Source organism: Lathyrus oleraceus, chromosome 3 (assembly GCF_024323335.1).
Source record: "Lathyrus oleraceus cultivar Zhongwan6 chromosome 3, CAAS_Psat_ZW6_1.0, whole genome shotgun sequence".
NCBI classification, from domain to species: domain Eukaryota; kingdom Viridiplantae; phylum Streptophyta; class Magnoliopsida; order Fabales; family Fabaceae; genus Lathyrus; species Lathyrus oleraceus.
Window position 1 is genome coordinate 55,299,602 of NC_066581.1, and position 72,089 is coordinate 55,371,690.

The window sequence follows — 72,089 nt, forward strand, 5'->3', positions numbered from 1 at the left end:
GAGACCCCCAGGAGCATGTTGCCTCCATAAACACACAAATGGATATTATTAGAGCCTATGATTTCTTGAAACGCAAGCTTTTATCTAATACCTTTCGAAATGCGACGTTAAGGTGGTAAATGAGCTTGCCATGATTTTTAATCACCAGCTACTAGGACCTAGTAAAGAAGTTGGTCCATCAATTTTGGCTAGCAGGCACAAAAAGATGTCTACTGTAACACCCCAATTTTAGTAATTTATTTTAAGTCATTTTGATTTAATTGTGTATTTTTATGATTATTTTGTTGTTGGGTGTTGGTGGGGGTATGTGTATTTGAGATGGGAGAATATTTAAGGGGTTGTGATCATATGATTAATCTAGAATAATTTAGAGTTATTTTAGATGATTAAAATAATGATTTAATTGATTATTTAATTAAATAATAAGAAAAAGAGAGTGTGTAGAGATTTTGAGGACAATGTGGTAATTACAAGATTAAGTCGAGAGTAGAATATGGAAGTCTATTGGGACAAAGAGGGTTACTAGAAAAAAAAAGGGAATTGGGAAAAAGAAATCAGAATTGCATCGTACGTAAAAATTTGGAGAAAAGAGAAGGAAGGCTAGGGAAAAAGGCTAAGGGTGATCTAGAGGAAGAGAGTGAAGGTTTCGCTTCAGAATTTTTTCAAGGAATTCATGTAAGGGTGGGAACTTGTTCCGATAGTAAAGAGTGTGGTAGAAGGGTAGAATGGAGGAACTCTTAACCTCCTTAGGGTTGGGTATTCTAGATCTAAATTTTGGTTTCCATGTTATAATTGTTGACTGTATGATGAATTTAGATTTTTAGGGCGGCGTCCACTATTTAGTCCCTAAATAGAGGTTTCCGATCATTGATTTTTTCTTCTAATGAATCGACAAAGAATCGGAATATCTGAGACAATTTTCTTAAAAACAGATTTTTTAATGCTAAAACGTGAAAAGGCCAGAACGTTGGGGCAGGAATGCTGAAACACAACACCTTTGACTATAATAATTGTTAAAATCTACGAGTCCCCTGCAACAGCGCCAATTTGATCCGTTGTCACACACGGGTCAAAAACGAGTAATAAAATATAGTAAATTGGAAGCGACACCTCGAGTATCGTATCGCAAGGACTCTTGGCAAATTAACCAAATAAGAAAAGAAAATAAGGGGGTTTCGATTCGATTTAGAATAAGCGATTATGAAAAATGATTATAAAAAGTGATTATAAAATAAGTTGATCTCCTGATTTAGTTTCCTAACTTATCATTGGTTAATATAATTTTCATGCCCTAAGCGGATTCTAATCCCTTTTCGATTACAGTAACAATAACAAGCGCATTGATACTAATATATGATATGTGTTCCTAATTTCTGAATTAAGCAAACAGATTCCGAACTAAGCACACGTGAATTAAGCAAACACGATTATGAAACATATATCAATCGAAATTAATCAACATATATTCTATAGAGCTTGAATAAAGCATACAAGACATAGAACAAAATATTGAAAGAGAAAAGACATTTAATTGAAAATTAAGAAACCTCAAAGTATCGGCGGAAACCGATTACAACAGATCAACCTTGTGAATTTTAGTTCTCTATGAAAGCTTCTAAGTAATATTGTATCATCAAAATTCAGAATATGATTCCTATAGCAGTGAAATACCTAATATAACAGTGAAATACCGAATACGGGGTAGAAGACCAAAAACTCCGCGTGGGGATAGAACAAATCACAAATCCGCACGGGAAACCAAGATAGGGTTTATAACAAACCACAAACTGCTGAAGAGCAGGAAAATAGGATTTACAACCACCGACCGTTAGGTAGAGAACCAAAACTCTGGCTGTGGAATAAAAGGTGTATAACCACAAATTCTGTCAAGAAAGCCAGGAAAAGTAGGACTTATAACTACCGGTTATGAGGGTAGAGGCCCAAAAACATTCCGCTGGGGAACAACCCACTGGGAAGCACAAGACATGTGACAAATAGCCAATTCGGGAATAATCCGAAAAGACAGACTGAATAAAGACACGTCCTAATGAGGATATAACTCAAATAGGAAAATCCATCCCAATATATGTGTTGGGAGGAAACGGAAGAAACCGTCATCCACGAGGATATATCTCGGTGGGGAACTGCAGAAGGAAAGATAACATTTTCTGCTTATGGGGTTGACTCTAAATGGAGAGATTTATAACACCCGACATCTGCTTGGGGAGATCTGCAAAGAGATCTTTATCACCATAGCAGGAGACACGACAAACAAAAGATATATGGTAAGAAATGCAACATGAATATCTGAATGTTTATGAATATGCATGAATATGCGTGATTTATGTTTGATGAATGCTGACAAAACAGACAATTCTGACACAAACAGGTCCAGGAACTCAACATCCGATATTATACTTCCAGGGGAAAAACCAGCTGGAGAGCCAATCTGCGGAGATCTACATGTTGTAAAGCAAAGATCTGCGGGTACTGCTGAAGAAGCAAAGAATCGGAGATATCAGGAAACAACCCAATCAGGGTACAGAAAGTCACAACGGGCGAAACGGCCACCAAGACGAATCTGTAGGGGAACAAGAGAAGTCCCAAAGTATCTGCAGGGGATCTCAGTGTCAACTGAGAAACAAAGAGTGCATTGCACAAGCACAAACTGCTGTAGAAGCAAATCCAAATAACTCCGTTGGGGAATAACCCACTGAGGGAGAATGATATCATCCAAATAGAATCTAACTGCATAAGCAACTCTACTGGGGAAAATGTCGGCTACTCTCTGGGGAACAAACCCACTGAGGGAGGACAAATCAAACAAGTAGATTCTGCAACGAACCACTCCACTTGGGGAGAATATACATAGCAAACTGATCACAACAAGTAGATTCTGCAATACAAGCCACTCTACTGGGGATCACAAACAGTCAGGAAAACAATCCGTTCACTGGAGGCCAGAGCCATCATCCGACCATACTGGGGATTGAAGGAGTATTAACGGGCAAAACTGCCACAACAAACATTCTGCAGACTAAGCTGAGGAAAGATGGATGAAAAGCTGGGATGTCAACCCAATCAACCACTGAATAGGAAAATAAATCATGTTCTGCTGAAGAGAAAAAAAAAACTCTGATGGAGAGATATCAACAATTCCACAGACGACTTCGCCGGGGAAGAGGTAAAGTACCGGGTATCAAACCGCTGACTTACCGAGTCTTCAAAAAGAAAGCGACTGTGCTGAGGAAACAGACAGCTCCGCTGGCAACCGCACTGGGAAGAGTGACAACAACTCTGCTCGCGACTCCGAGGGGATATCAATAACAACTCTACTCGTGACTCCGCTGAGGAATATCAATAAATCAGTTACTCATGACTGCGCTGAGGAGACAAGTAAAGTCTGGGGATATGACCCACTGGAGAAAGTGGCGGGGCACCAAGATGACAAAACATCAACCGCCGAAACTTCTATAAGAAAACAACCATGCTGGGAAAAAAACTGCTGCTGGAGAAAACGAAGTCTTCAACAACACTCTGCTTGCGACTGTACTGGGGAACAACCCCAACAACAACTCTGTTTGAGGAACAACCCCAACAAAGATCTGAAGAAAGAAGATACCACTAAACCAGGAATATGAACAAATGTCTTACCTGTTGGAAATCATGCCACCCTCGGGAGTGCTCAAGGAGACGGGTGATCTCATCAGGAATCTCTTCAATGTCATCTTCCTCTGCCTCAAATACAGGGAATTCAAAATTGGGAGATGGCGTTGGATCATTATGTTCAATGGGTTTTAGGATCAACCTGCATAATGATTTTGGATAATGAAAAGCTTCAGGATTTAAACAAACAAATCATTATGCAGATGAAAAAATGATTGCTTTTATTTTGTTTTTATGGTTTTTTGTGATCACTGATTTCATAAAGAAAAGCAAAAAGTGAAAACAAAGGAAAAACAAATGTTAAACAATGTGAAAATTGAATGAAAACATCATTGTATATATGCTTTGCCAACAATGTCATCACTTCTCCTTTTGGCATGGGAGAAGGGTTTTAAACAAAGTGAACAATTTACTCTGATCTATGGATAACTGTAGGAACATCCACAGCGACCCAATTGTGGCAGACACCACCAGGAATAACAAAATTGTTCAAGTCTTCTGCATCTTCTTCTTCAATGATAGCAGCAGCTTCCTCTTCTGCAGGTTGATCAGCATGGATGAATCCTCCACTCGTGAACAAACCTTGCTCGTTGCATGCCCCAGAACCATAGCCAATGCCAGCCCGGGATCGGTTATCTTCAAGTTCAAGCACTTTCCCTAATCCAGCAACTGCACCACATCAATGGCCAGCTTCGCATCTCGATAGGAAGTGAATGAAGGAGACTTCTTCTCGATTGGTTCATCAATAGATAAAGCTTGAAACTGAGTTCCAACTTCATCCTCTGCGTCAATGTACGAGAAAGAAGATAGATGGCTAACCAGGAGAGCCTTTTCTCCCTCTACTACAACCAATTTCTTGTTTTTGACAAACTTCAGCTTCTGGTGTAGGGTGGATGTCACGGCGCCAGCTTCGTGAATCCATGGTCTGCCTAAGAGACAGCTGTAAGATGGGTGGATATCCATTACTTGGAAAGTAACTTGGAAATCACTTGGTCCTATTTTGATTGGGAGATCAACTTCCCCAATCACGGTCTTGCGTGACCCATCAAATGCTTTCACAACAACCCCACTCTGCCTCATAGGAGGACCTTGATATGATAGACGAGAGAGTGTGGATTTCGGCAATACATTAAGAGATGATCCAGTGTCCACCAACACATTGGACATTGCATCAGATTTGCAATTCATTGAGATATGTAAGGCCATGTTGTGGTCTCTTCCCTCCTCAGGGAGATCAGCGTCACAAAAGCTCAAAGTGTTGCAAGCGGTAATGTTTGCAACTATGCTATCAAACTGCTCAAGGGTGACGTCGTGATCAACGTACGCCAGATCCAAGACTTTCTGCAGAGACTCCCTATGAGATTCTGAATTCAGCAATAGAGAAAGGATAGAAATCTTGGAGGGCGTGTGTAGAAGCTGGTCTACAATATTGTACTCACTCTTTCTGATGAGCCTCAGCATCTCATCAGATTCTTCATCAACAATGCCGCTTGGGCCAACTGAAGAAACATGAGTCTTTTGTACGGATGAGGAGGGTTTGGCAACATCAAGTGCCGAATTCTGAACATTCACAGCGGTCCCCACAGGGCGTTCAACAGATTCAGAAACAGTAGCCTTCGGAGGCGCAGAAAATACACGACCGCTTCGGGTCAACCCACTAACATCAGCAATAGTGGTTACGGAAGTTGAAGGCAAAGGCACTTCGATTCCATCCTGGACAGCAACAGGATTGTACCGGAATGGCACAGCTCGATCAGATGAATAAGGCACAGGGCCGGCTGGTTTGATCCCCAGCAGAGTCGCCACTTTTCTGTAGCGGTGTATTCGTCGCTGTATGATTTATCGATTAAATCATAAGCAAGGGATACAATGAAATTTCGAGTCGCCACCGCACTTTTATTTATCCAAAGGATTGGCTAAAAAGCGAACAAAAGCCTAAGAAGTTTTACACGTAGAAAACTAATAAAAGATCAGAGATTCTGGGTAAGGGGTAAATTACGCAATGGGAAGGTGTTAGGCACCCACTACGTCCTAGGTACTCCTAGGGAGCCCTTTTCACACTTGTTGTAAAAGATTGTTATTTGTTATGACATAAGTATTGTGCAAACATGATTGGAATGATGAGAAAAGAATATACAATTTTTATTGGGTTTGAACGGATGAACCCGTTGCCTACGTACCTTCCATCAAAGGTAAGGATCAAAACGCCGTAGTTCGGCTAAAAGATTTCCAAAAGTTGGTGGATTCAGTTTTAAACACAAGCACTGAGGCTTTTCATTATCAATGGGAGAACACTCGACCAAAAACAACATCCACCATGCGAGGATAGCTTCGACGTACTAGAGGGGTTAGCCCTGTTTTCAGTACGGAAGTCTTACTGTCGACTCACTAAGGATAGGCAAGATTTACATCAACCACAATGATAATTGAAACCTATGGCTAATGCATGAAAAGATTAACAATGGACAAAGCCAAAACAAGTGAATGAGTGAAGTTAATTGATTGTGATTATGAAAGTGAGAGTCAAAGTATGATTAAGATTGATTCAAGGAAGTGTTATGAAATGGAGTTTGAAAAAGTCAAGGACTTGGGTCCAGGTTTTTGGTTTGAAAAACATGAAGATGTTTGCACAATATCTATGTCAAGTTTGAAATCAAAGTGTGAAAAGGTTTAGGACATAATGGGGATGAATGGATGAAGATGGATTGTAAAACTTCTTAGAAGGTTCACTTCTTGAAATCATATAGAAGATGATTCAAGTGTGTCCTTTGGAATAGCAATGGATAATAACAAACAAACAAAGAAGAAAGCAAAAGCGGATATCGGATGCCAATCACTGGGCTTATACCAATCTCCTAAAATAAAACTGGATATCAGATGCCACTCAATGGTCTTACACTAATCTCCTCAAACAAAGAAATAAAAGGTGGATACCGGATACCAATAGATGGATTTACACCAGTCTCCTAAAACAGAAATGGATATCAGAAGCCACTCAATGGTCTTACACTAATCTCCTCAAAAGAAAACAAAGATGAGAAATGGAAGTTAACTGCCAATCTATCTGGACTTAGGTTAACTCCACATATGATCACAGGAAAACCAATGCCACATTACAGGGACTTACAATGGATCCTCACATACAAGAACAAAAGCAACAAATGATCACAGGAAAGCAAATGCCAACTTACAGGGACTTATAATTGCAACCTCACATACAAACAGATAAACCAACTTATGATCACAGGAAAAGCAGATGCCAACTTACAGGGACTTATAACTGCAACCTCACATACAAACAGAGCAACAGAAGATATGAGTGACCAATGAGGTCTTACACTCTATCCTTCCATATCATAGGAACAATGGCCAAAGAGATGGACTTACAATTGTCCTCAATGGGCAAACAACAAATGACAATATCACAAAGACAAATGAGATGATTGTGCATTAATGAGCAATTAATGATGATGATAAATGCATGGAGCATACAAGTAAACATGTGCATATGAAGTAATCAATCAATCAATGAATAACAAACAGCACACTCTATAGCCAAACAAGGAGGCTCATACAAGAGGGTTAGGCACTGAGGCCAACTGGAATAGGGTAAAAAGTTGCTCTTAACCTTGCCATTGAGAGGCTAAGGTGAAGCAGATGAAAGGAGATGAGGGGTGTGCCTCATTGCTCTTATCCCTGATCAGGGAGAGCATATCAGAAAGTGTGGGAGCTCAGAAAGATGGAGCTCTTTCCACATTATTGACTCGATAGATCTTGGGTTTTGATCTCAATGCTACAACCATGTAATGGGAGCAAGGAGAAGACTCACTGAATAGTAGGGGATAGGTTGCTTATCCCTTTGATCTACCAATTGCCTTATTTGAAGGACTTTTCCTGCTTGGGACAAATATAAACACACACAAGCATTGCCTCTTAAGGAGGACTTAAGACAGTTTGTCCGGCCAAATAACAGGCCGGGTCTCCAGACTACATGAAGAAAGAGGGATTACCTCAAAGCAAATAGCTAAATAGCAAAGCAAAGCAAGTTCAAAGAACTAAGCAACTAAGTGTACCTGAAATAGTCAAACCAATCAGTAAACAGTTCAACAGTTAAAACAAAAGGAAATGAATCAATACAGAGGGACAATGTGCCAAGCACAAGACTCAAACTATATGAGTCATACCACCTACAAAACAAAGGTTAGCACATGATATATAATCAAGCTCAATCAAATTTGTATGATCTTTGAGGCATTGTTGCTTAGCCTGAAACAAATGAACTCAACATAAGCCCAAAAGACCACTAGGACAAGCCTAGGGTCAAAAACAAAAGGGAAAGTCAAAACAGCAAACAATAGTCAACCAAAGTCAAGTTCAAACATTTAAGAAGCAAGCACAAATGGTTTCAAGTTTATATCATGCATCAACATCATTTTATAGACCAAAGAAGTCAAAACATGGCAAGAGGGAGCACACAAAAGGTCAACAGCAAGACCAAGCTCAAACCCAAACATAATCAATTCCAAAAATTATGAAATAATTCATACTCAATCACAATCCATAACATAGCATGCATATGAAATTTCAGCTCAATTGGATCATGGGAAGATAGTCAAATAAAATCAGGAAGTCAAAACAATCTCAAGTATGCACCAAGAAGTCAACAAAGCATGTGTCATCTTCAAAAAATCATAACAAAATGAAAACAGATGAGAAATGGATGGGATCAACACAAATGCAAAGCTCAAGATGTCTAGTATGCACATGTAAAATTTCATGATCATACAATAAGATATGAGAATTTCCCAAATGAAATGGCCAGATGTGTCACACAAAGTCAACAATTGACTAGGCAGGGAAGAAAAATCACAAACAAATAGGAAATGGCACAATTAAATCTAGGAAAAATCACACATCAACTAGACACCTAAGAGAGGGCTCATGCAAAATTTCACATTATTTGAAGGTCAGGAAGCATGTAAACAAAAATCATGAAATAGCATAACATTGGTGTGACACAAATTGTCACATCCTACTTCAAAAATTTATATCTCACAAACCACATATGATAAATGCACAAACTTTACATCAAAATGAACATGAATGAGTGTAGATTAACCACAAAAAATTTCAACTCAAATGGATGCAACATGATCATTTCACAAAAGGATTGGCAAAAGGTATCAAATAAGCATACATGACAAGAAACCTAGAGCCATTAAAAATCCAGCCAACCAAAAATTCAATAAAAATCATGATAAAAAATTAGACATTCAACAGGACATGATGCAAAAAATTCCATGATTTTTGGAGTTGAAACGAGTGAGAAATGATTTTTAGAAGATGATGAACAATTTGGATCAAAATGAACAAAGTAACATGAATGGTAGGTCAAACTATGGTTGACCAGTGGCACGGTGGTAATTATGTGCATCATTAAACAAAACGCTGCGTACAGGCAAATGAAACCAAATATTCTCATTGGTTGATGGCTTAATGGAACAGTACTCATGCAGCAGATCCAACAACAACAGCCAATCGCAATTCTGGGAAATTTTCTGGGCAGACTCTTAGGGTTTTAAAAACAGCAGCTCATATTCATATGACCAACATCATGAAAAAACGAATTCCAACCAGAATTGCATAAAGAGCATGGCCACGAAACATTATCATCATGCAACATCATACAGTAACAAACCAAACACGTTTGAAAATGAAAATCTGGGAAATGTTTCTTAGGGTTTATGCACTTGGTTGTAGCAGCAGCAGGACAAATTTATGTTCATCACCCAACAACAAATTTCCAACAGAAAAATAACTCACACAATATGGCAATGATACTTATGCAGCCTCATAACACAAACAAACAAAACACGAGCTCATGTGAATTTCTGGAAACTGGTTCTAGGGTTTTACTGCAGTAGCAGTGTGTTCATCAACTTCATTCAAATCATGAGAAATCAAATCACCCAGAAACATGAATTGATCATACCATTCTCATCAGCATCTCACATACATTAAGAATCCAAGCATCATTTTTCTTAAAACACAATAACCATCATGAATCGAAGACAAATGCATTCACACATCAGATTTCAAATCAAAATATCTTACAGCATACTCAACCATTTCATGCGATTCAAGTTTCACAACATTCAGCAAGACAAGGACTACACATGGCATAGCAAAAATTTGAGAAAAGAAGAAATCGAAATCTTACTTGTTTTGGAAGAAATGGAGGAAACAGCTGTTGTTTTGAGGATGTAGCTCGTTACAGATGAAGGTGATGGTTGATAATGGTGACTGCTTGAAGAAATCGAGCTCAGCAAGGCCTGGACATGTTCAAATCAAGAATCACCATGGTTGGAGCTTTGGAAAAACAGAACGCAAGGTGAACTTCCAGCTGGGGTTTGTTGCTTGAATAAGCTTCCAAATATTGTCCAGATGATGGAACAATGAAGAAAACTCGAGGGTTTTGAAGTTTTGTGTAGAAATTCACTTTTTGGTAAAAATGCAAATTGAGAGAAAAGAGAGAATTCTGGTCGTGTGGCTGCTGCTCCTAGGGTTCAGAAACTCAGAAAATGACTTTAAATATGACTGTTTAGCATTGGTTTAAGAAGTGGTAAGCTTAATTAACACAAATGAAACCAACTTGCATTTTACTAATTTTGCACATGTGGAAGTGGAGGGTGTGAGGTCTGCACGAAATGGGCCTTTGAGCATGCTTCAAATATCAATTAAAACCAATCCCAAATGGCCAAATATGCTGAAAAGCCTTAAATCAAAAAGTCAAACTTTGGTCATACTTGAAATGAATAAAGTCAAGGCCAAAAATGCCATTTTGATTGGCAAGGTTTTAGCACATGAAATTTATATTTTTGGAAAGAGGGGATGAAATGTGGTTTGTAGGAAAAAACCCCACCAAATTTGGCCAAAGGAATCATGAGATATGGCCCTTTGAAGTTCACAAATTTTTGAAATTGAATTGATCATATCTTGCAAACCACACATGGGATTTGGGTGTTCTTGGACTTTTTGAAAATGGGAGAACAAGATCTTCAACTTTCATGTTGGGCAAAAATTCATTTGAAGCTTGTATCATGATGTAAGTTGAGGATCAAGAAGTTTCCATTTTTGGCAGTTGAAATTACAGGTCCACTTTCTATTTTGGGAAATTTTCTGTTTGACTTGATTTTCTTCCATGATGAGGTTTGGCATGATATATGAGGCTTATATAAGCATGAATGAACTCCTTCAAATCAATTCTATCCATCAAATCACTGATTAAATCCACAGTTGACCAAGTTTGACTTTCTGTTGACTTTTCTAGGGTTTTGCATGATTGAACCACTTCTGATGAATTCCAAACCTTAATTCCTTGAGACCTTGACTTCAAATGATGTCCCAAGTCATATGAACTCTTGATTATTGATCATGGTGCCCAAATTCTGCAAGAATGGCCACCATCCACTTCTTTGACTGACTGTTGACTGTCTTTGACCTAATTGCTTCATCTGCAATCAACAAGGTTAAACTGACAATATTTTTGTACTTTTTGGTTAGTAAACATATGAAAAGCAAGAATATACAAATGCAAAGCATGCTTGGTGATCAAGAATCAACACTCACAAAGCAAACTACCCACTAGGAGGGAAACTAGGGCATGCAATGATCCTTGAGGCCATGATATGATATGATATGGGCCATGAGGGATCTTAGGGCCCAAAATTGGGGTCTTACAGTGAGCAACTTCTCGTGACATTCAAAGAAGATAGGAAAACAGATTACCAAAGAGTACATCCAAAAGCAGTAAGATCCTCATAGGATAAAATTCACTCAAATCTCAAGTGTTTAGGTTAATCGTTTACACTTAAAGCAAAACATGAAAGTTAGTACTACCATAAGCTTGAAAAGACTCTAACATCCACAATTGAAATACATGCACATAAAGATCAAAATGACTTTTATTTGGTTGTAACATGGCCAAGGTAAGGGTGAGATAAATCCTAAGAGGGTACTAGGCTAAGTAATGAGACAAATTTTGGTCCCTAAGAGACCTCATGATGCAAATGTATGCATGCAAAAGACACAAATTCTGTGGGGAATATGATTCACACAGAAGAAAAGACGATCCATCGGAGTAATACACTCACCAGGAACAGAGACTCTGACAAGACTCTAGTTGGGAATAAACAAAACTGACACAGCGTGAACAAGACACGACTCTGATTAGGGAAACAGAAAACAGACTGGAGAACTCACTGGGGAGTGAAGGACTCACACTGGGGGGAAAGAATTCCAAAGGAAAATAAATCCATTGGAGAGACACAAGCTGACTCCTGGGGGAGAAGCAACAGGGAAACTTCACTGAGGAAGCACCAAAGAAAATGAGATGTTACCAGGCATAAGGGTAACAAAAATCAGGAAAATCTGACTCCACAGGGGGACCGAGGTCATAATAGGGAGCAGAAAGGAGGGAACACCAAGGATACCGGGTTGTAGGTATGTAAAAGGTGACCGACCAAAGACGTGAATTGGTGTGTGTTCCAAAACACTCATCATCCTGAAGAGAGCTAGAAAAGCAAACTTGTTCAAGGATGGACAAAAACGTGAATTGGTGTGTGTTCCAAAACACTCATCACCCTGAAGAAAGCTAGAACAACAGACTTGTTTAAGGATGGACAAAAAACATGAATTGGTGTGTGTTCCAAAACACTCATCACCCTAAACACAAACTGGTTAAAGGATGGATAAAAAACATGAATTGGTGTGTGTTCCAAAACACTCATCACCCTAAACACAAACTGGTTAAAGGATGGATAAAAAACGTGAATTGGTGTGTGTTCCAAAACACTCATCACCCTAAACACAAACTGGTTAAAGGATGGATAAAAAACGTGAATTGGTGTGTGTTCCAAAACACTCATCACCCTGAAGAAAGCTAGAACAGCAGACTTGTTTAGGATGGATATTCGATTCTACAAAGAATACGAATCTTACTCTGAGGGGAAAGCAATAAAGGATTGACCCAAGAGTGAACGAGACATATTATTCATTACCGGCAGACTGTGAATAATATACTCGAAAGGAAAATTATCCTGAACCGGTTACTGGGTTGTTTAAGGATAAAATCCGAAGACGTGAATTGGTTTTCACTTCCAAAACACTCATCATCCGAAAGGAGGGCTTGAAAAAGCAAATCGACTTACAGGATGGGCATTCGAATCCACAACGGGAAAACGAATCTTACTCAAATGGGGACACAAACCCAAAGAGTGCATGAGATACAATATCCATTACCGGCAGACCGTGGATAAGATACTCGCATGAGATATATTATCTATTACCGTCAGAACATAGATAATAAACTCGCATGGTAAGAAACACCAGAGATACCGGTTACTGGGTATATAATAGGTGATCTACCGAAACGTGAATTGGATTCCACTTCCAAAACACTCATCATCCAAACACAAACTGGTTAAAGGATGGATATTCGATTCTACAAAGAATACGAATCTTGCTCAGTTGGGGAAAATCAACAAAGGATTCCAACTAAAGAGCGCATGAGATATATTATTCATTACCGGCAGACCGTGAATAATACACTCGAAAGGAAAAGACACCAGAGATACCGGTTACTGGGTATATAATAGGTGACTAACCACAATAGAGAGACAATCGATACCAAGCATCCGGGTAAACGAAAGACAACTCAAAGGGATAAATTGCAAGCATCCGGCAATTATCCAACAACAAGAATATTCGACTCCACAAAGGGAAATAACGAATCTTACTCGACCGGGGAAACGCAAAAGGCTTCGACTGAAGAGTGCATGAGATATATTATTCATTACCGGCAGACCGTGAATAATATACTCGCATGGAAGATTATCCACAACCGGTTACTGGGTTAATAAAGGATAAATCAACCGAAAAGAAAGGCATCGGGATACCAAACTAGGTATATAATGATGACCAATCAAAGGGAGCAACAGACGTTACCAACAAAAAGGGTAAGTGAAAGGCGATCTGCTGAGGATAAATTGCAAGCATCCGGCAATTATCCACAGGGACTAGCTGGGGATGCATTGGTATACCACCAATGATCCGGGGAACAAAATCACTGGCAAACGGTGAAAGGACCCACTGGGGATAAAATTGCTAGCATACGACAATTATCCACAAAAACTTGCTAGGAATATAAGTGTTGATCTGAGCAACTTATACAAGCAAAGGAAAATCAACATCAAATATTGAATGAAGATAACCACAAAATTAGGGTTTACATCTACAGAATACGGGGTAGAAGACCAAAAACTCCGCGTGGGGATAGAACAAATCACAAATCCGCACGGGAAACCAAGATAGGGTTTATAACAAACCACAAACTGCTGAAGAGCAGGAAAATAGGATTTACAACTACCGACCGTTAGGTAGAGAACCAAAACTCTGGCTGTGGAATAAAAGGTGTATAACCACAAATTCTGTCAAGAAAGCCAGGAAAAGTAGGACTTATAACTACCGGTTATGAGGGTAGAGGCCCAAAAACATTCCGCTGGGGAACAACCCACTGGGAAGCACAAGACATGTGACAAATAGCCAATTCGGGAATAATCCGAAAAGACAGACTGAATAAAGACACGTCCTAATGAGGATATAACTCAAATAGGAAAATCCATCCCAATATATGTGTTGGGAGGAAACGGAAGAAACCGTCATCCACGAGGATATATCTCGGTGGGGAACTGCAGAAGGAAAGATAACATTTTCTGCTTATGGGGTTGACTCTAAATGGAGAGATTTATAACACCCGACATCTGCTTGGGGAGATCTGCAAAGAGATCTTTATCACCATAGCAGGAGACACGACAAACAAAAGATATATGGTAAGAAATGCAACATGAATATCTGAATGTTTATGAATATGCATGAATATGCGTGATTTATGTTTGATGAATGCTGACAAAACAGACAATTCTGACACAAACAGGTCCAGGAACTCAACATCCGATATTATACTTCCAGGGGAAAAACCAGCTGGAGAGCCAATCTGCGGAGATCTACATGTTGTAAAGCAAAGATCTGCGGGTACTGCTGAAGAAGCAAAGAATCGGAGATATCAGGAAACAACCCAATCAGGGTACAGAAAGTCACAACGGGCGAAACGGCCACCAAGACGAATCTGTAGGGGAACAAGAGAAGTCCCAAAGTATCTGCAGGGGATCTCAGTGTCAACTGAGAAACAAAGAGTGCATTGCACAAGCACAAACTGTTGTAGAAGCAAATCCAAATAACTCCGTTGGGGAATAACCCACTGAGGGAGAATGATATCATCCAAATAGAATCTAACTGCATAAGCAACTCTACTGGGGAAAAATGTCGGCTACTCTCTTGGGGAACAAACCCACTGAGGGAGGACAAATCAAACAAGTAGATTCTGCAACGAACCACTCCACTTGGGGAGAATATACATAGCAAACTGATCACAACAAGTAGATTCTGCAATACAAGCCACTCTACTGGGGATCACAAACAGTCAGGAAAACAATCCGTTCACTGGAGGCCAGAGCCATCATCCGACCATACTGGGGATTGAAGGAGTATTAACGGGCAAAACTGCCACAACAAACATTCTGCAGACTAAGCTGAGGAAAAGATGGATGAAAAGCTGGGATGTCAACCCAATCAACCACTGAATAGGAAAATAAATCATGTTCTGCTGAAGAGAAAAAAAAAACTCTGATGGAGAGATATCAACAATTCCACAGACGACTTCGCCGGGGAAGAGGTAAAGTACCGGGTATCAAACCGCTGACTTACCGAGTCTTCAAAAAGAAAGCGACTGTGCTGAGGAAACAGACAGCTCCGCTGGCAACCGCACTGGGAAGAGTGACAACAACTCTGCTCGCGACTCCGAGGGGATATCAATAACAGCTCTACTCGTGACTCCGCTGAGGAATATCAATAAATCAGTTACTCATGACTGCGCTGAGGAGACAAGTAAAGTCTGGGGATATGACCCACTGGAGAAAGTGGCGGGGCACCAAGATGATAAAACATCAACCGCCGAAACTTCTATAAGAAAACAACCATGCTGGGAAAAAAACTGCTGCTGGAGAAAACGAAGTCTTCAACAACACTCTGCTTGCGACTGTACTGGGGAACAACCCCAACAACAACTCTGTTTGAGGAACAACCCCAACAAAGACCTGAAGAAAGAAGATACCACTAAACCAGGAATATGAACAAATGTCTTACCTGTTGGAAATCATGCCACCCTCGGGAGAGCACTGAGATATTCTTGAGTATCCTTTCAATCTTGTGAGTGTTCACTTTGTTTAAAACAACAATTTTGAAAAATTTGATTTGTTTAAAACAATGACATTTTATCAATTTAAAACATGCAAAACATTTGTTGAATTGAAACAAATAAGAGTGCAAATAATTGGATAAAAAGCTCAAATTGATTTGATAGAATGGTAGTCTGCAAATGGCAAGACTCCATAGATCTGTACAAATTTGAAATCAGTGATATATATTGGAAGAGGGCTACATTGAACATAATGATCCTTTCTCTACCAATTTGAATCTCGATGTATCCGAAGCTTTAGTTGACGACGAATCGAGAATCTTCTGACGAAATGACGACTGAGAAACAGAAAGTCTTGTCAGGATGCAGTTACTTGCCAAATCCCTAATTTTTGCCTAGATTGCCCCAGGGTGAGGTACTCAATCTAGCGGGATGCAAATATTCTTCTTTTTTCCAAGTCTCTAATTTTTGCCTGAATTACCCTTGCGGGTTCTCCACCGAGACGCTCATTTTTGCCTAAGCCGCCCTTTCGGTTTTTCAACTTAGCGAGCAATTCTGTTTTTTTTTCATTCTTTTTTCATTTGCATATACTTTTTTTTAGGCAAAGTATCTCTTAACTGCATCTGAATTCACAGGACGAGTGAAATCCTCCCCATCCATTGTTGTAAGCATCAAAGCACCGCCTGAAAAGGCTCTCTTAACAACATATGGACCCTCGTAGTTTGGAGTCCACTTGCCCCTGGAATCGGGCGCGAAAGACAAAACTTTCTTGAGCACGAGGTCTCCTTCTCGGAACACGCGAGGCTTGACCTTCTTATCGAATGCTTTCTTCATTCTCTGCTGATATAACTGGCCATGACACATGGCAGTTAACCGCTTCTCTTCGATTAAATTCAGTTGGTCATAACGACTCTGAATCCATTCAGCATCAGTCAACTTGGCTTCCATCAAGACTCGCATTGATGGGATCTCCACCTCTACTGGGAGAACGGCTTCCATGCCATAAACAAGAGAGAAAGGGGTTGCCCCTGTTGAAGTGCGTACAGACGTACGATACCCATGCAAAGCAAATGGCAGCATCTCATGCCAATCTTTGTACGTGACAGTCATCTTCTGGATAATTCTCTTGATGTTCTTGTTAGCAGCTTCAACAGCCCCATTCATCTTAGGTCTGTAGGGAGAGGAGTTATGGTGTGCAATCTTGAATTCAGCGCACAACTCATCCATCATCTTGTTATTCAGATTGGATCCATTATCAGTAATGATCCTCTCTGGCACACCATAACGGCAAATCAGCTGATTCTTGATAAACTTCACAACCACCTGCCTGGTTACATTCGCGTACGAAGCGGCTTCAACCCATTTGGTGAAGTAATCAATTGCTACGAGAATAAACCGATGTCCATTGGACGCTTTCGGCTCAATCATGCCAATCATGTCAATTCCCCACATAGAGAAAGGCCATGGTGATGAAATCACATTCAGGAGTGTCGGAGGAATATGAATTTTATCCGCATAAATTTGACACTTGTGACATTTCTTCACATATTTGCAACAGTCAGACTCCATTGTCAGCCAATAGTAGCCTGCTCTCAACATCTTCTTAGCCATGGCATGTCCATTGGAATGAGTACCAAATGAACCCTCATGGACCTCAGTCATCAATAGGTTTGCTTCGTGTCTATCCACGCATCTGAGCAAAACCATATCAAAATTTCTCTTGTACAACACTTCTCCACTGAGGTAGAAACTGCCTGACAACCTTCTCAAAGTTTTCCTATCTTTCACAGATGCCCCAGGCGGGTAGACCTGGTTCTGGAGGAAATTCTTGATATCAAAATACCAAGGCTTGTCATCTTTCACGTCTTCGATTGCAAATATGTGAGCGGGTCTGTCCAAGCGCATCACAGTAATATTGGGAACATCATTCCACCATCTGACTACAATCATAGAAGCAAGCGTAGCAAGGGCATCTGCCATCCGATTATCCTCTCGAGGAATATGATAAAATTCAACTTCTGTGAAGAAAGTTGAAATCCGTCTTGCATAATCTCTGTATGGGATGAGACCCGGTTGATTCGTCTCCCATTCACCCTTGATTTGATTGACAACCAAAGCTGAATCACCATAGACATCAAGATACTTGATTCTCAAATCAATGCATTCTTCAAGTCCCATAATACAGGCTTCATACTCTGCCATATTATTCGTGCATTTGAAAGTTAGCCTTGCTGTAAACGGAATGTGTGAACCTTGAGGAGTAATGATCACTGCCCCAATTCCATTTCCATATTGATTAACAGCGCCATCAAACACCATCGTCCATCTGGAACCAGGTTCTGGACCTTCATCAAGTGTAGGCTCATCGCAATCTTTCATCTTCAAATACAGAATTTCCTCGCCAGGGAAGTCATACTGAACAGACTGATGATCTTCAATTGGCTGGTGCGCTAGATGGTCAGCCAAGATACTACCTTTGATAGCTTTCTGAGCTCGATACTCGATATCATACTCAGACAACAACATCTGCCAACGGGCAATCCTCCCAGTTAAAGCAGGTTTCTCGAAGATATACTTAATTGGATCCATTCTGGATATCAACCAAGTTGTATGATTAATCATGTACTGGCGCAAACGCTTAGCAGCCCAAGCTAAAGCACAGCACGTCTTCTCAAGCATTGAGTATCGAGACTCACAATCAGTAAACTTCTTACTGAGGTAGTATATAGCAAACTCCTTCTTCCCTGATTCATCTTGTTGACCAAGTACACAACCCATCGAGTCTTCAAGAACTGTTAAGTACATAATCAGAGGTCTTCCTTCCACAGGCGGAGACAAAATCGGAGGTTCGGACAGATAATCTTTGATACTGTCGAAAGCTTTCTGGCAATCCTCGGTCCAATCATGAGACTGATCTTTCCGGAGGAGCTTGAATATCGGCGCACATGTGGCAGTCATGTGGGATATAAATCTGGAAATGTAGTTCAAGCGGCCAAGAAAACCTCGGACTTGCTTCTCAGTTTTGGGTGCGGGCATCTCTTGTATTGCTTTGACCTTTGCAGGATCAACCTCAATACCTCTTTCACTTACCACAAAACCCAACAACTTGCCGGAACGGACTCCAAAGGTACATTTGTTCGGATTCAGGCGAAGTTTGAACTTCCTCAGACGCTGAAAAAGCTTCAACAAATGCTCAATATGCTCAACTTCCGTTCGGGACTTGGCAATCATATCATCAACATAGACTTCTATCTCCTTGTGCATCATATCGTGAAACAAGGTAGTCATGGCTCGTTGATACGTGGCTCCGGCGTTCTTCAAACCGAAGGGCATCACTCGATAACAGAATGTTCCCCAAGGTGTGATGAATGTTGTCTTCTCCATATCCTCTGGTGCCATCTTAATTTGATTATATCCGGAAAATCCGTCCATAAAGGAAAAGACTTTGAATTTAGCTGTATTGTCTACCAACATGTCAATGTGTGGCAGAGGAAAATCGTCTTTCGGGCTAGCTTTATTCAAATCTCTGTAGTCAACGCACATACGGACTTTTCCGTCCTTCTTAGGAACAGGCACAATATTGGCCACCCATTGAGGATATGTAGAAGTCACCAGAAACCCCGCATCAATTTGCTTCTGAACTTCCTCTTTGATCTTCACTGCCATATCTGGATGAGTTCTTCTGAGTTTCTGCTTCACAGGCACGCACTCAGGCTTCAAAGGCAGGAAGTGTTGCACAATATCTGTATCTAAACCCGGCATGTCTTCATAGGACCAAGCAAAGATATCTGAATATTCTCGTAGCAAGTTGATCAAATCTTCCTTGACAGACTCTTCAAGAAGTGCCCCAATCTTCACCAGGCGCTCACAATCCTCAGATCCCAAGTTGACTGTTTCCAAGTCTTCGAGATGTGGCTGAATGATCTTCTCTTCGTGCTCAAGGAGACGGGTGATCTCATCAGGAATCTCTTCAATGTCATCTTCCTCTGCCTCAAATACAGGGAATTCAAAATTGGGAGATGGCGTTGGATCATTATGTTCAATGGGTTTTAGGATCAACCTGCATAATGATTTTGGATAATGAAAAGCTTCAGGATTTAAACAAACAAATCATTATGCAGATGAAAAAATGATTGCTTTTATTTTGTTTTTATGGTTTTTTGTGATCACTGATTTCATAAAGAAAAGCAAAAAGTGAAAACAAAGGAAAAACAAATGTTAAACAATGTGAAAATTGAATGAAAACATCATTGTATATATGCTTTGCCAACAATGTCATCACTTCTCCTTTTGGCATGGGAGAAGGGTTTTAAACAAAGTGAACAATTTACTCTGATCTATGGATAACTGTAGGAACATCCACAGCGACCCAATTGTGGCAGACACCACCAGGAATAACAAAATTGTTCAAGTCTTCTGCATCTTCTTCTTCAATGATAGCAGCAGCTTCCTCTTCTGCAGGTTGATCAGCATGGATGAATCCTCCACTCGTGAACAAACCTTGCTCGTTGCATGCCCCAGAACCATAGCCAATGCCAGCCCGGGATCGGTTATCTTCAAGTTCAAGCACTTTCCCTAATCCAGCAACTGCACCACATCAATGGCCAGCTTCGCATCTCGGTAGGAAGTGAATGAAGGAGACTTCTTCTCGATTGGTTCATCAATAGATAAAGCTTGAAACTGAGTTCCAACTTCATCCTCTGCGTCAATGTACGAGAAAGAAGATAGATGGCTAACCAGGAGAGCCTTTTCTCCCCCTACTACAACCAATTTCTTGTTTTTGACAAACTTCAGCTTCTGGTGTAGGGTGGATGTCACGGCGCCAGCTTCGTGAATCCATGGTCTGCCTAAGAGACAGCTGTAAGATGGGTGGATATCCATTACTTGGAAAGTAACTTGGAAATCACTTGGTCCTATTTTGATTGGGAGATCAACTTCCCCAATCACGGTCTTGCGTGACCCATCAAATGCTTTCACAACAACCCCACTCTGCCTCATAGGAGGACCTTGATATGATAGACGAGAGAGTGTGGATTTCGGCAATACATTAAGAGATGATCCAGTGTCCACCAACACATTGGACATTGCATCAGATTTGCAATTCATTGAGATATGTAAGGCCATGTTGTGGTCTCTTCCCTCCTCAGGGAGATCAGCGTCACAAAAGCTCAAAGTGTTGCAAGCGGTAATGTTTGCAACTATGCTATCAAACTGCTCAAGGGTGACGTCGTGATCAACGTACGCCAGATCCAAGACTTTCTGCAGAGACTCCCTATGAGATTCTGAATTCAGCAATAGAGAAAGGATAGAAATCTTGGAGGGCGTGTGTAGAAGCTGGTCTACAATATTGTACTCACTCTTTCTGATGAGCCTCAGCATCTCATCAGATTCTTCATCAACAATGCCGCTTGGGCCAACTGAAGAAACATGAGTCTTTTGTACGGATGAGGAGGGTTTGGCAACATCAAGTGCCGGATTCTGAACATTCACAGCGGTCCCCACAGGGCGTTCAACAGATTCAGAAACAGTAGCCTTCGGAGGCGCAGAAAATACACGACCGCTTCGGGTCAACCCACTAACATCAGCAATAGTGGTTACGGAAGTTGAAGGCAAAGGCACTTCGATTCCATCCTGGACAGCAACAGGATTGTACCGGAATGGCACAGCTCGATCAGATGAATAAGGCACAGGGCCGGCTGGTTTGATCCCCAGCAGAGTCGCCACTTTTCTGTAGCGGTGTATTCGTCGCTGTATGATTTATCGATTAAATCATAAGCAAGGGATACAATGAAATTTCGAGTCGCCACCGCACTTTTATTTATCCAAAGGATTGGCTAAAAAGCGAACAAAAGCCTAAGAAGTTTTACACGTAGAAAACTAATAAAAAGATCAGAGATTCTGGGTAAGGGGTAAATTACGCAATGGGAAGGTGTTAGGCACCCACTACGTCCTAGGTACTCCTAGGGAGCCCTTTTCACACTTGTTGTAAAAGATTGTTATTTGTTATGACATAAGTATTGTGCAAACATGATTGGAATGATGAGAAAAGAATATACAATTTTTATTGGGTTTGAACGGATGAACCCGTTGCCTACGTACCTTCCATCAAAGGTAAGGATCAAAACGCCGTAGTTCGGCTAAAAGATTTCCAAAAGTTGGTGGATTCAGTTTTAAACACAAGCACTGAGGCTTTTCATTATCAATGGGAGAACACTCGACCAAAAACAACATCCACCATGCGAGGATAGCTTCGACGTACTAGAGGGGTTAGCCCTGTTTTCAGTACGGAAGTCTTACTGTCGACTCACTAAGGATAGGCAAGATTTACATCAACCACAATGATAATTGAAACCTATGGCTAATGCATGAAAAGATTAACAATGGACAAAGCCAAAACAAGTGAATGAGTGAAGTTAATTGATTGTGATTATGAAAGTGAGAGTCAAAGTATGATTAAGATTGATTCAAGGAAGTGTTATGAAATGGAGTTTGAAAAAGTCAAGGACTTGGGTCCAGGTTTTTGGTTTGAAAAACATGAAGATGTTTGCACAATATCTATGTCAAGTTTGAAATCAAAGTGTGAAAAGGTTTAGGACATAATGGGGATGAATGGATGAAGATGGATTGTAAAACTTCTTAGAAGGTTCACTTCTTGAAATCATATAGAAGATGATTCAAGTGTGTCCTTTGGAATAGCAATGGATAATAACAAACAAACAAAGAAGAAAGCAAAAGCGGATATCGGATGCCAATCACTGGGCTTATACCAATCTCCTAAAATAAAACTGGATATCAGATGCCACTCAATGGTCTTACACTAATCTCCTCAAACAAAGAAATAAAAGGTGGATACCGGATACCAATAGATGGATTTACACCAGTCTCCTAAAACAGAAATGGATATCAGAAGCCACTCAATGGTCTTACACTAATCTCCTCAAAAGAAAACAAAGATGAGAAATGGAAGTTAACTGCCAATCTATCTGGACTTAGGTTAACTCCACATATGATCACAGGAAAACCAATGCCACATTACAGGGACTTACAATGGATCCTCACATACAAGAACAAAAGCAACAAATGATCACAGGAAAGCAAATGCCAACTTACAGGGACTTATAATTGCAACCTCACATACAAACAGATAAACCAACTTATGATCACAGGAAAAGCAGATGCCAACTTACAGGGACTTATAACTGCAACCTCACATACAAACAGAGCAACAGAAGATATGAGTGACCAATGAGGTCTTACACTCTATCCTTCCATATCATAGGAACAATGGCCAAAGAGATGGACTTACAATTGTCCTCAATGGGCAAACAACAAATGACAATATCACAAAGACAAATGAGATGATTGTGCATTAATGAGCAATTAATGATGATGATAAATGCATGGAGCATACAAGTAAACATGTGCATATGAAGTAATCAATCAATCAATGAATAACAAACAGCACACTCTATAGCCAAACAAGGAGGCTCATACAAGAGGGTTAGGCACTGAGGCCAACTGGAATAGGGTAAAAAGTTGCTCTTAACCTTGCCATTGAGAGGCTAAGGTGAAGCAGATGAAAGGAGATGAGGGGTGTGCCTCATTGCTCTTATCCCTGATCAGGGAGAGCATATCAGAAAGTGTGGGAGCTCAGAAAGATGGAGCTCTTTCCACATTATTGACTCGATAGATCTTGGGTTTTGATCTCAATGCTACAACCATGTAATGGGAGCAAGGAGAAGACTCACTGAATAGTAGGGGATAGGTTGCTTATCCCTTTGATCTACCAATTGCCTTATTTGAAGGACTTTTCCTGCTTGGGACAAATATAAACACACACAAGCATTGCCTCTTAAGGAGGACTTAAGACAGTTTGTCCGGCCAAATAACAGGCCGGGTCTCCAGACTACATGAAGAAAGAGGGATTACCTCAAAGCAAATAGCTAAATAGCAAAGCAAAGCAAGTTCAAAGAACTAAGCAACTAAGTGTACCTGAAATAGTCAAACCAATCAGTAAACAGTTCAACAGTTAAAACAAAAGGAAATGAATCAATACAGAGGGACAATGTGCCAAGCACAAGACTCAAACTATATGAGTCATACCACCTACAAAACAAAGGTTAGCACATGATATATAATCAAGCTCAATCAAATTTGTATGATCTTTGAGGCATTGTTGCTTAGCCTGAAACAAATGAACTCAACATAAGCCCAAAAGACCACTAGGACAAGCCTAGGGTCAAAAACAAAAGGGAAAGTCAAAACAGCAAACAATAGTCAACCAAAGTCAAGTTCAAACATTTAAGAAGCAAGCACAAATGGTTTCAAGTTTATATCATGCATCAACATCATTTTATAGACCAAAGAAGTCAAAACATGGCAAGAGGGAGCACACAAAAGGTCAACAGCAAGACCAAGCTCAAACCCAAACATAATCAATTCCAAAAATTATGAAATAATTCATACTCAATCACAATCCATAACATAGCATGCATATGAAATTTCAGCTCAATTGGATCATGGGAAGATAGTCAAATAAAATCAGGAAGTCAAAACAATCTCAAGTATGCACCAAGAAGTCAACAAAGCATGTGTCATCTTCAAAAAATCATAACAAAATGAAAACAGATGAGAAATGGATGGGATCAACACAAATGCAAAGCTCAAGATGTCTAGTATGCACATGTAAAATTTCATGATCATACAATAAGATATGAGAATTTCCCAAATGAAATGGCCAGATGTGTCACACAAAGTCAACAATTGACTAGGCAGGGAAGAAAAATCACAAACAAATAGGAAATGGCACAATTAAATCTAGGAAAAATCACACATCAACTAGACACCTAAGAGAGGGCTCATGCAAAATTTCACATTATTTGAAGGTCAGGAAGCATGTAAACAAAAATCATGAAATAGCATAACATTGGTGTGACACAAATTGTCACATCCTACTTCAAAAATTTATATCTCACAAACCACATATGATAAATGCACAAACTTTACATCAAAATGAACATGAATGAGTGTAGATTAACCACAAAAAATTTCAACTCAAATGGATGCAACATGATCATTTCACAAAAGGATTGGCAAAAGGTATCAAATAAGCATACATGACAAGAAACCTAGAGCCATTAAAAATCCAGCCAACAAAAATTCAATAAAAATCATGATAAAAAATTAGACATTCAACAGGACATGATGCAAAAAATTCCATGATTTTTGGAGTTGAAACGAGTGAGAAATGATTTTTAGAAGATGATGAACAATTTGGATCAAAATGAACAAAGTAACATGAATGGTAGGTCAAACTATGGTTGACCAGTGGCACGGTGGTAATTATGTGCATCATTAAACAAAACGCTGCGTACAGGCAAATGAAACCAAATATTCTCATTGGTTGATGGCTTAATGGAACAGTACTCATGCAGCAGATCCAACAACAACAGCCAATCGCAATTCTGGGAAATTTTCTGGGCAGACTCTTAGGGTTTTAAAAACAGCAGCTCATATTCATATGACCAACATCATGAAAAAACGAATTCCAACCAGAATTGCATAAAGAGCATGGCCACGAAACATTATCATCATGCAACATCATACAGTAACAAACCAAACACGTTTGAAAATGAAAATCTGGGAAATGTTTCTTAGGGTTTATGCACTTGGTTGTAGCAGCAGCAGGACAAATTTATGTTCATCACCCAACAACAAATTTCCAACAGAAAAAAACTCACACAATATGGCAATGATACTTATGCAGCCTCATAACACAAACAAACAAAACACGAGCTCATGTGAATTTCTGGAAACTGGTTCTAGGGTTTTACTGCAGTAGCAGTGTGTTCATCAACTTCATTCAAATCATGAGAAATCAAATCACCCAGAAACATGAATTGATCATACCATTCTCATCAGCATCTCACATACATTAAGAATCCAAGCATCATTTTTCTTAAAACACAATAACCATCATGAATCGAAGACAAATGCATTCACACATCAGATTTCAAATCAAAATATCTTACAGCATACTCAACCATTTCATGCGATTCAAGTTTCACAACATTCAGCAAGACAAGGACTACACATGGAATAGCAAAAATTTGAGAAAAGAAGAAATCGAAATCTTACTTGTTTTGGAAGAAATGGAGGAAACAACTGTTGTTTTGAGGATGTAGCTCGTTACAGATGAAGGTGATGGTTGATAATGGTGACTGCTTGAAGAAATCGAGCTCAGCAAGGCCTGGACATGTTCAAATCAAGAATCACCATGGTTGGAGCTTTGGAAAAACAGAACGCAAGGTGAACTTCCAGCTGGGGTTTGTTGCTTGAATAAGCTTCCAAATATTGTCCAGATGATGGAACAATGAAGAAAACTCGAGGGTTTTTGAAGTTTTGTGTAGAAATTCACTTTTTGGTAAAAATGCAAATTGAGAGAAAAGAGAGAATTCTGGTCGTGTGGCTGCTGCTCCTAGGGTTCAGAAACTCAGAAAATGACTTTAAATATGACTGTTTAGCATTGGTTTAAGAAGTGGTAAGCTTAATTAACACAAATGAAACCAACTTGCATTTTACTAATTTTGCACATGTGGAAGTGGAGGGTGTGAGGTCTGCACGAAATGGGCCTTTGAGCATGCTTCAAATATCAATTAAAACCAATCCCAAATGGCCAAATATGCTGAAAAGCCTTAAATCAAAAAGTCAAACTTTGGTCATACTTGAAATGAATAAAGTCAAGGCCAAAAATGCCATTTTGATTGGCAAGGTTTTAGCACATGAAATTTATATTTTTGGAAAGAGGGGATGAAATGTGGTTTGTAGGAAAAAACCCCACCAAATTTGGCCAAAGGAATCATGAGATATGGCCCTTTGAAGTTCACAAATTTTTGAAATTGAATTGATCATATCTTGCAAACCACACATGGGATTTGGGTGTTCTTGGACTTTTTGAAAATGGGAGAACAAGATCTTCAACTTTCATGTTGGGCAAAAATTCATTTGAAGCTTGTATCATGATGTAAGTTGAGGATCAAGAAGTTTCCATTTTTGGCAGTTGAAATTACAGGTCCACTTTCTATTTTGGGAAATTTTCTGTTTGACTTGATTTTCTTCCATGATGAGGTTTGGCATGATATATGAGGCTTATATAAGCATGAATGAACTCCTTCAAATCAATTCTATCCATCAAATCACTGATTAAATCCACAGTTGACCAAGTTTGACTTTCTGTTGACTTTTCTAGGGTTTTGCATGATTGAACCACTTCTGATGAATTCCAAACCTTAATTCCTTGAGACCTTGACTTCAAATGATGTCCCAAGTCATATGAACTCTTGATTATTGATCATGGTGCCCAAATTCTGCAAGAATGGCCACCATCCACTTCTTTGACTGACTGTTGACTGTCTTTGACCTAATTGCTTCATCTGCAATCAACAAGGTTAAACTGACAATATTTTTGTACTTTTTGGTTAGTAAACATATGAAAAGCAAGAATATACAAATGCAAAGCATGCTTGGTGATCAAGAATCAACACTCACAAAGCAAACTACCCACTAGGAGGGAAACTAGGGCATGCAATGATCCTTGAGGCCATGATATGATATGATATGGGCCATGAGGGATCTTAGGGCCCAAAATTGGGGTCTTACAGTGAGCAACTTCTCGTGACATTCAAAGAAGATAGGAAAACAGATTACCAAAGAGTACATCCAAAAGCAGTAAGATCCTCATAGGATAAAATTCACTCAAATCTCAAGTGTTTAGGTTAATCGTTTACACTTAAAGCAAAACATGAAAGTTAGTACTACCATAAGCTTGAAAAGACTCTAACATCCACAATTGAAATACATGCACATAAAGATCAAAATGACTTTTATTTGGTTGTAACATGGCCAAGGTAAGGGTGAGATAAATCCTAAGAGGGTACTAGGCTAAAATTCAAAGAGACAAAAGAGACTTGAAAGAAACTGCGGGAGTTGAATTTACAAAATATTTTATTCATTTCAACAACTCTATAGCAACTGTTTTCATTCATATTTTTCTTCTCCTTTCTCTTTTTATTTCTTTTTCTTTTTCTTTTTCATAAGGAGTATGTATTGACATGTATATATCCTTCTATTTTTTTTCATTCATTTTTTTTCTATTTTCTTTTTCTATTTTTCTTTTCTTTTTCTACCAACTTCTGAAATATTACAAACATAATTATTCAACCCCACACAACTCCAAACAAGAGTCTTTCAACCCTTTGAATAGTGTGATAACATTGTTTTTCACTTCTCGATTTGTAATGAGTTTTAAACAAAAAAAGTATAATAGACTCAAGGGGGTTTCAAACAAGGGATACTATTATTTCAGGGTTGAATTTTTTACTAACTAGCTAAAAAACTGTCTTTATCATATCAATGTGCACAAGTGAACAACAACATCAACAAAAGTCAATTCAAGTTCTAGAGACTAACAGACATGAGTGAATCACACAAGAAAGGAAGAGATGAATTTTTGTATGCTATCTATATAAGGCTCAAAATCTCACAAGGTTATTTGATCTACCACAAATGATGTATAATTTAGAGTTTAGTCCTACCTATCATACTAAAAATGCACAACAAATTTTTCACATCACACCACAAGACTTTAGTCAAGAGAACTAAGAAAAATACTCATAATTGTAACTCAAAAACCAAAGGAAAAAACATGCAATTTTTTTTAAGAAAGTAAACAAAAACCAAAACAAAAAAAAAACTGAAAATAAAATAAACAAAACAAAACAAATAAATGGTTTCCTTCCCCATACTTAAAACATACATTGTCCTCAATGAAAGAGTATAAATATAAAATAAGAGTGACAGAGAGGAAAGAACACACTCGAGAAATCAAGACGGACAAAATATTATTTTTAGTATTTGATCTTTTTACTTAAAAAAATTTAAATATCAAAATTTTGAAAAATCATTTTTAATATATATATACTTAAAAAAGACATTTTTTTAAATTAAAATAAACGGACTCAATATTTCACTTTTCCAAAAATCATTAATAGTTAATAAATTAGTTTCTCTATAAATGAACAATTTCATAACATCGTTTATTTTAATTTTTAAGAGGTGAAATGTTAACAATAATTTTTCTTCTTATTTTTCATAAGTTACTTTTCCTAGAGCAGGCAAATTGAACACTATAATCATTTTATATATCAAATTTATTTTATTTGAATATAAATATTAGTCCACTATGTTATACAAGTCTAGAGAATCTTTTCCTAGAATCAACTTCCACTAATTTGTTTTTGTTGGTATGTTGTATGTACATTTTTCTTATACAAATATATTATAAAAATTCTTTTACATTTTTTTTACATTTTGTTGTTAGTATAAAATACGGAAGTAGTACTTTTATATTTTAAATGATTCTGAATATACTTATTAATTAAAAATATTTATAATCCTAAAGTTAATAGTAGAAGTAGTTTTTGTCTTAATTCTACAAGTGGCACTAGATGATGCGCTTGGTACATGAGCCAGTCATCACTCATGACTGAGTCGGTCAGGGAATCCAACGGCTATAAACATCGTTATGTGTGCATACTCTAAATTTAAATTAAACAGAGCATGTGTGTCCCAGTTCCTCATAAACCAACATCTGTTAAATTCAATGCACATGATTTATTTGTGTCACTACTACTACAAATAAAGGAGTATTAAAGCTTCACAAAGTAGTACTAGAAAGAAAGAAAAGAAAAAAAAGCCATAACATAAAGCCGTTTTGATTTTGCTTCTTTGTGCAAACAAATAGTTTCTGTGACCAAACCATTTCCTTAGCAACAAAGTAACAACACCATCTTAAAACATCCTTTTCATTCTCTCATTTCTCACTTGTTTCACCAAACCTCTCACATTTTCCAGAAACACTACTTTACTTCTTCATGGCAAATCAAGCTTCATTATGCTTCTTGTTCTTCTCTTTTCTCACTCTCTTTGCAGAAAACAATGCATTATTGACTAGATTCCTTCATAACAGCAAGATCTCGAAATCTCAGATTCAGATTAGGAGAACTCTACAAGACACTAATCCAGCTTCAACTTCGCCAACAATCATCACTGTTCCTTCAACAAATCCAGGTGCTACAAATCTTGTTCCTTCTACCACACCGCCAACGAATCCAGCAAACTCGCCAGTTCCTGTTACAAATCCTGTTACAGCTCCTGTAACAGTTCCTGTGAGTTCTTATCCACCACCTTCACCGTTATCAGGAGCCGTTCCTGTTCCTGTTACAAATCCTCAGCTTCAGCCTCCTCCTTCAAACATGAATCCTCCTCCATCTTCATCTTCATCTTCTCAAGGAGGAGGTGGTGGTAGCTGGTGTGTGGCTAAACCTGGAGTTTCACAAACTACACTTCAGACTGCTTTGGATTATGCTTGTGGGACTAATGGTGCTGATTGTTCACAAATACAACAAGGTGGAATCTGTTATAATCCTAATTCACTTTCAAACCATGCTTCTTTTGCTTTCAATAGCTACTACGTAAAGAATCCTGCTCCAACTAGCTGTGACTTTGGAGGGGTTGCTACCATTGTTACCACCAATCCTAGTAAGATCTTAGTAGTTTCATCTCTCAATTTTTCATATTTTATACTTCACCAAGTTTTATGATCTGTTCTAATGAACTCTCTTATGAATTATGAATAGGTACTGGTACTTGCATCTTTCCATCATCTTCAGGAGGAGCAGGCTCATCCGGGTAAGTGACAACTGTGAAGAGAAAACTTTCATTACTGATAGATTTCTTTGAAACCTTTAAGCCTATAAGATACTAACTCAATTCAATAGTATACTCTCCGTTACCTGATGCCTCTGGAAAAAGGGTGTGTCGTGTTTCTGGTGTATGAAACGCCTATGGACAAAGGGTGTGTCTTGTTTCTGGTGTATGAAACGTGTCAATGTCGTGTTTCTGGTATCCGTGTTTTGTAGATAGAATATTGGTTTATTATTACTTAATTAGTTCTTCCTATGTGTGCACTAAGACTATAACATCAATAGATATGGAAGAAGGGAGCACTACTATTACTAATCATGTTCTTTATTCACATCTTTTGCAGCTCTGGTTCTAACTCACCTTCAATAGGTTTTGGTGGGCCTTCAACCTCTCCGGATTCATCTCACTCAACTGGTGTGAGGCCTTTGCTAAGTTTCATGATTCTGATGACATTATTGGCCAGCGGAAGACTCGCGAGTCCATAGATTAACTTCAATACTCTAGCTCCATTTTGGAGTTTGTATACAATTCTACATGCAGGTGTAGAAAAGTAGAAAGATAGTAGAGTAGAAGAGAGAGTTTGTGACGATGATGATGATGATGATGATGATGATAGTTGATGAACAAGTTCCTCAATCTGTTTAACTTTAGCTTAAGAGAATGAATTTCAACTGCAGAAATATCTAAGGGACTTCTTGGCTATAATCAGGTTCAGGAACTGTAGTATTTTAGGACTTAATGTAGATCAGTGTGTGTATTGTTTGTTGTGGAAATTCATTTGCATATATATTGCTATTAAAGAAATAAGTCATGTGGTACTAACTAGTAATGCTCAAGAGAAGACTTTCATATTATGAGCTTGTCAAGATTTAGATCATTATAGAAGTTTCACTGTTCTTATTATGAGCTTGTCAAGATTTAGTACATTCATAAACAGTTTATCTAAATGAGTAATCGTGTGTTATGCTGTGTTTTTATTGTTGTGTTGTGGAAATTCACCTGCATCACCTTTGCACAAACCGCAATAATCCTAAGTCCTAAACATTCTACCAGAAAAATACACCATTGATGAAAAATATATAATTAAATCATTTGATCTTTTCCTTCGTCCATGCGGCTTTATATGTTCCACAACTTGATAGATATCAGTTTCCTGCTGACAAAATATTACAGCATTCCTTAATTTCCAAATGCTCTAGTCATGCCGAGTTGCATCATGCTCGCAAGCTATTTAAAGAATTTGTACTTACCTTTTTACTAAACTATTGTGTCGGGTTGAATTAGCTTTGTTATATATTATCGGTCTCAAGTCCGGATAAATGGAGAGAGCTGTGTTAGACAGGCGACAACCACTATAAAATTTTGTCGAATCTATATGAGAATGATCAAATACAAGAAACTAAATGAACGGGTAAATATGCAAAAGAATTAGACAACTCAGGATTTAAGCATTGGTACACTTGCAAAGCTAAATCGAGAAATGGGATGAGAAATATTGTAGATAATGACAGGAAAAAAAATGTAATAAAACAACACCTTCAATGTTACTAGTCCTTTTGCGCATCTCGACAAAACATCTTAAAATAAAGTTGACCTTTTGCGCATCTCGACAAAACATCTTAAAATAAAGTTGAAAGAAATTAGAAGACTTATTATAAGATATATGAGCCAAGAGGAGAGCCACACGAGATGAAGCCACATGGAATGTACGAATTAAGTGGTGGCATTTGAAGGTTGAAAAATCAAAGATTTTTCAACACAAGATCTTCAAGGGAGGTTTTGGATAGCCACATAAATATAAATGATATGTGAGACAAGATGACACAAGAAATTAGAAAAGTAGCAAAAAGAGACGTTGAGAAAATCAAAAAATTTTGGTCATAGATGTAAGTAATCGTGGTGATGGTGGAACGAAAAATATTTAGAGTAACGTTAAAGTTAAAAATAAATGTTTTACAGATTGGTTTAAGTGTAAATATGCTGAAACTTTAAAAGTCATAAGAAATCTAAAAAAGAGACTAGAAATGTAGTGAACAACTCCATAACTCAAGATTTTGATAGATTATATCAATCCTTATATATATATATATATTAAGAAGGGAGAAAAATCTATAGAGAGAAAGAAAGACGAGATATTTAGATCAAATGAAACGTTTTAAAGATGGTGAAGGAAAAAATTTGGTTCAAAAAAATGATGTAAAGGATAAAGGAAAAAATATTTTTACAATTTAATGAAGGACACAAGATCTTACCAAACTCTAACATGCTAGACATTACATAAAAAGATTAAACCTATAACTAGTATCGGCAAATTCAAAAAACGAGGTAAAAAAATTGTTAAAAAGGATGAGTAATAGTAAGCAGGTTGAGGCAGATAGTATGCCTATTAATGTGTGAAAAAATTTTAAAAATAGAAATATTGAGTGACTCACCAATATTTTTTAACAAAGTTATGAGATCAAAGTAAATGTCGGGTGAATTGAGAAAAAACACATTAATTTCGATCTATAAGAACAACGGTGTATACAAAATTGTACAAATTAGAGAGAGATCAAACGTACGAGTCATACCATGAAATTATGGAAACGGGTGATTGAATGGACACTAAGAAAATAGACTCAAGTTAGTGATGATTAATTTGGTCTTATGTCTGAGAGGTCGACCATGAAAGTGATTTATTTACTATGACAATTGATGGAGTGGTATTAGAGGATCAACAAGACTTACACTTAGTTTTCATTGGCTTTGAGAAGACATATGATGGAGTGGTTAAAGAGATTTTATGGAAAATATTTGGTCTAAAAATGCAAGTGTAGTGTGCCAACAAAAGCTCACAAGTGATAAGCCAATATCTATGGGTAGTTCTCAAATGCTATCTAGATCAATTTCTCCAAAATAAGAGAAATAAACATTAAATACAAAATATTATTGAATAATTATAAGAATTAGATCATTATAGAGATAAGATTTAAACGAATTGCATGGTTCACATAGATAGGGAAAATTTATCTAAGGGGACTTAATCTCAAGAAACCAGTCACTCATCCTTAATCCTTAAGAGATTCATGAAAATTTCAATGTAAAAAAAAATCATACCTTACAAACAATTAAGGATAAAACTTATGACTCTTTCCATTCTCCGTGCTTCAATGCTCTAAAACATGCATCATTATGTTTTTGAAAAATTGTGTATCCCTGCCCTAGTGGCATGTCACGATTTTGTGATGTTGCTAATGTGGTAACCTTCCGATCATAGAAATCATGTCACACTTTATGTTTGAGGCACCATTATTTTTTTAGTGTGAGTTTATTCATTTCATACTCCAAATTGTGGTGCTCTGCTTGTCTGGTGCAACATGATTTTACTCAAACTTATAATTTCTCTTTTTTTCCTTCTATTTCATGTGTGAAATTCATCTCTTTCCTTCATTATCATAACTTCCATAGTAAAATACCACAAAGTTGGTCTGATTAAAATGATTTTGGCACAAATCAATCTTTTTCACAATTCTTCAGAAATTATATTAAATCTTACAAAAATATAAACAAATTAAAAGTAAAAGCACTTAAAAACAAAAACAATAATACTAACAAAACATGCAATGACAAACGATCATCACATTCCTAAACTTTAACATTTCCTTGTCATCATGAAAAAAACTTGAAAATTGAGATTCTAATAAAAACATGAGAATTGACATGCTTCTGATGGTGCACAAGAGGAAGAAGATGAAGATGATGAAGATGGAAGAGAGAGAAGAGAGGAAATTGTAACTAACTTCTATTGAATAAATTTTTTGCTACACTCATTACAATAAATAACGCTTTTCATGACGAAGCTTTCACCTCGAACAATAAAAAACCGAGGTATAAATTCAAGGCGCGCTATTTTTTATTATTTAAAAAAAACATATAATCCCTCAGATTTTCAAAACCCCGAGGTGAAGAAACAACTCAGTACAAGCTTCGATTCTGAGCCATCACAATTTATGATTTTATTTGTTTATAAGTGTAAACAAAATATTTTAACCCTTCGATTTTCTATTTAACCAAGATATAAAATAATAAGATTTTACTATAAAAAACACTCGTTAAACAGATTTTACCCTAATCCTTACTAATATGTGAAGTCGCCCAAACTCGCAAGCATCATTCTTTGTGATGAATTGCAAGACAAAAAAATCTTTAATGTTCTTCTATCTTGAACAAAATATCTTTTTTGCACTTGCAATCTCTCTCACATAATGGTGTTGATATTGTCATTTTTGTATTTTTGGAATGACCCTCAATTAAAGAAGTGAGCTCAACCTTTAAAGAATACTCAGTTTATAAATTGCAAGTGCAGAAAATCATTCTTGTTTAAAAAAATGGATATCACTGAAGATTTGTTGTAAACAATGTAATTTAAAAAAAAATTATTCACCTCGATTTTATAATAAAATCGAGGTGTTTAATAATTATATTTTATTATAAAAATTCTCGTAAACAAATTTTACCCTAAGATTAACTTATATGTAGCAACCCCAAAGAGATATTTATCACACGTCATTTTACCCCAGAGATATGTTGGAAGAGTTTTGATGAATATCTGTTGGAAGAGATATTCACCACTGTCCATTTGATCATGAGTTGATACTACATATCTTTGGGATAAATTGCAAGTGCATAAAACAAAAATTCTCATTGAAAAACAGATCTCTAGCATCTTGCATGAGACATGGGCATGAAAAATAAAAATTCTCATTGGGAAACAGATTTTACAATGTATTTTTAATATTTCGTGCAAACAATGTAATTTAAAAAAAAACTTATTCACCTCGGTTTTCTTCGTGAAAGAGGGGATAATTAAGCGTTTTTTACGATATTCAACGCCCTTAAACAAATCTTCGTCGTCCATTTAATGTTTATCAACGCTCAAGAATCTCCCATTAGTGATTCGCATGAAACCTAATGGGCATCCATTATAAAAACATGTTGAATATTAAAAATCTAATCTATATGGAACATGAAGTGCTTGAAACATAAAGACGTTTGTAAAAGTTCTTTAAGATGGATTGCAAGAGCATAAATTTATTTGGATTTAAGGTTTGTTTTCTTAAATATTTCTTTGAGCACAAAATCATATATTTGAATATTGATTTTATTTATCTAACCCTTATTTTGTTTTGCTTTAGAATCAAATGCATGCAAGATCTTGCATCCAATATTTGATCTTCCTCAAGATTCAATAATTCGAAGATCTAAAGTCTAGATCTTCAAGGAATTTGATTTCTATCAAGATCCCTAGGAAATTTGATTTTTATCTATATCTCTAGGGAACTTAATTTTTATTTTAATATTTTGTGTAAACAATGTAATAATTTTTTTAAAAAGAAATAATCTTACCCCTCGATTTTCAAGATAATCCGAGAAATAAGATACGCTAATTTTGAAAAAAATAAAAGTGTTGTTGTTGGGGTTCGAACTCATGTGCATATAACATTGCCCATCTGTTTTTAATCATCGAGGTGATAAATGACAACTTTTCATGACGCCCTTCCTTACCTTGCTACTGCAGCCGAGGTAAAATACATTTCGTGTCATACATTAAAAGCACTTTTATAGTAGTGACTGTTCTAATTGAACATAAGTTCAGTATTTATATGCACACTAAAAAACTAGCTGTCAAACTAAATGCATCTCAAATTAAACTTAAATGACACTTGAATGAAATGTTAATTGAATATTGGATTACACTTCAATATCATCCCTTAATCCATATTCAGAACTATAATCAACAACACCAATTCCATCCCTCAAGTGGATAAAATGTTCAGTCATGATTGCTTTGGTCAGAACATCTGTCAACTGCTTCTGAGTGCTACAACTCATAACTTCAAGTATCCCATTTTGAACATGGTTCCTTTGAAAATAAAACTTTGTGCCAATGTGCTTGCTCTTTCCATGCAACACTGGATTCTTGGTAAGACTTATAGTTGATTTATTGTCAATCATCTGAAGGAGAATTGTCATCCAAGGCGCAGCGGAATTTAAAAATTTCTCCATTTAGTGATCCTTACGAATGGGCATGATCAGTGATAGAATCGTTACCTCTTATGGCGATTCAAACCTTTGGTGCAGATCTCTTGTAACGATCAAAACCTTGGATACAAATCCACGGAGCGATCACGAACGTTGAACGATGACAACGTCTCTACTCAGTCCACACGAACGGGTTCCTTCAATCTCAGTGCTAGCTGGTATGAATGAAGGCTTTGAGTGAGAGAGAGAGAGAGAGGGAAACGAAATTCCAAGTCTTCACTTGAGTGTTAGTCTGAGTGACAATGCTTCTACCCAAGGGTTCTATTTATAGAACCACTTGTGTAGGCTTCAAGCTAAAAAGCCCACTTAAGTGTATTTTGGCCCATATATTATAATATGCCCAAAATCACTTAAGCGTGTGGTACCTTACCATATTTCGTATTCCACTTAAGTGCACTGTACCTTACGATATTCCTTAGTTACTCTATCTCTCATCAATCCGTCCTTTGTGTGTGACCCTGTAGGTTTTCGCGACGTTGGCAATTATATTAAATCACGCATTTAACATAATAAACAGTGAGCGGTATCTAGCAACACATCACTGTTACCCAAGTCACAAAAATGTCATGTGATCTGACAAAACCTCCTATGATAATAATTATGTATATAATTACCCCTTTACCCTTATGTCTATATTGAACACAAGTTATAGACCGTGTCATCCTTGTCCAGTTCAATATTGGGCCCATAGACATTTATCCTATTACGCAGGATGGGCAAATTCCATCTAGGTCACTCATGTCCCTCAGCATGCTTCGTGGAGTACCCATCAACTGTCTTTATGGTTATCCAGTTACGGACAACGTTGGATCAGCAATAAAGCACTCGACTCTACATCTAGGATCCATAGTGGTTTCAGGTCGAAGAGTGGTATACACCATTATCACCATGAGAATAACTTATGACACTTTGCATAACTTTCTATATAGTATTCTCATAGCGGGTCAATCCGGTATAAATATTACTCTTAATATTCATACCTATGTTTAAGACTTGATAACTCTTTATCCATGATCCATGAGATGTGATCATCAGTCTACAAACATAATAGTCTTAATGCTTTAATGTTATCCCACTTCACAATAAAGCTCGATTACGGATACTTTAAGAATAGTGTCCTTATGTTTAATGTGATCTCATGATTAAGTCATACTTGATACATTAAACGAACTAGCTATTCTAGGGACTTTATTAATCAAACATAATAAAGAAAAAGCCTTTTATTAATTAATAAATAATTTGATACAAGTACCAAAAGTATTGGCCTCTAGGGCTTACACCAACAATCTCCCACTAGCACTAGAGCCAATCAGGCATACCCCTAATGCCCATTGATCTAGTATGGCCATCATGCTTCTGCTGCGCAAGAGGCTTTGTCAGTGGGTCAGCAATATTGTCAAGTGTCGGTACTCTACATATTTTCACATCTCCTCTATCTATTATCTCTCGTATGAGGTGATAATGCCTAAGTACCTGTTTGGATCGTTGGTAAGATCTAGGCTCCTTAGCTTGTGCGATAGCACCATTGTTATCATAATAGAGACCAATGGGATCCACAATGCCAGGAACTGTGCCAAGTTCACTAAGGAACTTTTGATCCAAACAACTTCCTTTGCTGCACTTGAGGCAGCAATCTACTCGGCCTCGGTTGTAGAATCAGCAACTGTATCTTGCTTTGAACTTTTCTAGCTCACAGCGCCACCATTTAAGCAAAACACATAACCATTGGAACCATTCATATTAAAGCGTCTCAGCACTTTGTCTATGTACTCTGACTTAGGCCAAGCATTTTGTGATCTATCTCTATAGATTCTGATTCCTAATTTATAGGTTGCTTCACCTAGGTCCTTCGTAGAAAAGCATTTCCCCAACCAAGACTTTACTTGTTGCAGGGTAGGGAAATCGTTTCCAATGAGTAATATGTCATCTACATATAATACCAGGAACACGATCATGCTCCCACTAACCTTCTTGTAGACACAAGGCTCATCTTCGTTCTTGATGAATCCATATTGTTTTACTGTTTCATCAAAACGAAGATTCCATGAGTAGATCACAGGCTCATCTTGATCCATGAGTAATACATCACCTTGATCTGTTATGAGATATCCATATCTCTCAGGTAGGTGACGTATCCTGCTTGACCTACGCTGGTCTTGTTCTACTTGAGCAGGTTGCTCTTTACACAACTATTTGTGTTTCCTGCTCTAATTCCTCCATAGGTGTATCGATGCTTTGTGATTCTTGAATTTCTTCAAGCTCTACTTTCCTCCCACTGATTCCTTTGGAAATAAAATCCTTTTCTAGGAAAACTCCAGTTCGAGCGACAAACACTTTTCCCTCAGAAGGATTGTAGAAGTAATACCCTCTTGTTTCTTTAGGATACCCCACAAATAAGCATTTGTCAGATTTGGGCTCAAGCTTAGTTGAAATTTGTCGTTTCACATAAACTTCGCAACCCCAAATCTTCATGTAAGACATATGTGGTTTCTTACCACTTCATATCTCATATGGTGTCTTCTCAACCTTTTTAGATGGAACACGGTTAAGTGTGTAAGCTGCTGTCAATAGTGCATGTCCCCAAAAGGAGTTTGGAAGATCGGCGTGACTCATCATGGATCGGACCATGTCTAACAGGGTTCGATTTCTTCTCTCAGATACACCATTCCATTGGGGTGTTCCAGGAGGAGTGAGTCGGGATAGGATCCCACACTCTTTTAGATGGTCATCAAACTCTAGGCTTAAATACTCACCACCTCGATTTGATCGAAGAGTTTTAATATTCTTACCTAGTTGGTTTTGTACTTCATTCTTGAATTCCTTGAAATTTTCAAAGGACTCTGATTTGTGTTTCATTAAATACACATAACCATATCTATTGAAATCATCAGTGAATGTGATGAAGTACTGAAAACCTCCTCTGGCTGGTATGTTCAGTGGTCCACATACATCAGTATGTATGAGGGCCAAAAGATCATTATCTCTTTCACCTTTTCCTGTGAATGGAGACTTTGTCATCTTTCCAATTAAACAAGATCTGCATGTCTCGTATGATTCATAATCAAAAGAGTCCAAGAGTCCATCTTTATGGAGTTTGGAATTGCGTTTCTCATTTATGTGGCCTAATCGACAGTGCCAAAGGTAAGTTAGATTTAACTCATTAGGTTTCATCCTTTTAGTATTAATGTTATAAATAGGCATTTTAAGATCAATGACATATAGTCCATTGTTCATTTGTGCAGTAGCGTAGAATATACCATTCAAATAAATTGAGCAACAATTGTTCTTTATTATAAATGAAAAACCAAACTTGTTCAAACAAGAAACGGAATTAATATTCCTGCTAATTGCAGATACATAATAACAGTTCTCTAACTGAATTATTAAACCACTAGGTAAAGTCAATACATAAGTTCCTACGGCTAAGGCAGCAACATTTGCTCCATTGCCAACTCGTAGGTCGACTTCACCTTTTGCCAAATCTCTACTCCCTTTTAGTCCCTGCACATTAGTACAAATGTGAGAACTGCATCCAGTATCTAATACCCATGATGCAGAAGTAGATAAATTAATTTCAATAACAAAAATACCTGAAGTTGAAGTCTTTACTCCATTCTTCTTATCTTCCAGGTACTTTGGGCAGTTTCTCTTCCAGTGTCCGGTCTTACCGCAATGGAAGTAGGTGCCTTCTTTTGCTATGCTTCCACTAGGCTTTAAAGCAGCAACGGTGGGTTTGGGTTTGGCAACTTCCTTGCCTTTCCCTTTATCACCCTGCTTAGTGGGCCTTTTGTTATGTATCTTTCCATTTCCGATCATCAGAATGGACTTTCCTTTTGACTTTAGATTCTACTCGGCAGTTCTTAACATGACGAGCAGTTCAGGAAGAGATTTGTCCATTTCATTCATATTGAAATTTAGGACAAATTGACTGAATCTATCTGGCAACGATTGCAAGATCAAGTCAGTCGCAAGTTCCTTTTCGAGGGGAAAACCCAATCTCTCAAGGTTTTCCACATACCCAATCATCTTGAGCACATGGGGACCTACAGGGGCTCCCTCAGCTAACTTGCCTTGAAAAAGGGCTTTTGAAACTTCAAACCTCTCATGCCTTGCTTGCTCTTGATAGAGCATCTTCAGGTGTTCGATCATATCGAACGCTGACATGTTCTCATGTTGCTTTTGCAATTCTGAGTTCATGATAGCTAGCATGAGACAAGCAGTTTCATTGGCATCACCGACATGCTTCTTATAAGCATCTCTTTCTGCCTTAGGTGCAGAACTAGGAGGTTCCTCTTCAGGAACAGGTGTCTCCAAGACATACAGCTTTTTATCATGTTTGAGGACAATCCTCAGGTTTCGGTGCCAATCCAGAAAATTTGTCCCAGACAATTTTTCCTTATCAAGGATTGATCGCAAAATGTTGTTAGAGGTGTTTGCTGTCATGGTAATCTACATAAGAATTAATGAAAATATAAGTATCATTGACATCTTTAATTAGGCCTTTAATCAAATATGCTCCCACTATTTTACTCAAAACAAATGACCCTCATCATTTGATTCGGAAAATCCCGTTGGAAGATTTTCTAGTGGGTCGAGATCCATATTTCACTTCGTTCTAAGTCCGCGTAGGCGGATTACACAAAACTAGGTTATTTAGGTAGGAACTCCTTCCAATTATATCTCATACAACTCTCGAAAATTTCAGTTGGGTGAATAACTCCTTATTCAATCCATCATATAGATAATTCCTAACACTTACTTCTAAACATATTTAATATTACTATAATTAAGTTTGACCCGTCGTTTTAGCAGTTGGATATTACAATTATCCCATCGCACCTTACCAATATAGAAAATGCACCTCGCGTAGGCGAAACCTACATTGTCCGATACTAGTCTTGATGAGTGCTAAAACTTGGAAAGCAAACACATATAATATTATTATAATTTGTTTAGTTAAGTTTGACCCATTGTTTTAACAGTTGGATATTACAATTATCCCATCGCACCTTACTAATATAAAACATGCACCTCGCGTAGGCGAAACCTACATTATCCGATACTAGTCTTGATGAGTGTTAAAACTTGGAAAGCATAAACTTAATATTTAATTTGAGGGAATTGCAATTTTTCTGATCTCGCCGGCTTATTTATCATATAAATCGCCTCTCACATGCATCAACATACATTCACATGCATCAACATACATACATACATAATGAAACAGTTATGGCCCCTAGCGCAATTTTTCTCCCAAGCCAATGAGAGAACCTAAGCTAACCTAACAACGATCTAAGCTTCTCCAAGCAAGATCTTCAAGGTTGTCCTCCTTTGGCACTGACTTCTTTGCTTTCTTGATATCATTACATTGCATAAAAGAAACTCGTTTTACATACGAGGGAGTGAGATGAGAAAAGAAGTTACATTGAGAGATTAAAAGAGAGGCACGACACGCAGGTCGTATTTTAAAACCCAAAACAAAATAAAGGAAAACTAAGGTCATAACCGATCACCACAAGACAATAATAAACACATTATTATTATTATCAAATTTAATTCTTTTAATTAATTAAAACCAAATTAAATTTCGACGACCGATCACACTACGCAGAGTTAGCCGGGGGTCTGCTGCCCGGTCAGCCGAAATTTTTAATGAACAATTCATTTAAAATCGACGTCGCTTTTCGCATCAACACTTGATACTTTAAAGCACTGAGTTAGCCGAACGGGTGAATTTTGCCTTGCGTTAATCGGTTAACACTATTTGAAAATCTGTTGGAAAACTGTATTCCGTCTTGCGTTAACCGGTTAACCAAATGCGTTAACCGGTTAACACTGTTTGAAAACCTTAAAATATTTTATTTCGTATTGCGTTAACCGGTTAACCATATGCGTTAACCGGTTAACACTGTTCCAAAAAGTGTTTAGAAAGCACAACTCTTGTGCAGTCATAACCCCAATCGCATAACTCTCTGACAACACAACCCTTGTGCCGTCACTAACCCTGATGCACCAATTTCAGACCGTCAAACACATCTCGATTGTTGATTCAGTATGATTGATCAACACGTCACTGCTTCACCATACTAATGTCGGATCAAGAAGCAAACGACCATTGATCGCTCAAAGGAAAACAACCATTGAGTGTTTGAATGAACGAAACGAGAGCACTATATCATATATAATGTATTTTGCATCAGGATTACATATATCATATATGTATAACTTGATCGATCTCAATTTAATCTTTGATCCATTCTGTCTTTAATCATATTAATACAGAACAAAACATTTATCAGATTCATGGTTTCGTAAGTGGCTCTGATACCACTGAAGGAGAATTGCCATCCAAGGCGCAGCGGAATTTAAAAATTTCTCCATTTAGTGATCCTTACGAATGGGCATGATCAGTGATAGAATCGTTACCTCTTATGGCGATTCAAACCTTTGGTGCAGATCTCTTGTAACGATCAAAACCTTGGATACAAATCCACGGAGCGATCACGAATGTTGAACGATGACAACGTCTCTACTCAGTCCACACGAACGGGTTCCTTCAATCTCAGTGCTAGCTGGTACGAATGAAGGCTTTGAGTGAGAGAGAGAGAGAGGAAAACGAAATTCTAAGTCTTCACTTGAGTGTTAGTCTGAGTGACAATGCTTCTACCCAAGGGTTCTATTTATAGAACCACTTGTGTGGGCTTCAAGCTAAAAAGCCCACTTAAGTGTATTTTGGCCCATATCTTATAATATGCCCAAAATCACTTAAGCGTGTGGTACCTTACCATATTTCGTATTCCACTTAAGTGCACCGTACCTTACGATGTTCCTTAGTTACTCTATCTCTCATCAATCCGTCCTTTGTGTGTGACCCTGTAGGTTTTCGCGACGTTGGCAATTATATTAAATCACGCATTTAACATAATAAACAGTGAGCGGTATCTAGCAACACATCACTGCTACCCAAGTCACGAAAATGTCATGTGATCTGACAAAACCTCCTGTGATAATAATTATGTGTATAATTACCCCTTTGCCCTTATGTCTATATTGAACACAAGGTATAGACCGTGTCATCCTTGTCCAGTTCAATATTGGGCCCATAGACATTTATCCTGTTACGCAGGATGGGCAAATTCCATCTAGGTCACTCATGTCCCTCAGCATGCTTCGTGGAGTACCCATCAACTGTCTTTATGGTTATCCAGTTACGGACAACGTTGGATCAACAATAAAGCACTCGACTCTACATCTAGGATCCATAGTGGTTTCAGGTCGAAGAGTGGTATACACCATTATCACCATGAGAGTAACTTATGACACTTTGCATAACTTTCTATATAGTATTCTCATAGCGGGTCAATCCGGTATAAATATTACTCTTAATATTCATACCTATGTTTAAGACTTGATAACTCTTTATCCATGATCCATGAGATGTGATCATCAGTCTACAAACATAAGAGTCTTAATGCTTTAATGTTATCCCACTTCACAATAAAGCTCGACTACGGATACTTTAAGAATAGTGTCCTTATGTTTAATGTGATCTCATGATTAAGTCATACTTGATACATTAAACGGACTAGCTATTCTAGGGACTTTATTAATCAAACATAATAAAGAAAAAACCTTTTATTAATTAATAAATAATTTGATACAAGTACCAAAAGTATTGGCCTCTAGGGCTTACACCAACATCATCAACGTCACAGGCTTGCTCACCTTTATCTTCAGATCCTACAACAAGTTCAGAATCCATGCAGCTTGACAAGCAGATAAAGCACCTACAATGTATTCAGCTTCACAGGTTGATAATGCAACCACTAGTTACTTTTTGGAGCACCAAGAAATAGGACATCCCAAATACTTGAAAAAATATCCAGAAGTACTTATTTTGTCAACTTTGTCTCCACACCAATCAGAGTCTGAATAGAACACCAACTCTAACTCAGATTTAGCATCAGAAGGGAACACAATTTCATACTTCAGAGTTCCCTTAACATACATCAATATCTTAACAACAACTTGGTAATGTGACCACTTTGGTTTGTTCATAAACCAAATCACATTTCCAACTTCATAACAAATATCAGGTATGATATTACAGAGATATGTCAATGATCCTACCAACTGTTTAAAAGTTATAACATCTACATCATCACCCTAAACATCAGAATCCAACTTATGATTTGTTTCAGCAAGTGTGATTGCAGACTTGCAATTCATTAGCTCAAATCTCTTAAGAAGCTCAAGTTCATTCTTCAACCGATGCAAGATTATACCCTTGCTAGAGTACATAATCTACATTCCTAAAAAGTATGTCATATCTCCGAGATCAGTCATATCAAACTCATTCATCAACACCTTATAGAACTTAGCTATCTCATATGAACAACTCCCTGTTAGCAACATGTCATCAATATAGAGACACACCAAAATCATATTGCTATTATATGTATGCTGAACATAAACACCATACTCCATCTCACATTTTCTGAATCCTTGAAGCTTAAAAAATAAATCAATTTTCATATTCTAAGCTATAGGAGCTTGTTTCAATCCATACAAGGATTTATGCAACTTGTACACCATCCTTTCCTGATTATTTTTCACAAATCTAGGAGGTTGTGATACATAAACTTCCTCTTGTAAAATACCATTCAGAAATAAAAATTTCATATATAAATGCATTAGAGGCTGACTACTATTAGTAGCTATAACAATACCAGTCTGATTGTTTCATGTCTAGCTACATGAGCAAACACCTCAAAGTAATATAGTCCAGATTTCTATAGAAATCCTCTAGCTACTAACCTTGCTTTGTGTTTGCAAATTGATCCATATGGATTTATTTTTACCTTGTAAACCCATCAAACACTGATGGATTTCTTGTTCTTTGAAAGCTCAGTCAGCTCCCAAGTCTTGTTTCTTTCTATAGCCTTAAGTTCTTCTTTCATGGTCTTCAACCACACTTTCTTCTTAAGAGCTTCTTATGTACTTACTGGTTCAGAATCTACCAACATGGCAAACCTAATGACTTCCCCTTCAGAGTCTATTTCAGTACCTTGCAGCAATTCAAAATCTACAAACCTTCATGGAATTTGTCGAATTCTCTATGGCCTAGTTTCAGAAGCAGAACCACCTTCAGAAACTATAACTTTAGAGGGTGTGCCTTCAGAAGGTCTACCTTTAGAGGCTAGATTACCACCAGAGTCTAGATCATCTTCGGAATCTGGATCATCCTCAGAATCTGAATCATTGTCAGAATCTAAATCATCAAATTCTCCTTCAAAGTCAGACTCAACTTTAGCATCAGTGTCACCTTCAGACTCTGGCTCATTTTCAGACTCAGAATCTTCTTCAGAGGCAGATTCTCATTCAGAGTCTGAAATGTATTCAAAAGTTAACTCAAGTGTTAACACTGCACCAGAGTTGGATTAAGACTTATTTCAATCCCACGCTTATGATTCTTTCACAAGGACATCTTTGTTGAATTCAACTTTGTTAGTGACATGACATTATAGCTTATATGCATATGTATTGTGGTACCCTAAAAGCAACATGACTTTGCTTCTGTCATCCAACTTCCTTCTCTTAGCATATGGAACATTCTTATAACAAACAAAACCAAACACCTTCAGATGGCTCACACTTTGCTTATCTCCAGTCCACTTCTCGAAATGAGAAATTTCCTTCAGCTTTTAGTTGGACACCTGTTGAGCACATATGTTGTAGTGGGAACAACTTCTCCCCACAAGTTGTGAGAGAGCTTCTTTTTCTTCAGCATGCTCTTTGTCATATCAAGCAAATCTATTTCTTCTTTCAGTAAGACCATTGTGTTGAGGAGTGTATGGAGCATTAACCTCATGCTCAATTCCATTCTCCTCATAGTATATTTTGAACTCTATAGAGTTGTACTCACCCCCACCATCAATTATGAGAATTTTCAGCTTCTGACCACTCTGTTTTTCAGCTTTCACCTTGAACTTCTGAAACTCAAAAAACACCTCATACTTAAACTTGATAAGTGCTATCCATGTCATTCTTATGAACTCATCCACAAATGGAATAAAAAATTGTTTTGTCCAAGTGAAGCTACTTCAAATTGTTCACACACATCAAAATGCACTACTCATAGAGCATGTTTTGCTCTTGGAGCCACTTATTATGTAAATGGAAGTCTAAGTTACTTACCTTTCATGCATATCTCACACGACTTCTTAGGCTTCGCAATCTTAAGAATTCCATGTACCAACTTCTTAGAACTCAGATGCCCTAAGCTTCTGAAGTTCGGAAGCCCCGATCTCCTATGCCATAACTCACTGTCACCTTTTGCACTTAGGCATTTAGTTTAAGTTGTCTCCACATTCACCTTGAATATTTTGTTGCTTCCCTGTTCAAGAAAGTTATCCCCACAAGGTGTAAGAGAGCTTCTTCTCCTTCGGCATGCTCCTTGTCATATCAAGCAAATATGTTTCTTCTTTCAGCAAGACCGGTGTGTTGAGGAGTGTATGGAGCATTAACCTCATGCTCAATTCCATTCTCCTCATAGTATATTTTGAACTCTATAGAGTTGTATTCACCTCCACTGTCATTTACAATAATTTTCAGCTTCTGACCACTTTGTTTTTCAACCTTTACCTTGAACTTCTGAAACTTAACAAACACCTCATACTTAAACTTGATGAGTGATATCCATGTCATTCTTATGAACTCATCCTTAAATGGAACAAAATAATTATTTTCTCCAAGTGAAGCTACTTCAAATGGTTTACACACATCAAAATGCACTACTCCTAGAGCATGTTTGCTCTTGGAGCCACTTATGATGTAAATGCCAATCTAGGTTACTTACCTTTCATGCATATAACACATGACTTCTTAGGCTTTACAATCTTAGGAATGTCATGTACCAACTTCTTATAACTCAGATACCCTAAGCTTCTGAAGTTTGGATGCCCCGATCTCTTGTGCCACAACTCACAGTCACCTTTAACACCTTCCACACTTAGGCATTTAGAGGCTGTGATACATAAACTAGGAGGTTGTGATACATAAACTTCCTCTTGTAAAATACCATTCAGAAATAAAAATTTCATATATAAATGCATTAGAGGCTGACTACTATTAGTAGCTATAACAATACCAGTCTGATTGTTTCATGTCTAGCTACATGAGCAAACACCTCAAAGTAATATAGTCCAGATTTCTATAGAAATCCTCTAGCTACTAACCTTGCTTTGTGTTTGCAAATTGATCCATATGGATTTATTTTTACCTTGTAAACCCATCAAACACTGATGGATTTCTTGTTCTTTGAAAGCTCAGTCAGCTCCCAAGTCTTGTTTCTTTCTATAGCCTTAAGTTCTTCTTTCATGGTCTTCAACCACACTTTCTTCTTAAGAGCTTCTTATGTACTTACTGGTTCAGAATCTACCAACATGGCAAACCTAATGACTTCCCCTTCAGAGTCTATTTCAGTACCTTGCAGCAATTCAAAATCTACAAGCCTTCATGGAATTTGTCGAATTCTCTATGGCCTAGTTTCAGAAGCAGAACCACCTTCAGAAACTATAACTTTAGAGGGTGTGCCTTCAGAAGGTCTACCTTTAGAGGCTAGATTACCACCAGAGTCTAGATCATCTTCGGAATCTGGATCATCCTCAGAATCTGAATCATTGTCAGAATCTAAATCATCAAATTCTCCTTCAAAGTCAGACTCAACTTTAGCATCAGTGTCACCTTCAGACTCTGGCTCATTTTCAGACTCAGAATCTTCTTCAGAGGCAGATTCTCATTCAGAGTCTGAAATGTATTCAAAAGTTAACTCAAGTGTTAACACTGCACCAGAGTTGGATTAAGACTTATTTCAATCCCACGCTTATGATTCTTTCACAAGGACATCTTTGTTGAATTCAACTTTGTTAGTGACATGACATTATAACTTATATGCATATGTATTGTGGTACCCTAAAAGCAACATGACTTTGCTTCTGTCATCCAACTTCCTTCTCTTAGCATATGGAACATTCTTATAACAAACAAAACCAAACACCTTCAGATGGCTCACACTTTGCTTATCTCCAGTCCACTTCTCGAAATGAGAAATTTCCTTCAGCTTTTAGTTGGACACCTGTTGAGCACATATGTTGTAGTGGGAACAACTTCTCCCCACAAGTTGTGAGAGAGCTTCTTCTTCTTCAGCATGCTCTTTGTCATATCAAACAAATCTATTTCTTCTTTCAGTAAGACCATTGTGTTGAGGAGTGTATGGAGCATTAACCTCATGCTCAATTCCATTCTCCTCATAGTATATTTTAAACTCTGTAGAGTTGTACTCACCCCCACCATCAATTATGAGAATTTTCAGCTTCTGACCACTCTGTTTTTCAGCTTTCACCTTGAACTTCTGAAACTCAAAAAACACCTCATACTTAAACTTGATAAGTGCTATCCATGTCATTCTTATGAACTCATCCACAAATGGAATAAAAAATTGTTTTGTCCAAGTGAAGCTACTTCAAATTGTTCACACACATCAAAATGCACTACTCATAGAGCATGTTTTGCTCTTGGAGCCACTTATTATGTAAATGGAAGTCTAAGTTACTTACCTTTCATGCATATCTCACACGACTTCTTAGGCTTCGCAATCTTAAGAATTCCATGTACCAACTTCTTAGAACTCAGATGCCCTAAGCTTCTGAAGTTCGGAAGCCCCGATCTCCTATGCCATAACTCACTGTCACCTTTTGCACTTAGGCATTTAGTTTAAGTTGTCTCCACATTCACCTTGAATATTTTGTTGCTTCCCTGTTCAAGAAAGTTATCCCCACAAGGTGTAAGAGAGCTTCTTCTCCTTCGGCATGCTCCTTGTCATATCAAGCAAATATGTTTCTTCTTTCAGCAAGACCGGTGTGTTGAGGAGTGTATGGAGCATTAACCTCATGCTCAATTCCATTCTCCTCATAGTATATTTTGAACTCTATAGAGTTGTATTCACCTCCACTCTCAGATACAATAATTTTCAGCTTCTGACCACTTTGTTTTTCAACCTTTACCTTGAACTTCTGAAACTTAACAAACACCTCATACTTAAACTTGATGAGTGATATCCATGTCATTCTTATGAACTCATCCTTAAATGGAACAAAATAATTATTTTCTCCAAGTGAAGCTACTTCAAATGGTTTACACACATCAAAATGCACTACTCCTAGAGCATGTTTGCTCTTGGAGCCACTTATGATGTAAATGCCAATCTAGGTTACTTACCTTTCATGCATATAACACATGACTTCTTAGGCTTTACAATCTTAGGAATTTCATGTACCAACTTCTTATAACTCAGATACCTTAAGCTTCTGAAGTTCGGATGCCCCGATCTCTTGTGCCACAACTCACAGTCACCTTTAACACCTTCCACACTTAGGCATTTAGTTTCAGTTGCTTCCACATTCACCTTGAATATTCTGTTGCTTCCCTGTTCAGTCTGCATAATCAGCTTCTGATCAGAATCATACAACTTCAAGAGATTGTCCTTCATAATAACTGAGAAACCTTTCTTAATTAGATGACCTACATTCATCAGATTTATTTTCATGCCAGGAACATACCAAACATCCTTGATTAGAGCAGTTTTTCCATTCTTCACTTTGACCTTGACATTTCCCATTCCTTCAACATTTGGATACTTATCATCAACACATCTGATTTTTGTCCTCTTTCTAGAGTCAAAGTTAATCATCCATTTTTTATTTCAAGTTAGGTGATTTGAGTAACTAGTGCCATATACCACCAGTCTACCAAATATCCACCATCCGGTTCACAAGCCATCAATAGCACATCTTTATCATCAGATTCTCCTCTGGCTATGTTTGCTTCTTTTGATTTCCTTTCCTTGTTTGACCAACAATTAACAGCAAAGTAACTAAACTTCTTACAACAGTAACATTGGACCTTCTTCTTGTAAAACTTCTTCTTTCCCTTCCGATGCTTCTTCTTATCAAAATTGGAGACTTATGACTTCTGATAACCACCACCATGTCTCTTCTTGGCCTCATACTAAGAGTACTTCTGATTCTTCTTACCAGAGGATGCTTTCAGAGCCTACTCTACCTCTCTTTCAGAAGTTTTCTCAGTCAGACGTAACTCTTGTGCCTCTAGACTTCTCTACAGCTCTTTAATTCTCATGGGGCTCAGATCCTTAGAATGTTCAATTGTTACAACAATGTAATCAAATTAAGGAGTAAGTGATCTCAATACATCTCAATGATTACTTGCTCAAAAAGAGTCTCTCCACAAGATTTCATCTTATCTGTGATCATAATCACTCTAGAAATGCAATCTTGTATCTTCTCATTGTTCTTCATGTTAATATTCTCGTACTGCTTACGTAAAGACTGAAGTTTCACCTTCTTCATTAATGCATCACCTCCATAGTAACATACCAATATTCCCATGCAACCTCCGTCATCATCGAATCAACGATCTTCTCAAACACATTCACATCCATACAATTATGGATGTAGAACATAGCTTTATGATATTTCTTCCTCAAATCTCCATACGTGTTCCTTTATGCCTCAGTTGCAACCACTGCAACCGTTGTACAACTGTCATTGATGAGATCAAGAACATCTTGAGAGCCAAACAACACACGCATATGAATCATCCATTGATTCCAGTTCTTTCCATCAAATATTGGAAGCTTCATATTCAAGCTACCGTTTCCACCGTTCATCTTCGATCTTGTGCAAGAATTCACTTAGCTTTCACCAAAAACTCGTGTTTCCCAATCCCTCGAAATCAAGAAATGTGATTTTGTTACGATACCGATTATAAATTCAACTCGAATTCAAGAAACAAAATCAATCACACACACCTCACATTCACTAAGTGTCCCCCTTGGTGTTTCCCGTGGATCTGAACAATAGTTCTAGATGCCAATTGTTGGTGTAAAAGAGGAAGAAGATGAAAATGATGAAGATGGAAGAGAAAGAAGAGAGAAAATTATAACTAACTTCTATTGAATGAAAATTCTGTTACACTGTTCTAACTGAATAGAAGTTCAGTATTTATACACACACTAAAAAATCATATGTAAAACTAAATGCATCTCAAATTAAACTTAAATAACACTTAAATGAAATGTTAACTGAATATTGAATTACACTTCAATAGCTTCGATGATAATGTCTAATTTTGAAGTTACTTACCAAGATGCTTCCTTGATCATACTAAATTTCTAATTCCATTCTCATACTACAATTTAAATAAATCAAAAAACGTTGGTCTTGCTCATATCTTTTCACGGTCTATCTCTTCCTCACTAATTCACTCAAATGATAAATATATCCCTCAATCAACATGTAAAAAACATTTTACCATAAGCTTGACTATATTTTAAATAGGCTATCAAATTAAAATTATTATAAACACTTTTGATGTCTTAGAGGTTTTGACGTGGTTTGTTTAAGCTATGATAAATTCAGGAAAGTAAGTTAAGTTCTCAAAGTTAGACACTAAATTCTTTCATTCATTCATTCGTTTTTTTTCTTCAATTTTTTTCTTTTCTTACCACAACCAATACTGTAAGGGATGATCCTAAATTATTTTAAAAAAAATTCTTTTAGTTATAACAATACCCACTTATCTTTTTTTTGCTTTTTTTTTTCATTTTAAATCATTTCCTTTATCTTTTTTCCAATGGATACCACTTTTTATAATATCTTTCTAAGCCTCTTTATATGGTATTTGCTTTTAAGACCGTCATCCCAAACTTAAAACAGTTTTACTCCGTGAGTAACCCCAAAATTAAAATTTTGATATGGTTATGATTTCTTCATGACTACCTAACTCAAAGAAATAAAAGTAATAACAAGTATTTGTAATCCATGACATATAATTTAATTATAAATAAATAAAGGAGATATGACTCAAAGGGGAAAGCAAGTGATAAATAATTTGAATATAAAGGGAGGGGTAAACATTGATGGGAAATTAAGACACAATAATAGATCAATACGCAGCGGATATGAAATTCCACGCATTTGTAGGAACCTTGAGGATCAACAACAAGTATAAGACGACAAATCGAACAAATAAAGACACAAAAGAACAATGATATTTTTAACGTGGAAAACCCCTCAATGTGAGATTAAAGTCGTCTAAACCAAAGAAATATCTCCACTATAATCAATTTAAGGATACAATAGAGTCTTAAAGTGATTCACAAACTAGTGCTAACAACCTCAAATCACAAAGAAAACTAGGTTATAAATAAGAATAAAAAAGCTTAAACATTTTCCTAAATATGCAGCTTCAGTGCAAAACATGTATCTCTCACCTCAGACGTTGTTTTTAAATTCGGAACGGTCAAAAGTTAGATACATGTGTTACTAACCTGCCCTCTAAATTTGAGCTCGGTCCGACGGTTAACAAATCAGGGATCGTTTATTTAGTGAGATTGGTTTCATAAAAATGGGAATAAACTTTTCTTCTCTTTTCTCTCTTTTTGAATCCTTATTTTCTCTCTATCTCTCTCAACCCTAAATTGATCATATCCACTTAAATAAACGAGATAAATGGTCTAATCATATTTGTACCTTTCTCCATATTAAAAGGGAACCCAAACCCAACAAATCTCCCCCCCACCCCCACCCTCACAACTATGTGGAAGAAATCACTAAACCGACGATATCACAATAGAATTCAAATTTTCCTCTTGGTAATGCTTTACTCATCATATCAGAATAATTATCATTTGTATTAACTTTAACTAACTCAAATAACTTAGCATCCAAAACATCACATATCCAATGATATCTCACATAAATGTGTTTGGACCTATTATAAAAAGTCAGATTCTTATCAAGCTGAATAGTATTTTGACTATCAACAAATAACACATATTTGTCTTGAACAAAACCAAGGTATTGCAAAAATTTCTTCAACCATTGTAACTCTTTGCATGCTTCTGTAATTGCAATGTACTCAGTCTCTGTAGTAGACAATGCTACACACTTTTACAATATGGACTATCGAGCCATAACTCTCCCTGCAAATTTAATCATGTTACCCTGATTGTACTTTCTCTGCCAACTCTTTGCTAATATTTAAATTTCCTAAAATCTTTGTCCTTTAAAACAAACATCTCTGCTAACTCTTGCTACATATTTAAATTTTCTTAAAAAATGGATTATGAATTTGAGAGATAGACGAGTAAGGGATTTAAATGCACTTGAAGCCCTTTTATAATTTTTGCATCAAAGGAGTTGCTTTACATATTGGTACGCCGTGTTTCCTTTTGGCAACAATCATCTAAAAATAATCTTAACGTAAATTCACCATTTGTCTTATTGGAGCACCACATTTTCTTATACAACGACAATATCGCGCCACACAGGCTAAGTAGCGCTACACAATTTTTCCAGTAACATTTTTTTCCAAACTCTTTCCCAACCTTAGTTATTAGTTATTTCTCTAAAAAAATGTGTCATTTTATTCCTACAACTAAAACATGATATGTTGCTACGAATGTTTGAATACAATTCATGGAAAAGAAATAACTTTTTTTGAAATGTGTTATTGATGTTAATGTCTCTTTGGTTGTTTACTTTATTTATCCCGTCACATCATATGAGGACATGTAATGATTCAAATTTGGGAGTGTGATAACTGAAGTATTGTGAGTGAGATATTTAAGCCCTTAATGCTTGAATTATTCAATTAAACTTTATCAAATTAAGTTTGTTTTATTATGTTTTCCACCAATTTGTCTTAGTTAGTAATGAGCACACTAGGTGTTATTTCTTTTACTTTTACATTGTTCTTGATGCGCAAGAGTAACGATGTTGACAAGTTCTGTCACGTCTAATTTAAAAGGCTAATGCCCGGTAGGATCTTAACCAGAAGAAGTTGGATTTGGCTATGATTCAAAAACAAAGAGCTGATGTGTAAAAATCACAATCAAAACATCTAGGGATGACTTGTAAAGGCAAATAGATAAGGATGAACATCAGAGTATAAAACTCCTAAAATTTGTTGCAAATGATGCCACAAGTCGCCCCTCTGTTGGTGTAGGTGTGCTAAAAAACACGGTGTTCCCTATGCATTATGTATTACCCTAGTACTCGTACTAACAGACAAAGGAATGTGCTTTATTCCTTGGGTTGAAACCAATGGATAATCACAAAGCCTAAGATCCAAGCAAAGAAACAACACCCAAGCTGAATAATGCCTATAAATGAACCTTCACTGGAACTTGAAAAAGGATTCTAAACTTATAGATAAAATCACTAACAAGGAAGAAGTGATAACTAGAGTTCTATCACATATATGTCCCAACCATTTCTAAAGAAGTACCACATTGGAGGCATGACACAAAACGTCTCTTGTTGAATGAATGATGCAAGTGGTAGAAGTTTTACTCTTAGGTTTAAATGTTTTATCTTTGTTTATAAATGTTTAGCTTAGGACATTTATTTGTTGTAATTACTTTGCTCATCATGTGCTAAACTCCTTGTGTTAGTCAATATGAAATTTAATGTTAAAGTAATCTTTTGTGTGATATAAATGTGTTTTTGTGACTAATAACTCGTTTATTAAGAATTATTTAAACCCTAATACTCAAACTATTTTCAAAGTTATGCTTAATTAAGATTATTTATTTGTGATTTTATATGTTAAGCCTAATTAGTGATTAGCACAATAGATGCTCTTTCTAGTAGTTTTTATATATTTATTGATGTACATGAGTAGCTCAGGGACAAGTTCTGTCACACCAGATATCTAAGACTAATTAATACTCAACATGCTTAGAGCTAGAAGATGCTAGTAAAAGGTCAGAATGACAAATGTTAAGGATGATAACTCAAAATTAAAAGCAACACAATTAGAATTGAGATGTAAAGTTAAAAGGATAAGGATGAACGCTAGAAGAAAAAATTATGAAAAGTTGTTTTGTGCGCTACCATAGGCCACCTAGAAGTATTGCATACATGCTTTGAAATGTGTTGTCTCCCACATGCGGTGTGTATTACCATTGTACCAACACTAGTATACAAAGAGACATATTCCTTAGGCTAAAACTATTTGATAATCAATAGGCCCAAGACCCAAGTTGGAGGCGAAACCAAAGTTAATAAATGTCTATAAAAGGATATGCATTGGGGTGAGAATAATGGTTCAAAAATTTAGAGATAAAAAGTTACTAACAAAGAAGGAAGGAAGAACTAGAGTTTGGTGTGCCTCCTGACCCATTAACATTGAAGGAATAATGCACAATCAGGCGTGACACAAGAAGTCTCTTGTTGGTTGAAGATGACAAGTTGTTGAAGTGTCACTCTTAGGTTTAATATTTTCTTTCATTACTGTTTTAAAATGCTAAAGTTAGACACCTAATTTTCTATATTTAGTTTGCTCACCATGAGCTAAAACTCCTTGTGTTGGTAAATGTGAAAATAATATTTTATATGGAATTAGTGACTTATTTTGTCATATGCTTTGTTACTATATATTTATCTTTTGGTTGATCATCTTATAAATGTATAACATTTTATTAGTGTTGAAGAATCCTCTAATAAATGGAAATCGTGACAAGTATGGATACTAAAACAAATAGGAATATTTCGCCACTTTAGTTACTTTAGGGATAAAGAACTAGAGTCATTGGGAAAAACATAATTTATAAAAGAATGCATAAATGCTATTGTGGGGCTTATGAATTTTCTTCATAGTGAATTGATTAATATACTTAGATGTTGTAGGTATACACCATTAGGTCATGTTCTGGCCTCATCTATCATGACATAACATATTGTAGTGTTATATTTATAAAAGACCCAGTGAGGGCGGGGACTGTGCAACCCCTAAGATGGATGAAAACCATATGTCACGTTCAAGGAGGCATCGCCTCGCCCCAAGTACCTCCCTCTTACCTAGATATAGGAAAACATGAAAAAATACGTTCCTTGGGTAGAGAGAAGTCAGTGTCAATAACTAGTCCATGTCTCCCTAGGAAATATGGATTCAACGATCTACCATTGACCGAGTGAGCGACAACCTTTCCCAAGAAACCCTAGGCCCAATGCCTCTATATACTTCTTCCCTAAACGGGAGAAAGAGCGGGTCATAACTCACGTACAATACCTAAAGCACAATGCTTATACACAAAGCCTCTCACTTCACGTGAGCAGGTCCTCTAAAACAACCGTAACATCACTATACAAGGATCCTCAGAGATTGTGTACCTTCTCAAAGCATGTTAAATATTTTTATATATTGGTTCGAATAGAGTGAACTTGAGATCGGTTAGGCCTTGGTCAATTAGGTCATTTGGCCAATCCAAAATATATAACAACTAGTTTGCAAGCCTAACAAATTCAACCGAAAAATAACATAAATAAAATTCAGTTATGGCCATCAAATGAATCCTAACTAACTTAACCACCAAACTTAACAATCTGGTCGCAATGAGATGTTGAAGCATACTTCACAATTAACAAAGTAAATATGGAATATAAAAGCTGCAACAACGAGTCATATAGTAAGAGGACTTTCAACTTTGAAGCATGAGTACTTCTAAGAAATTGAAGTGCATGTCGCGAGTACACATACTATATTTATGGTACTTTATTTTTTCTTATTATTGTGTTTTGATTGAAATTTGTGGGATTTCATTCATTAATATAAAATATTAAGTATTTTAGTTTCTTTATTATTGTAATTTAATAAAGTTTTTGACTTTTTAAAATTCTATTATGATTTTTTTAATCGATCAATTTAGTTATCTAGTTATGCATTTTATAGAGAAAAATCTTAACTTTTTTCGTATTTGTACCTTAATTTTTTAAAAAGACATATCTCCTAACACTATCCACACCCATAGCTATGCATCATAGACTTTCAAAATTTTCTTTTTCGGATGATGTGTCAGACTATTAATATCTCAAGATATTTATTTGATCATTTCTTTTTTGAGTACATATAGATATTATTATATGTGGTGTGTATGGAATGTCTTATCGGGTTATAATAAACAATTTTAAAATTTTATAAGAGTTGAGAGAATATGAGAGTGAAAATATAATGAATCATTTCTAAAATAAAAAGGTAATAATTGTCTAAGACTATTGTTAGAGAAAAAACAAGGAAAACCCATATATATATATATATATATATATATATATATATATATATATATATATATATATATATTATATATATATATTATATAATATAATATATATATATATATATATATACCAGAGCGGTAGGAGCCTCTAAAATACTACTACTAATAATAATAATGATAAACATAATGGTGGAAATATGAGTAAAGATAAAGATAATGATGAGCATAATGGTGGAAATATTAGTAAAGATAAAGATAATGGTAAAATAAATTGTAAGAGTAAAATAATATGCGGAAGACATGGAGGACATGTTGAAAATATTAAAAGACTTGTTTTTATTTATGAAAATACTTACAAAGGATGGCAATCAAGATTTCCAAGTTTTAAGACTGAAAACTCGAATGTCTTTCACAACACACAAATGATCCTTTTATAGGCAAGGATCCACACGGACTTCAAACTAAATTAAACTAAGCATAAACTTTATACAAAGTAATGGCCCACATGGTCTAAATAATTGAAATAAAACAAAAACTTTAATAAAGTAATGACCCACATGGTCTGAATAATTGAAATAAAACAAAAAACTTTAATAAACTTGAGTCAATAATTCAAAAGTAATTCTGAGTGGAAGGTAATTGAGGCCAACAAAGGGGGCCGTTGTTGTCGTTAACTTCTTATCTTCTTCAAAATAATTCTGACAATAGGAATCTTCAAAATCTTATCTTTATCATAATTGAACTTATCTTCAACATAATTTAGAGATCTACGATTCCATAACAATCATCTTCATTATTATTTTCAGAAGTGCTAGAAGTACTATCACTTTCAGATAAAGCAATCATAGCTTCTTTAATTCTGTTCAAGAATTCTTTATGGCTGGAAGTAGCAGATAAAGAGGCAAGTAATTTTGATTTATCTAATAAGAACGATGTATCTTCTGGAGAAATGGCCTTTTCTTCGCAAAGACCCGGATGAGACTTGAACCAAGAATCTAATCTTGATGGAGAAAGCAAATCTGGATTAAACTTTGACCACCATTTAATAGAAAATTTCTTGACCAATTGAGTAGAAGAGGACCCTTCCCATAATGGATCAGTTGAAAAGGTCCAAGATGAAATCCATGTAATTCCAAAAACAGCACAAAAACATAATAAAGACTTGTAATCAGGACAGGTAGTTTTTGCTGTAAAATTGTTAAAGGCTTTTGAGGCATAATCAGGAAATATTTCTAAAATTGGCCCAACAATTATGAACCACTGGATAAACTAATTAGAAAAGCTAAGTGAAATATCCTTGTTGAACCATATAAACCAAGTGTGGTTGAAAGGTTCAACCGACAAAAAATTGAACCAAGCATCCATGTAATCAAAGTACGAATAGTATTGTGGAGTAAAGGCTCTGGAAAAAGATTTTAATTCTGATGGAGGCTGATTCCAATCAGAAGGAGATAATACATTATTCACTTTGAATTTAGATAACTTTATCTTAGATTTATCACTCGGATCTGTTTGGTGGGTAAGATTAATAGACTCAGAATCTACCAGGATAAATTCGTAGAATTTTCTGGTCTTGGTTTGATCTTTAGGAATGAAGTAAAATCCTGGAGGGAAAATTCTTGAAATATTTTGTAATAAAGAGGAGTTTGGAGGATAGTAAAGGGTTTCTAAAGGTAATATTAGTATAGACAAATCTTTGGTAATAAAGGTCGATTTTGGTAAAGAAGAAGGAGGTGTATAGTAGGCTAGTTTAGACGGGTGATTTTTTTGGATAGATAATGGACTGGTAATTTGAGATGTAAAAGCTAATGGAGTTAATAATGTAGGCTTAATAGTTGTCAGGGGAGTAGCAGTAATAGGAGAGGTAACTTTGGAAATAAAAGATGGAGAACCTAAAACTATTTCCTTATCTTTTTGATCTTTAATGGGAGGACCATAATCATCTCTGGGGTCAACTGATTTTTTACTCATGTTTTCCCTGTAAAAATTCTCTGGTTAGAAAATATGGTAATGAATTTTTAATTCCTTGAATATGCTCGATTTCAAAATCAAAACAAGAAAGTAATGCTTGCCACCTAGCAAATATATGTTTTGAAACTAAATTTTTAACATCCTTTTGTAAAACACTTTGTGCAACTTTGCAATCTGTTTTTAATAAAAATGTTTTTGAAAACAAGTCATCTTAAAATTTTGTAATACACAAAACAATATATAAAATTTCTTTTTTAATAGTACTATAGTTTAATTGAGCTGGGTTCCAAGTTCCAGAATAATATCTAACCACTTGTTCCTTTTCCATGCCCGGAAGTATTTGTTTTAGAACTCCCCCAAAGCCTATGTCTGAGGCATCAGTTTCAACAATAAGGTTGGCACTAGGATCAGGTATCCCTAAACAGGGTAATTTTTTAACTATTTTCTTTAATTGCAAAACACTTTGGGTCATTGAATCATCCCAAGGAGGAGGATTCTTCCTAAGTCTCTTGAATAATGGTATACAAATGGTTCTTAAGTCGGATATGAAGTCAGCCACATAATTTATACAACCTAAGAATCTTTGCAACTGGGTTTTATCCTTTAGTTCATTTGGAAATTTATTAATAAATTCTAAAGATCTACTAATGGGGGTATACATACCTTGGGAAATATCAAAACCCAAAAATCTTACTTTAGATTGAAATATTTTAAGTTTCTTTTCAGACAAGACTAACCCATTCTCTTTAATTATCTCATAAAATAGGTTCATATGTTGTATATGCTGATTTATAGAATCTGAAAATAGTAATATGTCATCTAAATAGACTATGGTAAAGTGCGAGTAATCATTAAATATAGTATTCATAATATTTTGGAACTCGGAAGGGGCATTTTTTAATCCTAGAGGCATGATATTCCATTCATAGTGACCAAAGGGCACTACAAAAGTGGTTTTATACTTATCTTCTTCCTTTAATTGTATTTGATAATATCCAGATTTAAGATCAAACTTTGAAAATATACTTTTATTATGTAATCTGTTTATCAAATCCTTTTTATTAGGTATGGGATACCTAATCCATTGTAATGCTTTATTTAAGGGTTTGTAATATATTATTAACCGAGGACTTCCTCTTTCTAGCTCAGAAGCATTGGTAACATAGAAAGCGGAGCAACTCCAAGGAGACTTACTGGGCCTAATCAATCCCTTGTCTAAGAAATCTTTTATTTCTTTTTTACAATAGTCTAAATTTTGTTTATTCATTTGTATTGGTCTGGCTTTAGTGGGGATATTTGCTTCCTTAAAGCCAGGTTCATAGGGTAATGAGATAGTATTCACTTTTCTTTTCCATAAAGCATTAGGTTGTTCTGAGCAAAGATCTTTAATGAATTTATTTTGTATACCTTTAATTTTTTCTAGAATACTTGGAGATTGCAGTTGATCTTCTATCTTTTTATAGTGTATTTCTTTATTAATGAAATTAATTTGTTTTCTTTTATTATTAATTTGATTAATAAATGATATAACCTTACTCTGGACAGAGTTAAGATCCCTAATCTTAGGTGGTTCTAAGAATTCAAATTTAATTTCACGCCCTAAAGCATTAGTGGTTATAACTGCATTATTAACTGTGAAAGGGTAGAGTAAAGCTAGAAAAGGGGTTCCTAGAATAATGGACTCATGAATATTTCTTACTAAAATAAAAGAGGTTTTATAACAAATCTGATCTTTACAAATTTTAGCACTTGATAATTTGTAAGAAACTTGTAATCTATTACCATTGGCTCCTCTTAAAGATTCTTTGGTTTTTTCATAATATTGGGTTGGGATCAACCCTTCTTGGATGCAATTTAAATCTGCTCCTGAATCAATCAAAGCAATTAATTCATAAGTTTTATCTTTAACAATGAGATTTATTTTACTATACCATTTATGCGATATTAATTTTTCTATTTTGTTAATATACCCATCTTCATTATTCAGAATAATAGTTTCCTCATTATTTTTGGTTAAGCTAGATGAGGCTAAATTTTTATTGGATTAATTCTGAATAATCATGTTTCCTTGTAACTCTAAAAGTTTAATTTCTATCTCATCATCCCTAGCTTTTAGAATTCTAATTTCATTTTTTAAATTACTAATTTTTTCTTGTAAATCTTTAATAGAAACAGTTTTTTCAACCGGTTTCTTAAATAAATCCCTAACATTTTTAAATTCTACTTTGTGAATATTCTTTTTGGAAATATCATTTTCATCTATAATATTTTTAATTTGTCTCATGAAAGCATTCTTACTTTCTGAATTTTCCATTTTGTCTAATATTCCTATCAAAGTATTAGCTTGATTATTTGTTAAAACATTAATTATTTTGTTGCAATTGTCACAATTATAGAAATCTAGGCCTAAACATTCATCAGAATCATCATCCGATTTTTCAGAATTGTCAATTTGATGTAATTCTTCGTAAGAAGATTCTTCAGATGTTGACGACCCTTCTTCCTCCGAGTTTAACAAGATGTTATTTAAAGTAGTTATTAAACTTTCTTTTAACTCTTCTGAAATGTCTAAGTTACTCAGTTGATTAATTTTTTCTTGAACCTTACATTTATTAGCATAATGGTCAAAACGACCACACTTATAGCATTTAACATCTTTATCCTTGGGTTTAGATTTATTATTATATTTTCTGTAAGGTTTCTTACCATAATTTTTCTTGTAAGGTTTTTTATAAAATTCTGGCTTGTCTTTGTAAAATTGCTTCTTATGATAATGGAAGTTATTTCTTTCTTTACTAGCAGGTTTTTTATTCTTGGGGTTACTCGGAGCTCTCAAAGGAGTAGCTCCATATTGCTCGCGAAATGATCCCATTTCACGCCTATTACTAGCCTTTTCATTCTTAATCTTATTTTGTAATTTATAATCTGTACAAATTTTATACCAGTTTCAATTACATAATTAGATAATTCTCCAATGGTTAATGACTGATAGGGGATCGTTCCATTAAAGTTTTGCTTAATATTAATTTTTACCTTTTCTGCAAATAACCTAGGTAAACCACTAATAAATCTTTCTTTCCAATAATCTGCCGCACCATCCAACCTAAGGCATAGTTTGGATAAGAACATATCTCTATACCACCTATAATCAGACATGGTTAGACAATAAAGGTTTAGCAATTTGTTAGCTGCTCTTTGTTGGAGTTTAAGGGGGTTCTCCTACAAAGAACTTAGTAATAGCATATAAGAGGGTTGTAACACAAATCTCTTCATTAGATTCTGTTTTTACTGCTGCATCTATTTGGTATTTATCTTCTGAACTAAGGAGGTTGTCCCACCATCCTTTTAATTGTCCAGTAAATCCCATAACTAATATCTCTTTAGTATGTTTATCCTTATTTCCTTTAAGTTTGAAGGCAGTAGCAGCCATGGTCATGTTTTGTATTGTATCCAAAACTTATTGTTCAGGCGCACCATAGATATTCCATTCGGCAATGGATTCTCATGAATAATTATTTTCTATAAAACTACTTCTTTCTTCAAATTGCACATCAGCAAATGAAGGCCTAGGATAATAGTTTCGGGTTTTAGGTCTTGGGGCTCTTCCGCCTAATTTACTCACCATATTGTTGTATTCTTCGTCTCGAGATAAAGTATTTATCTCTCCTGAAGAAGTTTCGATGTTTAAGGTTTTTAATTTAGTAACCAATTCCTCTATTTTATGAGTAGTATCACGACCTAAACTCATTCCTTTCAACTCTTGGTTAGAAGGAGTATGGTATTGATAAATAGGTCGGGTAGGATCCAATTTATAGTCTTTAACATCCTTAGGTTGAGGAATAGAGTTTTCTATCCTATCTAATTGTTAGGACATAGTGTGAAGTATTTGGTTTGAATAGTTAATCTGACTATGCAGATTATTAATGTCTTTTCTCTGATCTACAGGATTAGCTATCGATTTAAATGGTGAAGCTTCTATTTCTATGTTCTCTTTAGAAGGGGTAATTCTAATAGCTTCAAAATGGTGGATGAACCGACTCTATAATTTCTTTGCTAGAAGTTTTCCATCTGGTACTTATACTAACATTAACATCTAAGTACATCTTAACAGCAAAAGGGTTTTCTATCTCTTCTTCTAGACAGAGTAATTCAAACCATGTAAAGAAATAGATATTAATTTCATGGGTTTCTAGAAACCTATAAAAATTTTGCAAATACATTTAAGTCCGATCTTTAGAGAAATTTGAGAAATACCAATTTCTCTTTTCTAAATTATAAATGGCCTCAAAGTCAGCTCTAATCCAAGCTTTGTCTATGACAAAGGGTTTGTCATTTGTAATAACACCTAGTATTTGGGATTCAGTTGGAGAGGGCGACCTAGAGGTCCTCTCAGAGTATAGCGATTGGGGAATTGTAGGAACAAAGTTTACTCCTGCAAGATTTACCCTAATTGTTGAATCAACTGAATGTCTAGCACTAGATGTTGACCCAATACTACTAGATTGATGATAGCGATAGGATTGGCTTCTATTCATCCTGATCCTGACAGATCCATCAATATCTTGAATAACATCTCTAATAGTTCTGGCCTCAATCTTTTCAGATTTAACCACATCTTGTAATATCCATTCTTGAGAGAATTTTTCTATAATATTCGAAGCAGTCAGTATTTTTGGGGTCATAACATTGGACCTGCTAAGATTTGCTTCAATAATACAAGTTTCATTTCTTGGAGTAGTTTTGAGTGATTTAAAATCATAATTAACATTAGAGACTTTGTAGGTAATTCTACTAATAACGTCAATATTGGCAACTCCAGGATTAAAATTATCACTTAGACCTTGGACGTATATAACTAATGAATTCTTAGTAAATTCATCAACCAAGCTCATAGAGTAATTGGGATGGCAGTTAAAGTAGACTGGACCATCATTAAGATTTGATTCAACTATAGCAATAGTTGAATTATGAAAGTCTTTAATTCTAGTGTCTCGAAGAACTAGCAATATATGGGTGTTTAACCCTAGTTTATGTAATGGTTTTATAGCTATCTGAATTAATCCTAGATGGATATAGAGATAACCTTCTCTATAATGCGTTTCTAATAATTTTTTATTTAACAAATTAATAGTTTCATGCTTGTTACTAACAGAAGTAGCGGATTCAACAGTATGAATAATCTTTTGACTTTTAAAATCAAAAGTACCAATTTTATATATTTCTTTAAATTTAATTTCTGGCATAGACCAGTTAACTAATCTACTTTCCATTTCCTGAATTTCTAATTCTTGGTTTTGGAAGGTATCCTAATCTAATTCAATTTTATCATTATTTAAGGTAGCAGGAACTAAGGTTCGGTTATTAATTTTACTCCGTGAACTACATCCTAATTCGCTAAAAGCCTTGATGATTTGAGACATGGTTTCAAAACAATATTTATACAAATAGCTTTATTTAATCGAACTAGTTATTCTTCAGGTTTCTCACCCACTATCTATCTCTATCCTCCCCCTTATTGTTTGTTTTCTTAACGGCAACTACAGTGTGCTAAACCAACAGGTTTACTGCCTCACCTATCTGGACTTACGACGTGGACCACACACTACCGGCAGGTACCCTTAGAGAAATTCAAAGCTCAGGGTTACGGTTAAAAAGAAACAGTGAAATAAGAAAACTTTTTCAAATAACTCTTTTTTTTAGTAGAAATCTAGTAAATGATAATGCAAGTCAATAATCACCACCAATCGAGCTCTGATACCAGAGCGGTAGGAGCCTCTAAAATACTAATAATAATAATAATAATGATAAACATAATGGTGGAAATATTAGTAAAGATAAAGATAATGATGAACATAATGGTGGAAATATTAGTAAAGATAAAGATAATGATAAAATAAATTGTAAGAGTAAAATAATATGCGGAAGACATGGAGGACATGTTGAAAATATTAAAAGACTTGTTTTTATTTATGAAAATACTTACAAAGGATGGCAATCAAGATTTCCAAGTTTTAAGACTGAAAACTCGAATGCCTTTCACAACACACAAATGATCCTTTTATAGGCAAGGATCCACACGGACTTCAAACTAAATTAAACTAAGCATAAACTTTATACAAAGTAATGGCCCACATGGTATGAATAATTGAAATAAAACAAAAACTTTAATAAAGTAATGACCCACATGGTCTGAATAATTGAAATAAAACAAAAAACTTTAATAAAGTTGAGTCAATAATTCAAAAGTAATTCTGAGTGGAAGGTAATTGAGGCCAACAAAGGGGGCCGTTGTTGTCTTTAACTTCTTATCTTCTTCAAAATAATTCCGACAAGAGGAATCTTCAAAATCTTATCTTTATCATAATTGAACTTATCTTCAACATAATTTAGAGATCTATGATTCCATAACAATCATCTTCATTATTATTTTCAAAAGTGCTAGAAGCACTATCACTTTCAGATAAAGCAGTCATAGCTTCTTTAATTATGTTCAAGAATTCTTTATGGCTGGAAGTAGCAGATAAAAAGGCAAGTAATTTTGATTTATCTAATAAGAACGATGTATCTTCTGGAGAAATGGCATTTTCTTTGCAAAGACCCGGATGAGACTTGAACCAAGAATCTAATCTTGATGGAGAAAGCAAATATGGATTAAACTTTTACCACCATTTAACAGAAAATTTCTTGACCAATTGAGTAAAAGAGGACCCTTCCCATAATGGATCAGTTGAAAAGGTCCAAGATGAAATCCATGTAATTCCAAAAACAGCACAAAAACATAATAAAGACTTGTAATCAGGACAGGTAGTTTTTGCTGTAAAATCGTTAAAGGCTTTTGAGGCATAATCAGGAAATATTTCTAAAATTGGCCCAACAATTATGAACCACTGGATAAACCAATTAGGAAAGCTAAGTGAAATATCCTTGTTGAACCATATAAACCAAGTGTGGTTGAAAGGTTCGACCGACAAAAAATTGAACCAAGCATCCATGTAATCAAAGTACGAATAGAATTGTGGAGTAAAGGCTCTGGAAAAAGATTTTAATTCTGATGGAGGCTGATTCCGATTAGAAGGAGATAATACATTATTCACTTTGAATTCAGATAACTTTATCTTAGATTTATCACTCGGATCTGTTTGGTGGGTAAGATTAATAGACTCAGAATCTACCAGGATAAATTCGTAGAATTTTCTGGTCTTGGTTTGGTCTTTAGGAATGAAGTAAAATCCTGGAGGGAAAATTCTTGAAATATTTTGTAATAAAGAGGAGTTTGGAGGACACTAAAGGGTTTCTAAAGGTAATATTGGTATAGACAAATTTTTGGTAATAAAGGTCGATTTTGGTAAAGAAGAAGGAGGTGTATAGTAGGCTAGTTTAGACAGGTGATTTTTCTGGATAGATAATGGACTCGTAATTTGAGATGTAAAAGCTAATGGAGTTAATAATGTAGGATTAATAGTTGTTAGGGGAGTAGCAGTAATAAGAGAGGTAACTTTGGAAATAAAAGATGGAGAACCTAAAATTATTTCCTTATCTTTTTTATCTTTAATGGGAGGACCGTAATCATCTCTGGGGTCAACTGATTTTTTACTCATGTTTTCCCTGTAAAAATTCTCTGGTTAGAAAATCTGGTAATGAATTTTAATTCCTTGAATATGCTCGATTTCAAAACCAAAACAAGAAAGTAATGCTTTCCACCTAGCAAATATAGGTTTTGACACTAAATTTTCAACATCCTTTTATAAAACACTTTGTGCAGCTTTGCAATCTGTTTTTAATAAAAATGTTTTTGAAAACAAGTCATCTTGAAATTTTGTAATACACAAAACAATAGATAAAATTTCTTTTTTAATAGTATTATAGTTTAATTGAGTTGGGTTCCAAGTTCCAGAATAATATCTGACCACTTGTTCCTTTTCCATGCCCGGAAGTATTTGTTTTAGAACTCCCCCAAAGCCTATGTCTGAGGCATCAGTTTCAACAATAAGGTTGCCACTAGGATCAGGTATCCCTAAACAGGGTAAGTTTTTAACTATTTTCTTTAATTGCAAAACACTTTGGGTCATTGAATCATCCCAAGGAGGAGGATTCTTCCTAAGTCTCTTGAATAATGGTATACGAATGGTTCTTAAGTTGGGTATGAAGTCAGCCACATAATTTATACAACCTAGGAATCTTTGCAACTGGGTTTTATCCTTTAGTTCATTTGGAAATTTATTAATAAATTCTAAAGATCTACTAATGGGGGTATACATACCTTGGGAAATATCAAAACCCAAAAATCTTTATATTGAAATATTTTAAGTTTCTTTTCAGACAAGACTAACCCATTCTATTTAATTATCTCATAAAATAGGTTCATATGTTGTATATGCTGATTTATAGAATCTGAAAATACTAATATGTCATCTAAATAGACTATGGTAAAGTGCGAGTAATCATTAAATATAGTATTCATAATATTTTGGAACTCGAAAGGGGCATTTTTTAATCCTAAAGGCATGACATTCCATTCATAGTGACCAAAGGGCACCGCAAAAGCGGTTTTATATTTATCTTCTTCCTTTAATTGTATTTGATAATATCCAGATTTAAGATCAAACTTTGAAAATATACTTTTATTATGTAATCTGTTTATCAAATCCTTTTTATTAGGTATGGGATACCTAATCCATTGTAATGCTTTATTTAAGGGTTTGTAATTTATTACTAACCGAGGACTTCCTCTTTCTAGCTCAGAAGCATTGGTAACATAGAAAGCGGAGCAACTCCAAGGAGACTTACTGGGCCTAATCAATCCCTTGTCTAAGAAATCTTTTATTTCTTTTTTACAATAGTCTAAATTTTGTTTATGCATTTGTATTGGTCTGGCTTTAGTGGGGATATTTGCTTCCTTAAAGTCAGGTTCATAGGTAATAAGATAGTATGCACTTTTCTTTTCCAGAAAGCATTAGGTTGTTCTGAGCAAAGATCTTTAATGAATTTATTTTGTATACCTTTAATTTTTTCTTAAATACTTGGAGATTGCAGTTGATCTTCTTTCTTTTTATAGTGTATTTATTTATTAATGAAATTAATTTGTTTTCTTTTTAACCGTAACCCTGAGCTTTGAATTTCTCTAAGGGTACCTGCTGGTAGTGTGTGGTCTAGGTCGTAAGTCCAGATAGGTGAGGCAGTAAACCCGTTGGTTTAGCACACTGTAGTTGCCGTTAAGAAAACAAACAATAAGGGGGAGGAAAGAGATAGATAGTGGGTGAGAAACCTGAAGAATAACTAGTTCGATTAAATAAAGCTATTTGTATAAATATTGTTTTGAAACCATGTCTCAAATCATCAAGGCTTTTAGCGAATTAGGATGTAGTTCACGGAGTAAAATTAATAACCGAACCTTAGTTCCTGCTACCTTAAATAATGATAAAATTGAATTAGATCAGGATACCTTCCAAAACCAAGAATTAGAAATTCAGGAAATGGAAAATAGATTAGTTAACTAGTCTATGCCAGAAATTAAATTTAAAGAAATATATAAAATTGGTACTTTTGATTTTAAAAGTCAAAAGATTATTCATACTATTGAATCCGCTACTTTTGTTAGTAACAAGCATGAAACTATTAATTTGTTAAATAAAAAATTATTAGAAACGCATTATAGAGAAGGTTATCGCTATATCCATCTAGGATTAATTCAGATAGCTATAAAACCATTACATAAACTAGGGTTAAACACCCCTATATTGCTAGTTCTTCGAGACACTAGAATTAAAAACTTTCATAATTCAACTATTGTTATAGTTGAATCAAATATTAACGATGGTCCAGTCTACTTTAACTGCCATCCCAATTACTCTATGAGCTTGGCTGATGAATTTACTAAGAATTCATTAGTTATATACGTCCAAGGTCTAAGTGATAATTTTAATCCTGGAGTTGCCAATATTGACGTTATTAGTAGAATTACCTACAAAGTCTCTAATGTTAATTATGATTTTAAATCACTCAAAACTACTCCAAGAAATGAAACTTGTATTATTGAAGCAAATCTTAGCAGGTCCAATCTTATGACCCCAAAAATACTGACTGCTTCGGATATTATAGAAAAATTCCCTCAAGAATGGATATTACAAGATGTGGTTAAATCTGAAAAGATTGAGGCCAGAACTATTAGAGATGTTATTCAAGATATTGATGGATCTGTCAGGATCAGGATGAATAGAAGCCAATCCTATCGCTATCATCAATCTTGTAGTATTGGGTCAACATCTAGTGCTAGACATTCAGTTGATTCAACAATTAGGGTAAATCTTGCAGGAGTAAACTTTGCTCCTACAATTCCCCAACCGCTATACTCTGAGAGGACCTCTAGGTCGCCCTCTCCAACTGAATCCCAAATACTAGGTGTTATACTAAATGACAAACCCTTTGTCATAGACAAAACTTGGATTAGAGCTGACTTTGAGGCCATTTATAATTTAGAAAAGAGAAATTGGTAATTCTCAAATTTCTCTAAAGATCAGACTCAAATGTATTTGCAAATATTTTATAGGTTTCTAGAAACCCATGAAATTAATATCTATTTCTTTACATGGTTTGAATTACTCTGTCTAGAAAAAGAGATAGAAAACCCTTTTGCTGTTAAGATGTACTTAGATGCTAATGTTAGGATAAGTACCAGATGGAAAACTTCTAGGAAAGAAATTATAGAGTCGGTTCATCCACCATTGGAAGCTATTAGAATTACCCCTTCTAAAGAGAACATAGAAATAGAAGCTTCACCATTTAAATCGATAGCTAATCCTGTAGATCAGAGAAAAGACATTAATAATCTGCATAGTCAGATTAACTATTCAAACCAAATACTTCACACTATGTCCCAACAATTAGATAGGATAGAAAACTCTATTCCTCAACCTAAGGATGTTAAAGACTATAAATTGGATCCTACCCGACCTATTTATCAATACCATACTTCTTCTAACCAAGAGTTGAAAGGAATGAGTTTAGGTCGTGATACTACTCATAAAATAAAGGAATTGGTTACTAAATTAAAAACCTTAAACATAGAAACTTCTTCAAGAGAGATAAATACTTTATCTCGAGACGAAGAATACGACAATATGGTGAGTAAATTAAGCGGAATAGCCCCAAGACCTAAAACCCGAAACTGTTATTCTAGGCCTTCATTTGCTGATGTGCAATTTGAAGAAAGAAGTAGTTTTATAGAAAATAATTATTCAGGAGAATCCATTGTCGAATGGAATATCGATGGTGCGTCTGAACAACAAGTTTTTGATACAATACAAAACATGACCATGGCTGCTACTGCCTTCAAACTTAAAGGAAATACGGATACACATACTAAAGAGATATTAGTTATGGGATTTACCGGACAATTAAAAGGATGGTGGGACAACCTCCTTAGTTCAGAAGATAAATACCAAATAGATGCAGTAGTAAAAACAGAATCTAATGAAGAGATTTATGTTACAACCCTCTTATATGCTATTACTAAGTTCTTTGTAGGAGAACCCCTTAAACTCCAAGCAGCTGACCAATTGCTAAACCTTTATTGTCCAACCATGTCTAATTATAGGTGGTATAGAGATATGTTCTTATCTAAACTATGCCTTAGGTCGGATGGTGCGGCAGATTATTGGAAAGAAAGATTTATTAGTGGTTTACCTAGGTTATTTGCAGAAAAGGTAAAAATTAATATTAAGCAAAACTTTAATGGAACGATCCCCTATCAGTCATTAATCATTGGAGAATTATCTAATTATGTAATTGAAACTGGTATACAAATTTGTACAGATTATAAATTACAAAATAAGATTAAGAATGAAAAGGCTAGTAATAGGCATGAAATGGGATCATTTTGCGAGCAATATGGAGCTACTCCTTTGAGAGCTCCGAGTAACCCCAAGAATAAAAAACCTGCTAGTAAAGGAAGAAATAACTTCCATTATAATAAGAAGCAATTTTACAAAGACAAGCCAGAATTTTATAAAAAACCTTACAAGAAAAATTATGGTAAGAAACCTTACCGAAAATATAATAATAAATCTAAACCCAAGGATAAAGATGTTAAATGCTATAAGTGTGGTCGTTTTGGCCATTATGCTAATAAATGTAAGGTTCAAGAAAAAATTAATCAAC

General features: G+C 35.9%; 2 protein-coding genes across 2 annotated transcripts; one reads left to right on the top strand and one right to left on the bottom strand.

Annotated features, from left to right (window-relative positions):
- The first annotated feature begins 29,625 nt into the window (after nt 1-29,625).
- LOC127132491 (glucan endo-1,3-beta-glucosidase 12) lies at nt 29,626-31,717 on the top strand. Its single transcript, XM_051061440.1, has 3 exons — nt 29,626-30,577; nt 30,676-30,727; nt 31,086-31,717. Exons 1-3 carry the CDS (start codon nt 29,911-29,913, stop codon nt 31,225-31,227), a joined length of 861 nt encoding a protein of 286 aa, XP_050917397.1. The 5' UTR covers nt 29,626-29,910; the 3' UTR covers nt 31,228-31,717.
- A 16,642-nt stretch (nt 31,718-48,359) lies between these two features.
- On the bottom strand, nt 48,360-50,501 carry LOC127129622 (uncharacterized). Its single transcript, XM_051058775.1, has 4 exons — nt 50,102-50,501; nt 49,888-50,003; nt 49,169-49,235; nt 48,360-48,601 (listed from the first exon to the last, which is right to left on the bottom strand). Exons 1-4 carry the CDS (start codon nt 50,499-50,501, stop codon nt 48,360-48,362), a joined length of 825 nt encoding a protein of 274 aa, XP_050914732.1.
- Nucleotides 50,502-72,089: the final 21,588 nt, after the last annotated feature.

Coding starts and splice junctions, on each gene's coding strand:
- LOC127132491 (XM_051061440.1), top strand. CDS start 29,911: ATGGCAAATCAAGCTTCATTATGCTTCTTGTTCTTCTCTTTTCTCACT. Junction 30,578..30,675: donor CATTGTTACCACCAATCCTA/GTAAGATCTTAG, acceptor AATTATGAATAG/GTACTGGTACTTGCATCTTT. Junction 30,728..31,085: donor GGAGGAGCAGGCTCATCCGG/GTAAGTGACAAC, acceptor CATCTTTTGCAG/CTCTGGTTCTAACTCACCTT.
- LOC127129622 (XM_051058775.1), bottom strand. CDS start 50,501: ATGGGAAATGTCAAGGTCAAAGTGAAGAATGGAAAAACTGCTCTAATC. Junction 49,236..49,887: donor TTAAGTTTCAGAAGTTCAAG/GTAAAGGTTGAA, acceptor TTTGAGTTTCAG/AAGTTCAAGGTGAAAGCTGA. Junction 48,602..49,168: donor TCTCATAATTGATGGTGGGG/GTGAGTACAACT, acceptor CCTCTGAAGAAG/ATTCTGAGTCTGAAAATGAG.